Here is a 70052-nt window from a genome sequence, read left to right as displayed (position 1 = left end):
AATCTGGTGACAGAGCAAGGGCTCAATCCAGGCAGTGAATTGCAGTCAGGGAGGAGTCCTGGCAGCTCTTCTGGGAATACAGATGAGAAATGCTCCCCCTTCTCTAGATTCTCCCGCTCGGGCTCTGGCGAGTAGGGCGGGCGTCTGTGATAAATTTCATCCAACACCCTGGTTCCTAGGGCATCCTGGGGGACTCTAATCAATGCCACTGAGCTCGGGAGCTTTGTTCTAAACACACTTTTACTTGGACTGTAGCTCACCACAGCTTTCATCTCTGCGGTGAGAACCAACGACCTGGGGCTATTTCTACTTGAGTAGTTTTTGCCAATCTTTGGTGTTGATGAGGGCAAATTTACATTTCTCTGGAGAAGAATCCTTTACCAAACCACCCAAAATCTCAGCAGTGTTAGTGAGGAATGGCTTCTCCAAACATGCCAAGTTTATTTCCTTCATTCGATTGCACATGTTTAAATCAGAAACTAGACACAAGCCTGGATGAGAATCACTATACAGGACCAGAGGTGGGGTTTCTATTCAAAACGAGTATTTTTTCTGCAGCAGTCTCACATTAAACACTGATTTCATTTTATACACATTTGAAGCATTGCAAAGGGTAAATTCAAAAACAACAACAAAAACCACTTCTATTTCCTGCACATCTGCATTGCTAGAGACAGTATTTTCCACATATTAGGATTAGCTGGGAGATATCTTCAGGAGTAACCACCTCAAGGGCCTGGGTCACAACTGTTTTAAGAAACAAGTACATGGGCATTTTGCATAGTTCCAAGTCACTTACTGTGAAACTCTCTCCCCGGATGATCTGAAATAATATTGACCTAAATAACTGAACAACCCTGTGATTATATCCAGTTACTTAAGTTAGTTGTACAGTTTGGGGTGTGCTGTTCTTCACCATTTCAGACTGGAGATTTCAAACCACTACCATTTATTTGGTAGCGTATCCCATAACTGGGACTATTCGCTCCAGCTGACTGAGTTGCATTTGAACTTTCCCCATGACATCACAGAGGCGTAGGAAAAAAGCAAAAACAAAAGAAGACATGGCTATTAAAGCAAATGGGAATTTGTCTCAAAGTCCTCAATAAATCTGAACTACATTCCGCCAAAGAAAACTAATATCCAGTTGTGTGACCAACCAGCCTTCAGGAAAGAGAAAAAAAATCTACATCTCAGAGGGGTGTAAGACATTTTCCGTTTCAGATAGAATGAGATTCTAGGGCAGGTTACGTCTGATGACTCAGAATCAGGACCACAGATTTTCCCATTGCGTTGTCCTCTGATCCACTGAAACCTGCTTCACTCAGTGCGGTTTCATTGTTATTCAGTTGTGTTATTTGCAAAAGTTTTAGCATCATGATAAATTAGCAACAGGATTCTAGACTAGGAAACATATTGTACTTGGGCCATGTCAGTATAGAAAACACAGCTGTCATTTTACATCCGCTAGCTCACTGGAGCTGGCTAACTACAAACAATGCTAATGACACCAGGCCCATGCAGGTTTCTGTTCCCCCCACCTGGGGCTGATGCGCATTCCTAGTAAGAGGGACTCATACTCCCATGACTCATGGAACAAAGCAGTTGATAGAAAGGCTCTTTGGGGATTCAAGAGCTGCAAAAAGCAAAACCGGACCACTCACCTGGGGGAGCTGAGACCACAATGAAGGAAATCGCACTGACAGCCTTAAAGGCCACATGTGAGAATTAGCAATAATATTTAGGTTTTTATGCTGTTTATCTAACTTGTGGATTCCCTGATGATAAATAAGGTGTAAACTCTGATGGAAGCGTTTCTCACACTCGGAGCATCTACGGCAGTAGTCTCCAGCTTTATATGCCCAAGATCACTTTTTGAATTTAAGGGAAACCCAGGATCTACCCCCTCCCTTCCCCTAAGCCCTGCTCCTTCCCCAAAGCCCCACCCACTCCATCTCCCCTCCTCCCCATCGCTCGCTCTCCCCCACCCTCACTCACGTTCACCAGGCTGGGGCAGGAGGTTGGGGTTCGAGAGAGGGTGCAGGCTCTGGGCTGAGCCTGGGGCAGGGGGGTTGGGTGCAGGAGGGGGCTCCAGGCTAGGGCAGTGTGTTGGGGTGCAGGAGGGAGTATGGGGTACTGGCTCTGGGAGGGGGCTCAGGGCTGGGGCTTGGGGTGTAGGAGGGGGTATAGGATGTAGGGGGGAGTCAGGGCTGGGGCAGGAGTTTGGGATGTAGGAGGGGGTATGGGGTGCTGGCTCTGGGACGGGGCTCGGGGCTGGGGTGCAGCCTCCCGCTGGGCGGTACTTACTGAGGTTAGTGGCAGAGGGAGGCTAAGGCAGGCTCCCTGCCTGCCCTGGCCCCACACTGCTTCCAGAAGGGGCCAACGCGTCTCTGCGGCCCCTGGGGAAGCGCGGGCGGCACGCGGCTCTGCACGCTGCCCCTCTCTGCAGGCACTGCCCCCAAAGTGCCCATTGGCCACAGTTCCCTGTTCCCGGCCAATGGGAGCTTGCAGGCAGGAGCAGGGCATGGAGACCCCTTCCCCACCCGGGAGCCGTGCGATCGACAGGTTGGTGACCACTGGTCTACGGTGTCTATCCCATGTGGATCTTCAGATGTCTCCCAAGGTCTGAGTGAAAAATGAAGGTTTTCCCACACTCACAACATTCGTAGGGTCTCTCTCCTTGTTAGATTCTCTGATGATTAATAAGGGCTGATCTATCAGCATTCCTAGGGGCTGGCGCCTGTGTGGGTTCTCTGATGCCTAATAAGGTGTGACTGTCAAGCAAAGGTTTTCCCACACTCGCAGGTTTCTCTCCTGTGTGGATTCTCTGATGTATAATAAACTCTGAGCGCTGAGTGAAGGTTTTCCCGCACTCACAGCATTCATAAGGGGGCGCCCCTCTGTGGCTTCTCTGATGTCTGATAAGGGTTGAGCGTCGAGTGAAGGTTTTCCCGCACTCACAGCACCCATAGGGGCTTGCGCCTGTGTGCATTCTCTGATGTCTGATCAGGTGTGAGTGACGATTGAAGGTTTTCCCGCATTCACAGCACTCATAGGGTCTCTCTCCTGTGTGGATTCTCTGATGTTCAACAACGTGTGAGCGCCGAGGGAAGGTTTTCCCGCACTCACAGCATTCATAGGGGGGCGCGCCTCTGTGGATTCTCTGATGTTTGATAAGGGTTGAGTGTCGAGTGAAGGTTTTCCCGCACTCACAGCACCCATAGGGTCGCTCTCCCGTGTGGATTCTCTGATGTCTGATTAGGTGTGAGTGACGACTGAAGGTTTTCCCGCATTCACAGCACTCATAGGGTCTCTCTCCTGTGTGGATTCTCTGATGTTCAATAACGTGTGAGCGCCGAGGGAAGGTTTTCCCACACTCAGGGCACATGTTTTTTCTCTCTCCCATCAGGATTCTCTGCTGGGCAGTGGTTTCCTTGAGGTCCTTGTGATTTTCCTCACAACTGACGGATTTACCCACTTCCTCCTTTGGCTGCCTCTCCTCACAACTCCAGGACATGTTTCCTTGAGTTCTTTGTGATAATCCCCCGCACAGTTCCACGTGCTCAGCATCTTCCTGCTCTGGATTCTGCTCCTTGTTCTCACTCACCATCCCACCATCTCCTGAGACAGAGAGAGAAACCTCAGAGGCAGGGAGGGAAAAGGGGAGAGGAAACCAAAGTAAGTGCTGGAGAGAGGGGGGGAAAGATCAGGAAATGAATCCCACAAACTCTTTCCCAGAGAGGAGAGAGAAGGGGATCAACTCTGTCTCCACATCCCATCCCAGCGCTCAGGATGGAAGGAGGTTGGGAACTGAGCTATTGCAACGTGTTGATAAGGATGGGTAGGAAGCCATAAGCATTATCTGCTCTGAGGATATGACACCTGCTGGGGGACAATCCTGAACTCAAAGAGCTCTCAAGGTCCTGGTAGGGAATCTCAGCTGTGTCCTTCAGGCACAGACAGTATTTGAATTGGTCTAATAATTCCTCACCTGTGCAGGTTCCTCTCAGGAGCTCTCTTTCCTCCAAGCCCTGAAGATGTGAGACCCACAGCTCTTCTCTTTGTTCCAGCTGGGACATCACCTCAGGTCTGGAAACTGGAGACCCTGCTCAGATGAAGGAAAACAAGTGAAATCAGGTGAATTCATGAGACCTTTGTCAGAAAGAACATGGCTTTTTTTTTTTTTTTTTTTAACCCCTGCTCATTTTAAAGCATTGAAATGCTGGAGCTAGCTCTCCAGGTGCTCAGCGGTCTCAGGCACTCTGCCTATAAGGAGATTAATTCTGCTGGCAAACACGCAGCCAGACACTCCTCATCAAAGGGGCTCCTAAAACCCAGAGAAAGGAACTCCAAGGGGAAGTCATCTCGGAACTGCTTCTTACCGAGACCAAAAGGGAATGAGACAGTCATAGGGGGAACTGGGACTGGGGAGCATGGGTTTGTGGGGCTCAGCATAGTAAGGAATAGGAAGGAGAGGGGATATCACTGAGTGCAGTACAGTAACTCCTCACTTAACATTGTAGTTATGTTCCTGAAAAATGCAACTTTAAGCGAATCCAATTTCCCTATAAGAATTAATGTAAATAGGGGGGGTTAGCTTCCAGCAAAAAAATTTTCACCAGACAAAAGACTATTTTTATATATATATAAATGTGTATGTAAATATATATGTATGTGTGTGTGTGTGTATACACACACACACACACACACACAGTATAAGTTTTAAACAAACAATTTAATACTGGTACACAGTGATGATGATTGTTGAGGTGGAGGAGTCAGAGGGTGGGATATTTCCCAGGGAATGCCTTACTGATAAATGATGAACTAGCAATTGGCTGAGCCCTCAAGGGTTAACTCTCACACTCTACAAGGCAGCAGGAATGGAGGGAGGGGAGACTGCATCGCAGACAGAGACACACAACCTGGGGGGGGGGGAGAGAGAGATGCACATTTCCCCTTTAAGTATGCTGACCCTGCTCTTAAGTACACTGCCTTGTTAATTAGATCAGCTTGCTGAGACTGCAGCTGCTGCCAGCAAGCTCCCTCCTTCCTGAGCTCTGTCATGTGTCCCCCCTGCTCTATGGAAGATGCGGTAAGCAGGGTGCAGGGGGGAGGGGGACACCCTGACATTAGCCCACCTCTTCCTCCCCTCCCCCTCTCCACAGCAAGCAGGAGTCTCGGGGAGCAGCTCCAAGGCAGAGGGCAGCACATGGCCGTGGGGGGAGGGACAGCTGAACTGCCCAGCAATTGATAGCCTGCTGGGCAACTGCTGCACAGGGAACTTAGGGGAGCGGGGAGCTGATAGGGGGACTGCCGGTCCAACACGGTTCCAAGCCCAGCTAGCTGCAATGGGCTGCTCTTCCTGCAAGCAGTGGACAAAGCAGGCAGCTGCCAAATGACGTTAGAAGGGAGCATTGGCAACTTTAAATGGGCATGTTCCCTAATTGATCAGCAACGTAACAATGTTAACTGGGACAACTTTAAGTGAGGCGTTACTGTATATCAGGGGTGTTAGGGATCAGGAAAGCACATTTTGAGAAGTTGGGGAATATAGCGAGTCAGGTATATTGGAAAGGAGCATGAAAATCCCCCAGTGGATGGTGAAGGTTTTAGAATGATAGAATCACAGAAACGTAGGGCTGACAGGACTTCAAGAGGTCATTTAATCCAGCCCATGAACTGAGGCAGGAACAAGGAAATCTGGACCATCCCTGGTAGGTATTTGTCTAAGCTGTTCTTAAAAGCTTCCAGTGATGGGGATTCCACAACTTCCCTTTGAATCTTATCCCAGACCTTAACTACTCATGTAGTTACATTTTCCCCTCATATCTAACCTAAAATCACCCTTGCTGCAGATTAAAATTGAGCACTGTCTTTCAACCAGTTTTGTACCCACTTTATAATAAATTAATCTAGACCCCATTTCCCTAGTTTCCCTATGAGAATGGCATCTGGGCCTGTGTCAAAGGATGTACTAAAATTAAGATATAGCAAATCTGCTGCCTCCCTGTAATACCCTGGGCCAATAACACTGACAAAGAAGGAAATTAGGTTGGTGTGGCATGATTTGTTCTTGACAAATCCACGCTGCCTATTCCTCATGACGCTCTTATCCTCCAGGTGCTGACAAACTGATTGTTTAACAATACGTTCCAGTATCTTTCCAGCTCTCAAAGTTAGGCTGACTGATCTATAATTCCTCTGATCCTCTTTGTTCTCCTTTCAAAAACAGGTATTGTATTTGTCCTCCACCAGTCCTCTGGGGTCTCACTTGTCCTGCAAGAGTTCTCAAAAACAATTGCTATTGGTGTTGAGATTGCCTCAGATAGTTCCTGAAGTAGACAGGACACGCTTGGGGAATTAGATATTATAATTCAGTAGCAACAAACTAATTCCTCTGGAAAAGGAGAAAATGAAAAGAAAGAATAAGACCGTGTGATCTCAGGAGGGACTGCCTCAAAGATCCAAGGAGCCTCCAGGGAAGAGAGACTGTGGCTGCTGCAGAGAGGGATGGGGGAGCGAGACCCTCCAAGTCCCCAGAAGTTTCATTATCAACCTAGGACATGACCAAGAGGGAAGAAGTCACCTTGTGACTGGGAGGAGTGTACGGAATTGGAAACGGTGGCTGGGGTCACAGTTTGTAGGGAAGAGGGGTGTGTGTGGGTGTGAACCTTGTTACAACTTTTGCACACACCTAGGATGGACATGAGCTTCTAATTGCCCCCGAAGGATCTCAGTCACTTGGCATTTATCTCAGCTGGTTCAGGGCACCCACTGCCTCTCCGGGGAAGCAGTCTTGAAAAAGTGACCTGTAAAAGTTGGAATTTCAGATCAGCAGGAGCCAAACTGATGAATCAAAGAGATTGAAATGCGCATGTGCAGGAAGACTAAGGCTCTGTTAACAGCAGAGGGTGTCTTGCAATCAGCTCTCACGGTGTTTGGTTGTCTCTAGGGGACGGCTGGGGCCATTGCTGAATCTGAGCTACATTTGAATGTGAGCCCCACCATTGACAGCTTTCAGACCATGTGTGTTGAGCTTTTTTTTTTGCATTTTATAGGGGTTCCCTTTGGAAGATTTGCCCCGAGGCCAAAATTTCTGGGGAAAAATAATATTTCAAGTACTCCAATCCAAACACAGGTTTTCACTTGGCCTACACTTGGAAGTTTTGCTATCACAGCCGTGTCAGTTACCTATGTGAAAAATCACGTCAGTAATGGAAGTGCGGAAGGAGATGACACCCTGCTTGTGGTCTCCCCTGCTACATATGTAAGCACAATGAATGGTATTAAATTGGTGACCGAATGTCTTGAAAAAGCCTGTCAGCAACACAATGGTGCCATACTGAAGAAGACAACGATGTATAACTGAAATAGCTACGCCAGCAAAAGCCCTGGGATACGCATGGTTACGGTGGCAAAAAAAGTCCATTTAAAAAAAATCAAGGTAATGAAATGTTCATAAGCCACATTAATGCAGTTCAGGTTGCCCAGTGCTGTGTTCATACCTGTTATTGAATATGAACGCTTTTAGTTCTTTCTGTATATTTGATTCATTTATATATTAACCATTCTTTAGAATCTTTACCTTCAGCAAAGAGTGTGTCTGAATTCGAAGGCCCAGAACACTATTCAGGAATTGTATCTATTATGCTGTATTTTAACCATCTCGGGCGCCTTCGTGTCTACACAAGTCCAGATGTTCGTGGAAATCATCTCCTTAACATATATCTACAATGCTGACATAAGCACGTATAGACTTGGGACACTAATAAGGGATGAGCGTTACAGCAGATGTTTCCTGTTGGGAAATCAACAGGGAAGAATGACTGTGGGGATAAGAAGGACCCACTGAGAGAGATTAGCTTGAAGAACTGTTAGTCCGACCAGCTGTAAATAATCATGCCGTCACACATAAATCAGATAAACTGAGAAATGACACCAGAACATATGTTTCTGGGAGAATATTCTTGGCAATGAGGTTTCCTTTGTCTGAAACCCTATCTAATGATACTGATATGGGAACTTAGTTGGGAGGGAATGAAAACTGCTCATCCCCTCCAGATGCAGGAGAGACACAAATCCACACTCTTTCTGTGCTCTCTGTAGTGCTGTACTGATCTCTGACTAAGATTAAGTCATTCCAATTGAGCCTGTTATTTCGACAATCTTGAGTCATTAACTCAGACACGCAGCAGCTGCCTCATGCCTTTCACCACATGGACAGGGGCTAAACCAACCTCTGAAAACCAGGAAATGAAAAGCTGAAGCCCACAACACCTCTGCAACAATCTTAACTTTGCCCCAAGCCCCTACCCTGGAGCTGGGAACAGTTCAGTCAGGCTGGTGCAAAGGTAAACAAACTATCAAGGGAAGTGGAGTCTCCATCTCCTGAAGTCTTCCAAGTGCAGACTGGATGCCTTTCTGGAAGATTATTTAGTTCAGCACAAGATATTCAGCTCTGTACAGCAGTAACTGGATGAAATTCTATGGCCTGTTGTACAGGAGGTCTGATTAGATGACCTAATAGTCCCTCCTGGCCTTTTAATCTATGAATCAATAATATCTAAGAGGCAGGACTAAGAGAACCTGTCACAGTTTGCGTTCTGTTCCACAGACTGGAATCCCAGCATTTATCTGCATGCACTCCAGCTGTGGGCACTGTGTCAGCTGTAGCTGTAACTGGATGGGGGAGGGATTAGTTGGAGCAGCTGGGCAGAGCTCTGACTGTGGTATGAAGAGACGTGCATGTGAACCTTGAAGAACCGTGTATGCCTCATCTCAGTGCTTAGTGTTGTAGGTTGTGTCAGTGACTGTGCACAAGGATGTGTTCTTGCCGGGGAATTGTCAGCACTCTGGTGCCATACATGTCAGTTGCTTATAGGGTTCAGTGAGGGGTAAGTGAAGGCAATGACTCAGAAGTCATCCTTGGGGGGGGGAGGGGGATAAAGGGGTGGCAACATTTTGCAAGTCTGAGTTGGTTTGTGTGCGGTAGGCTCAGTGTTTGAGTGTTTGCCAGAGGTCAGCAACTTCTGTTCTTTATGCCAGACCTAAACCCACATTTTGCTTTAGCCAAGAGAAGATGTTAGACTTTGTGCTGTGTTGCTCCTGTGCTCTGCTCCCAAAGTGTTCTCTAGCATGGGAGGGCAGAGTGCTAGTGTTTGTGTCACTGCCACGTCAGGGTGATGCTGAAACAGGGAAGAGCAGAGGTGGCATTGTGGGGTGATGTGAACCTTCACCCTGCATTTCCCCTTCTAAGAACCGAGGGGACGGGAATCCTTACCCAGCGAGGTCACATTCTCATAGTTCTCCTGCATGACATCCCAGCAGAGGACTCTCTGAATGGGGTCCAGCAGAGCCCACTCTTCCCTGGTGAAATACACAGCCACCTCCTCGAAGGTCACGGGCCCCTGAAAGAGCAAGAGGCCAACACTCAGTACCTGCTGCCCCACTCACAGCCTCACAATTCACAGGGGCACAGGGCCAATCATATGGAAGCTCTGGGAGGTTCGCAGTCAGCAGAGTCCCATCCGCACCCCTCACAGAGCAGTCAGGAGGCATCAGGGTGAGAGGAGAGAGAGACCCTTGTCCCTCCCCTCTCCCTGCTGGGGTAGGACATTCTCATGCCTCATAGGCTGATATAGGACATGGAGTCCCCAGCAGTGCCCAGGGACAGCTCCCTGGTGGGAATCCAAACACCCTCCTTATTACCAGCAGCTGGTGTGAAGGGATGGGGCATCTCCCCTCAGCCCTTTTGTATCTCGCAGCAGTCCCTGGTTAGTGGGTTCTGGCTGCAGCACTGGCAGTCTGGTCATTTCTCCAGCTCTGTCCGAGGGGGTGTTTCCTGTCACATAAATAGGGCAATTTCCTCTCCCAACCTCCATGGATCTGTTCCTAAAATCTAAGCCCCAGCACACAAGTCCCAGCAGGTCTGTCACACCCTGTCCCCCTCCTTTCCTCCACCCTGTGGATTTCCTGCCCCCTCCCACCTCCAGACTAAACTCCCCAGAAGCTCCCACCTCCTCTGTGTTTACTGCCCCTGTCAGTGCAGAGGGAACCCACCAGCAACTCCCTGATAATCCCTACCTGAGCCAGCTCCTCGGCCGTGGGAGGCTGGGCCCATCCGGAGGGAAAGGTGGATGTCGTTCTGCAGCCTGTCAGTTTGTGTGGATAACAGTCTCAGGGAACCATGCTGGTGCTCATTTAAAAAAAAAGTGTTCTATACAGGTTCTTATATTGCGTTCACCATGGTAGTATCTGAGCGCCTTCCAGTAGTGCATTAAGCAACATGTCAGGGTGAGGAAGGGGATTGGAGAGATTTCATAACCAGCTTTAGTGAATTTCACAGCACATCCCCCAGGCTCTTTCCCTGCAGAGAAATGTTCTAGACTCTCCTACTGGCAAAACACGCAGTCGCTTTATTGCAGTGCAGACCCGACCCTTCCCACCAGGGCTAAACCCACTGAGACCCTTTAACACCCGACATGGTCCCCGAGGGCAGCACATCCACCGGCAGGGTGGGATCTAGGCAGAGGTAGGGAATGGATAAAATCTGTCCAATGCTGAGACAGGAACTGGAGCTGAGCAGGTCTGTGAGCTTGTGACCTCTCTCCTCACGTGTTTCTCTCTCCCCTCCCTCCGGCTGGGGGACTTGGTTACTGTTTATTCGTGGAGGCCTTCGCTATCCTACTAGTGCCAATGCCATTTTGGAGCCAATCTTTGTGCTGCATCCTCAACTCTGCTAACCACTGAAGGGGTTTCAGTCTCTCTGGCTGTGACAGACACAGCAGGGAAAGGGTCACTAGGCACAGCTGTAAGCTAGGATTCTGAATACGGAAAGATTTTAGAAATGGGAGTTTTATGGGACTGAATCGTTCCTTGGCTCAGTCGATATCTAGTAGGTCCATATACAAAGAAATGTCCTCTTCCCTGTCAGAGCCAACAGGGATACAAGACAATGAGCCATCTAGTCCGCGTTTCTCAAGTGGTGGTTTGCTAACCCAGGTGACTCACGACAGGCAATAACAGGGGTCATGAGATATGACCAGTTTTGTTATGAGCTAAAGCAAAGCAAGGGGGGAGGGATAGCTCAGTGGTTTGAGCATTGGCCTGCTAAACCCAGGGTTGTGAGTTCAATCCTTGAGGGGGCCACTTGGGGATCTGGGGCAAAATCAGTACTTGGTCCTGCTAGTGAAGGCAGGGGGCTGGACTCGATGACCTTTCAAGGTCCCTTCCAGTTCTAGGAGATGGGATATCTCCATTAATTTCTATTTCTAATTTCTAAGTCTCACTCTCCCACTTTTATCTTTCAAGGTCAACAGTTCTGTCAGCCTCTTGAAACACCCATCCAAGTTATAGAGGCTCAGCCTTGAGACACATTTTATTCTTCCTTTCACAGTAAATGTAAGGGGATCCCCCCCCAAAACCTAACTTCAAATAAGGGGTCACCAATGTGAAAAGTGTGAGACACACTGACATGCACTCTAGCAGCTCCCTTCTCACTCACAATGATCCCAAATACAATCTACGGCTCTCCTCCCCTTTACAGCTAGTCTGGACACAGGAGACCAGTCCCATCTCTCATTCAGGGTCAGGGTCTATTCAGGGTACAGCTGGGCTCCACCCCCTCCTCACTCTTGAGACTCTGCTGCCCCCATGTGGCCATGTTCAGTCACTCATTAAAGCAGTCAGACTGTTCAGGGTATGGATGTGTTATTCTTGTCTCACCTATATCACACCTGTCAGATGTGGTTGTTCCTTTTCCCAAAGGGAAACACCCCCCTGAGATCAGGATTCACTCCCCATCTGATGTCACAGCAGGAGTGAATCAGTCATGGGGCTCACCCGGCTTCACATTGTTCCACCATTTCCAGGTGCACACTGGGACTGGAGGCAGCGCCCCCTGTTGCTAAAATGGTTATTGGTCTGAAATCTCCCCAGGACCCATCAGAGACAGACACGTACCTGTGTCGCTCCCCAGCTCCAGTCGCAGCATCTCTAGGGGAAGGAGAGGACGGGAGTGGTGAGAATTCAGGGGAGGATGGAGCCCGGGGTCAGTAACATCACCAGAGTCCCGACTCCTCCCCCGGTCCAGGGCTGCTCTAGCTAGTGGGGAGACAACCCCCAGATTCCAATTCACCTTTGAATTCCAGCAGCATCTGCTGCAGCATGGCGCTTTTCAGAGAGAAATGGCTGAGTCTCTTCTCCAGCTCTGCAAACCCCGGATCTGGCTTCTGAAACATCCCGTCCGTCCTGCTGGGGAAAGGAGGAGGGGTGAGAAATGGGCCCGATCCCCAATCCCTGAGCCCAGCAACCCCCAAACGCCAGGAAACCTGGACCTGAGCTTTGTAGCCTGAGGTGATCATGGTTATGGTGAGTCACCTGCCCTCAGCCCTGTGCTCTCCACAGAGATGGGACATGAGGAATGGAGACAAGTTCTGGAGCTTTCTCTGGGACACTGGTTCTGTAGGGTGCTGAGCCACCCCCTGCGCTGGGTTACTCCGGTAACAAGGGGCATCAGCACTGGGATTACGGGGAAAGGAAGGAGACATGGACCAAAGAGTGGGCATGTCTCACATGCTCACTGTGGCCTCAGACAGAGCCCAGGTGTTCAGCAGGGAATGAGCCTGGGCCCTTTAATGCCAAAAGCCCATAGCCCTTCAGCTGAAGCTGTAACTGTGGGGTGTCCAATTCATTTGGCAGAGAGGGACGTATTCCACTGTCTGTGATGGTCAGTGGGCCAGGGCATCAATTTCGGACTCCGAACACGGCTCCATTCAGAGCAGGGCACTCACTGCTCTCAGTGGGACACCCAGGCCCAGATGTCAAGGGGAGAGTCTGCCCTTTGGAGAGGAAATAAGCTTTTCATTTTTATTAAGTCCTTCATGGTCACAATCAGTGTCACTCCGTGGGAAAATAGCCCCCTCCCAAACCTGCTAGGGCTCCTGCTATTTTTGCTCATTCTTTCCTTTCCACCCTCCTTTCTCCAGCTCTTCCTTGTTGTTTTGTCTCCCTGCTGTTCTCCCCTCCCTACAGAAACTCCCTATTCCCACCCCTCAAAGGCTTCACTCCGACCCCCTGCCCATTCCACCAGTGACCAGCCATGGAATATTGAATGTTGACATTAAAGTGTCGTCACTTCAGCTGACCCTCCAATGAGATGAACGGAGGACAGGGGAGTTCACACCTGGCTGAGCCATGGCTTCAGGCTGCTGGCAGACACACAAAGACAACAGCGTCCACATCTGCATTTGGGAGGGTTTCTTTGCAACCATGAGGCCTAGAAACTTACGAAAAAACTGAAAGCTGAGATTCTGCACAGTGTGAATACGTGAGGTGGCCACATAAATACGTCAGACAGGCCGGGTCTGGCCCATATGTCTGACAGCCCTGGTGGGACCTCATTAGCTGTCAGAATAACAGGCTTTTCCCCCTTGTGAGGCAGCTGCCAGGGAAGACGTGATCACAGGCACCAAGTCAGTGTGTCACATTGCAGGGGCAGGGGAAAGCACCGTATTTAGTGCAGTTTCCAAGCACAACTGAGCATGAGGGGGAGTGAAATGGAGCTGGGGACTCACCTGCTCCCAGTGCTCCCGGCACCCTGGAGAGGGAGAGAAAGAAGAGGCAGTCAGGGGAGTGTCCCAGGCAGGGGAGCCACCATTGGCATTTGGGGCATTTTAGACACTTGGGGTCATGTTCAGAGAGCAGCTGCCGCCCGCCAGGAACCCTGCTGGGACGTCACCATCGGGGGAAAGTTTCTGCCCAGGCACTTTACAGGAAGAAAATATTCATCTGCCTTGAGAGTGAAATGCCCACTAGTGCCGAGAGCCCCGCAAGCCCCTACTCCATTAAACCCATTCGCTGGGGTGACGAGGGGCCTTAGGCCTGGCTCGGGGCCTCGGCATGGCAGGGAGGGGATGTCACCCTCCAGCCCAAATGCAGTTAGACATTGGCAGGGCATTTCCTGTGTGACTTGGTCAGGGCTCTGCCCCTCCCTGTGTGTCACTTTCCCTATTTGTAACATAGGGACAGTGCCCTGATCCCACTTCATAAAGTGCTTTGGGGACTAGGTGGGCAATAATTTTAGCAGCGGGGCCACTCCATGAATTTTGGTAAGTTGTCATGGGCCGCACATTTCTACTGTATTAATGGAGGGGGTGTGGGGCCTGGGAGTTTGGTGCAGGAGGGAGCTCCGGGCTAGTACAGCGTGTTGGGGTGCAGGAGACGGTGAGGGGTGTGGGAGGGAGTTTGGGTGCAGGAGGGGGCTCTGGGTTGGGGCAGGGGATTAGGGTGCAGGAGGGGGTTCTGACTTGGGGCAGGGGGTTCTGACCTGGGGCAGGGGGTTGGGGTGCGGGAGAAGGTGCGAGGTGCAGGCTGCCTGCCTGCCGTGGCCCCACGCCGCTCCCGGAAGCACCGCCCTCGCAGCTCCCATTGGCCGGTGCTGGGGGTGGGGGCAGCACACAGAGACATGCCAGCAGCAGCCGGCCACTTCTGGGAGCAGCATGGGGCCACGGCAGGCAGGCAGCCTGCCTGAGTGCCCCGCTGTGCCGTGGGACTTTTAGCGGCCCAGAGATCGTGAGGGGGCAGCCAAAGGGCCTGGCGGGCCAGAGAGAAATGAGAGACGGGCCAGATCTGGTCCACAGGCCGTATTTTGCCCACCCCGGCTCAGAAGCTCCTATAGAAACGCTGCACATTATGATTGCAATGACAGTCTGACCTGCAGGGGTTGGCTCAGCGGCTGCTGTCCCTTCTCTCCTCCCCTCTCACTGAGCAGGGAAACCTCCCAGGACAGTCTGCAGATGCCCTCATCCCTTCTCTGGACAATGGCTCTCTCTAGTTCTTCCAGCCGGGACAGCAGCCGCTGCTCCTGCTCCTCTAGAAACCCTCGCAGCTCCTTCCACTCCCAGATGATCATCTGCCTCTCGGCTTCCGTCTGTTTCTGCAAACACAGGGAGAGGGCAGTTTGGTAACAGGGGAGAACCACAATTGCACCTCCCAGTGGGTGGGGGAGTTATTTACCAGAGCACAGGATCTCTTGCACTGGGGGATGGGAAGGCTATTTACCCCAGGAAGGGAAGAGGGATCAGGGCCGGGGTGAGCTGTACATCGCTCACAGGGGGGATTTTTCTCCCCAAACCTCATCAGATTGCCCTGGGCCAAACCCTCCATCTCTGCAGCCTAGAGTTCCTCTCCTCCTCCCCCCTGCCGCAGCTATAAAGGATCCCTGTAACATGCAGACAGACTGTAGGAGGGTCTCTGGGCTAACACACAGACTGACTCTCTCCTGCCCAGCAGCCTCTTGCACCCTAAGGGCATCATGTCACCCATGTGTCTGACCCTGCCTCTCCCTGGGCTCCAGTGGGGATGGTTCCCCGGCTGAGGCTGGCAGGCCGGGTCCGTCATTCACTGTCACTCAGGGCACTGTGATCCCAGGCAAACCTGAGGGGCAGTGGGCCCTGGGCACCTACCAGCAGCTCCTCGCTTTGCTGCTGCTCCTCGGCTTTGGCTGCTTCTCTCTCTTTTCTCAGAGGGGCCAGACACTCTCGTGGGGGCTCCTGGAAGAAGCGGGGGAGGGGGTTACAAACTGCTGCAAATGGCCTCACAACTGCTAGATGTCAAGGCCCATCCTGCCCTGCAGATGCCCGAGCAGAGTCCCTGGGATGCACTTCGAATTTTTTTCCCCAGGCCTAGTTCAACCTTAGCCAGGAAGCTCTGAGGGGCTGGTGAAACGGGGACCAAGTTTCCCAGGGAAAACACAGGACCCCTTGGAGAAGTGACCAGGGTGCAGCCCAACCTCCCAGCTCCCAATGTCCCCTGTGCCCACCCATCTCAAGCAACCAACTTCCAGCATTGCCCCCAACTTCCCCCCTCCAACCGTCCTCTGGCCCCACCCACAGCCCTTACCATTAACATCAGTGCCGGATCTGAAAATGGACCCCCGCAGCCAAATAGCCCCAATCCCCAGCTCTGCCCCCCTCACAGACACCCCCCAAACTGCCAGCTCTGCCCCCCAACACTGACACCCCCAAACTGCCAGCTCTGCCCCCCAACACTGACACCCCCAAACTGCCAGCTCTGCTCCCCTTACAGACACCCCCCAAACTGCCAGCTCTGCCCCCCAACACTGACATCCCCCAAACTCCCAGCTCCAAACAACCCACGACCCCCAGCCCCGCAATGATACCCCCATCCCCTCGCTCTGGGGCCCAGCCTGGGCTCCGAGCTATGCAGCCGAGCCGCGCTCCGGGCCCAGCCGCTCCCGGGCTCCGTTGCCCCGGCCCCGCAGCAGGGGCCGCTCCGATCCGCCCGGGACACTCGCCCCCCGCCGCAGCCCCTCTCCGGCCGCGGGGAGCTCGGGGACCCACCCGGGCAGGGGGCGAACCAGGCAGCCGGGCCCGGCCCCTCCCGGCAGGAGCGTATCCGCCCCACCCGTGTCTCCGCCCCCCGCCCGGGCCCTGCCCGCTCCGCGATGTCGCCGGACCCACCGCGCTGCCCCGCGGGCTGCAGGGCTGGAGCAGCGTCCGCGCTGCGCTCCCGGCCCCGGCCATGGCCCCGCTGCAAAGCGCCGGGAGTGCGCGGGGCCGCGACAGGAAGGGGCGGCCCCGGCCCGGCCCCTCGCGGGGTGTTTGTGACACGCGGGGACTCGGGCTCTGCCGGGGACACCCCCCTCGCTCCCCCTGCTCCGTGCGGGGGGTGTAATTCCTGCTCCCGCTCCTCTGAGCCGGGGGGCGGGGCTGAGAGCCGGTGAACCAAACCATAACCCCTGTGTATGATGGAAACCACGTCCGGGGGGAGGCGGGCGGGGCCGGGGGGACTCGCCGGGGAGCGGCGGGCAGGGCTGGGGGGACGCTCCGGGGGAGGCGGGGCTGGGGGAGAGACCCGGCTCCGAACTTTGGTGGAGCCGGGGACCCGCTGCTCTCATATTGGTGGAGAACGGGCACCACAGGCCCATACAACTCGCCTTCCCTGCCCGGCACCCCTAGTTCCAGCACCTGTGCTCTGGGCTTGGCAGCTCAGAGCCCCTGGGGCACCTCTGGGCTTCTGCCTTAGCCAGCAATGTACAAACGTTGCATCTCTTTCGTACAAATTAAGGCCTGTGCCCATTCGCTCCCGCAGCTGGATCAGGCCCGGCACGTGCCCCCGGGGCCCAGCCGCCTGGCGCAGTCTGCGCAGGGCTGCGGGACTCGCAGGGAGCGGGAGGGGCAGCCCCTGCCCACTGAGCGCTGCCTGGGTGTTGTGGGCACAGGATGGGCTGAGACTGGCGGGTGGGATGGGAAGCAGGGAGAACAAAAATGGGTCAGATGCTGCCCAACTCCTGGGCTCTGTGAATACAAGGGGCTGGTGCCTCAGTGGGCTGGGCTCTGACCGGGAGCTGGGCTGGGTAGCTGCTGCTCCCTCCATGGAGTCTGTGCAGGGGGGAGACCTTCATTAACCGCTCCATGCCATGCAAGGGGGATTTTTTCCACATGGAACTAGCCTAGGGTTACCATATTTCAGCAAGCGAAAAAGAGGACGGGAGGAGCCCCGCCCCCGTCCTGCCCTAGCCCCACTCCTGTCCCTCCCACCTCCCCCCCTCAGAACCCCCAATCCTCCCCCGCTCCTTGTCCCCTGACTGCCCCCTCCTGGGACCCCGCCCCTAACTGCCCCCCAGGACTCCACCCCCTACCTCAGCCTCCCTGCCTCTTGTCCCCTGACTGCCCCCTCCTGAGACCCTCCCCCCATCCTAACTGGCCCCCTAGGATCCTACCCCCTACCTGTACCCTAACTGCCCCAACCCTTATCCACACCCACACCCCCAGACAGACCCCTGGGACTCCCACGCCCCATCCAACCACTCTCCACCCCCTGACAGCCCCCCCAGAACTCCCGACCCATCTAAACCCCTCTGCTCCCTGTCCCCTGACTGCTCCGATCCATATCCCCACCCCTGCCCCCTGACAGCCCCCCCCCCCCGCACTCCCAACCCCCCCCCCCGCTCCTTGTTCCCTGACTACCCCTCCTGGGACCCCTGCTCCTAACTGCCCTCCAGGACCCCACCCCCTACCTAAGCCTCCCTGTTCCTTGTCTCCTAACTGCCCCCTCCTAAGACCCCCCACACCCTAACTGCCCCCCAGGACCATTCCCCCTCCCTGTACCCTGACTGCCCAAAACCTTATCCACACTCCCCCCAGAAAGCTCCCCCCGAACTCCCGCCCCCCTGTCTCTTGACTGCCCCATCCAAAACCTCCCTGCCCCTTCTCCGACCCCCTGGCCCCCTTGTTGTTGGCCTTCGCCTAATGTCTCTGTGAACTTGCTCAGGAACCCGTTCGTCCCGGCACCCTGGGCAGCAGGGGAGGAGGAGCCGGGGAGGAGCTCCAGACTGCCGGAGGCGATCTGCGAATGCAGGGAGGGAGGGAGGGAGGGAGTGATCTCTGCTGCAGGGGAAGCGGAGGAGGGGCTCTCTCTGGCTGTCGGAGCCCCATGTAAGTGGCACCATCCGTCCGGCTGCCCTGTTAGCCGCGCGCGCTCTGCATGGGGGTGGGGGGGAAGTCCGGACATTTACAAATTCTCCCCGGATGCTATTTTTAGCTCAAAAGCCGGACATTTCCGGGGGATTCCGGACAAATGGTAACCCTAAACTAGCCCCACTAGGGCAGTCCCAGGCTCTGCCGACACCAGCCCATGGGCAGGACCAGCATGTCCGTCCGGCTCCTAGGTGTAGGGGCAGCCATGGGGGCCCCACACGCTGGCCCCACCCTGAGCACCGGCTCCACAATTCCTGGCCAATGGGAGCTGCGGAGCCGGTGCGTGGGGCGGGAGCAGCGTGCGGAGCTGGTGCTTGGGGTGGGAGCAGCATGTGGAGCCCCCATGGCTACCCCTATGCCTAGGAGCTAGAGGGACATGTTGGCTGCTTCCTGGGAGCTGCCTGAGGTAAGCACCCCTCACCTCTTCCTGCACCGCAACCAGTAGCATAGCTAGTGGGGTGCAGGGGAAGCAGCCGCTTCCCCAACCTTTCCAAAAGCGGCTGGAGGAGTGAGGGGGGGCGCAGGCTGGCAGCCCGCAGTGCGGCCGGCAGCCATGGGGGAGCGGCAGGTGTGGCCGGGGGGGCCCACAGCGCAGCCAGCAGCCCCGCCCGGAGGAGCGAGGGGGGGCACAGACTGGCGGCCTGCAGCACGGCGGGAGGAGTGAGGGGGGGTGCGGGGGTGGCATGGCAGGGCCGGAGGAGCCATGCGGGGGAGGGGCGGTGCGGCCGGAGGAGGAGCCAGGGGGGGCACGGAGCGGCCGGAGGAGGAGCCAAGGGGGCGTGGCCAGAGGAGGAGCCAAGAGAGGTTGCCTTTTTTATGTTTGCTCCCCCTCCTCATAGAAGCTGGCTATGCCACTGACCGCAACTCCCAGCTCTGAGCCCTCTCCCGCACCCTGAACCCCTCATCCCCCTCCTCCGCCCCAAAATCCTCATCCCCTGCCCCACCCTGACCCCCCCAGCCAGAGCCCTCACCCCCTCCCGCACCCTGAACCCCTCATTTCTGGCCCCGCCCAGAGCCCACAGCCGGTGCCCTCACCCCCTCCTGCACCCCAACTCCCTGCCCTAGCCTAGTGAAAATGAGCAACGGAGGGAGGGGGATGGAGTGAGTGGGGGTGGGGCCTCAGGGAAGGGCGGGGCAACGGTGTTTGGTTTTGTGCTATTAGAAAATTGGCAACCCTAGACTTTCTCCAGCTGCAACTAGCCCCCTGGGGCAGCCCCGGGCTCTGCCCACACCAGCCCCTGGGCCAGAGACTCCAGGCCAATGAGAGGGACCTAGGGAAATGCTGGGGAGGGGCAGGAAATGACTCTCTGCACTGGGGGCCCTGGGGGCTCAGATCTGCAGCCCTCGGGAACCTGCTCCCTGGTTGTTAAAAGTGATCAGAGCTAGCTAACTACAGTGCAGTCGCTGCTCAAAGCCCCTGTCAGGGTCTGCTCCAGGGGCACAACTGGGGAGGGATGTTGGGGGGGTTGAGAGCAGGTGTCCCCTGGGTGTGTCTGGGGTGATGAGGTCAGGAAGGGAGGGATGAAAAATGAGCCAGAAAAGGAGGGAGGGAAAGACAGTGTGAAGGAAGTGGCTGGGGGGGTAGGGAGGAAACAGGAGATACCAGGGGGTGATGAAATTCTCTCTGGTTTGCCGCTTCCCTGTCAAATCCCCGATCAAATTCTCCCCAGTTCTTCCCTTTACTGCATAACTCTCACATAGGGATGTAAAATCCCCCTAGAGTCCCCCTTTCTCTCACGTTACTGGCCCTTTCCCCATTCTCCTCCTCACACATTACCCCATTTCCCTCTGATTTTTAAGTCTCAATTAAAAATCTCACACTGGGGATATTTTCCCACCCACTTTATCTGTGGGAAATTGTCCTTGATTAGGTGGGAAATCATTGCCTGGAGTCAGCCCCTAGCTGGGCAGGGGGTTAGTGGGTGCAGCTTGGGGGAGCCCTGAGACATGGCTGCCTCTGGGGTGGGAGTTGGGGCCATGTCAGTCCCGGGATATTGGAGAGACAAGGGGGGTGAGGGAATAGCTTTTATTGGACCAAATTTTCTCTCTCCCCAACAGAAGTTGGTCCAATAAAAGCTATTCCGTCACTCACCTTGTATCGACAGTGGGTGGCTGCCTCTGCATGGGAATGAGGTGTTCATTCCCTGTCACCAACAGGGCCTGAGACAGGCACAGGCAGGGCTTAATTTGTAATGAAAGAGGTGCCGGGGCTCACGCAATTTTTTTTTTTTTTACTTTCATAACTGACGCACCAAGCCCAGAGCGGCCGTAGCTCTGAGCTGCCAGGCCAAGAGGGGCTCCGAGAAGCTCAGCCCTAGCAAGTCCTGGTTACAGGAGGGGACAAGAGAAGCAAGTGTACAATCCTTTCAAACTTTCCCACTTTTCCCTCTAGTTGTTTCATATGGATATAAAATCCCACAGCTCTTGCTTTTCACTCTCTCTCATTATCAAATAGTCTTGACCCATTTTTCACAAATTTTTCAAAGATTGATATAAAATACCCTCAAATTTTGCCCCTTTTTTTCCTGAGTTCTCGATTACTATTTTAATATACCCTGAGATTTTCGCTGTCTCTAGTTATAAAATACACCTCTACCCCGATATAAAGCTGTCCTCGGGAGCCAAAAAATCTTACCGCGTTATAGGTGAAACTGCGTTATATCGAACTTGCTTTGAACCGCTGGAGTGCGCAGCCCCACCCTCCTGGAGCACTGCTTTGCCGCGTTATATCCGAATTCGTGTTATATCGGGTCGCGTTATATCGGGGAAGAGGTGTATTAACATAAAAACTCCTCCCATTTTGCTCTTTTCTTCAAATTCTGGAATATGGAGAGAACATCCTTGCAAACTGTGTCCCTTGTCTGTCTCTTTATTAAATATTGAGAAACATTAACTGAAAAATAACCTCTATTTATTATTAACTATTGGTATAAAATCTCTCCCACTTTCTCCATTTTCCTCTCTAATTTGCAAAAATTGATCCAACATTCTTCAGATTTCCACCCTTCTCTCTTTAATGACTGAACTTTGGTATCAAGTATCAGAGTTTGCCTTTTCTGTGTAATGATCAAATGTCAATTACAAATCCTCTCAGCTCAAGGGCTGTTCCCTATATCTTTTAATTACAGCAACTTCTCTTTTTTGGGGGGTAACCGGTTGCCCGGAGTCAGTCTCCATAGTGAAGGTTACAGGGAGTTAAATTCCCAAATGATCAACTTTCCCCTGTTGGTGGGGACTCATTCCTTCCCCCCTTTATCACCATTAAAATGTTTGCTGAAAAAAGAGACTTGCCCCATATTTAATAGACATCAAAGCCAGAGCCTTCCCCCTCTTTGGGGCATCAGTGGCTTCCTGCTGCTAACCAGATAGCTGGCTGAACAATTTTCTTTTCCCCATAGGGCAGGGGAGGAGGGGCTCACTCCCCTCAATGCTCAATGTCTAAGGAGGTCTGAGAATCACCATACTACTGTATTAACCCCTCACATTCCCATCCCCGATTTTACCAGGAGTCAAACACCCCATGACAGACGCTTTCCAGGAGGGGTTGCGTCATCCAGTGCTGAGATGTAGCCACCTCTGGGGTGGGTCCATGGTGGCCGCTATTTGCCAGTGACAGGGCATGGAAATTGGCCCCTCCATCCCTTCCATTCTGTTAAAGAAGCATCCCCCAGAGCTCCCTCTGCCTGTGTGAATACCCCGGCAGGGGGTGCTGGTAACTTCCTATCCATTTATTAAATACAGAAACAAACCCACCACCGATTTTCCTTCTCTTCCCCCTCTCAAAACTACAGGAAGTGTGCAGATGTAACCCACACACCTTCTGGGTGTGGTGGTCTGTCCCATCTAGCGAGAGCAATTAATGGATCTGCTCTACCCTTACCTAATAGGCAGTTGGTTTTTAGCTTATGCTGTAGAGGCTCATGCACTAAGCTTGAGAAGGTCCCTGGTTCGATCCTGCCCACCAACAGTCTGTCAGCATTACACAGACACCTTTGGCTGTCTGGGATCAGTGGTGCACAATGACAGAGCGCCTTCTGCAAATTGAAGTCATGTTTATTTTGCTGTAGGAAAAAAAGGGTAAGAGAAAAACCGCCTTCACGGTTTGCAATTCAGTCTTCTTCCTTTTCTTATTTTCCATACAGCCCCCTATTAAACTAAACCAAATCAATCATACCGTCACCACCCCAACAGCCCAGACAACATGCAGCATTCATCAGTATTGCAGAGCAGCCGCAACTCCATCTCAGGGGGTCTTGAGAAACGGGACTAAGCGGAGGTGGGGGGTGGGGTCAGTGGGACATAGGAGATGGGAGTTGGGGGTGGAGAATCAGGATTGGTGGAGGAATCCCACCCAGTTAACACACAGTCCTTGCTGAGGCCCTGCTGGTTTGGAGCCGGCACTCCGTTGGTATTACATTCCACTTTCACTTGATTCTACAGACTTTCCCCAAATACTATTATTTTCACTCCTCTTCTCTCTCTGTGACTCAGTGCCTGCCCCCAGCTCTACCACACACAAGCACTTCTCCCCCACCCACTGTGACCCAATTCAGACCCATTTCTCCCAAGGACGTCTTTAACTTGAACACACTGCTCAACCATCTTGAGAACTAGGCGAAAAGAGGCCATCTCGGTGCATAACAAGGAATCTGATTCCTCCCCGGGGAGCACATCCTTAATCTATCCTTCCTGAACAGCCCCCTTCCTTGGATTACCCTTTGCTGGGATCAGGAGAGGGGAAAAGCAGTTTCTGAGGATTCATTTACTACCATATTTTGTGTTTAGTCCTAGATTTCAAAGGCAGACGAGATCACTATGAACAGCTGGTCTGAGCTGCTGCATAAGAGAATCCTGAAAAATTGACCCAGGGAGTCCTACATCCACCCTAACATCTTATGGTTGAACTAGGATGGTTCATTCAGAAAGTCGTCATGTTGGGATGAAATTACTTGAAATGATACCGGGAAAACTGGCCCTTATTTAAAGTTTAAATTCGGTCACTTCTACCTCTCAATGTAAGGGGACTGTTGGCCCCTTACTAAAACTTAGTGGGGTATTTGGTTCGCCCTCTCCCAGCACCAAAAGAAAGGGGAAGAGTTGATGGGAAACCAGGACCCTGAGACTGACAGTCCCCAGGGGCAATGGGGAGAGGCCAATGCCCCAGGTCAGCCTGATTGACAGGACGGGCAGGCTAATGAGGGAGTCAGGAGGCCAGGGGGGTCCCATCCTCCACGTGAGCTGGAGCTTCCTGGGCCGGAGCAGGGCTGAGCGAAGGAGAGAGCAGGAGCCCGAGCTGAGCTGGGGAGCAGGGCCAGAGGCGCAGCCCAGGGAGCTACGCTGGAGGCAGAACAGCAGCAGGGCTGGAGATGGGCCTGGAGCAGTCTGGAGCTGAGTGCGGTGAGCAGCTGGGGAGAATGAGGGGGACCCTGGGCCAAGAGCCCAGCTTAGGTAGATGACTCCAGCCAAAGGCCTTGCAGGCCAGGCTTGGGGGGATCATAATCCCAACATGGGGGCTGATGCTGGAAAGAAGGGTCCTGCCACCTAGAGCCAGAGCAAGTGTCCGACCCGCGGCATCCCTGCAGCACAGCCAGGGCCTGGGCAGGGGCCTGGGACATGTGAGGAACAGACTGTGAACTGCCCTTGCAGTCCAGAGATGCTGGTTGTGGTGTCCCTGTGCCATGGAGCGGGGTGACAGGTTTTCCTATAACCTTTCCTATTTTGTCCTTATTTTTTCAATTGATTGCTGGTTAATACATTATGTTTGCTTGAACTGTATGTAATGATCAGGGGGTCAGGGTAGTGCAAGGTGTGGTGTTTACATGCACCTATAATGTTTAACAAAACCCCATTTTTAAAACCATCCATATCTGAGAATGTAACAGCAACTCTTTGAAATAGGGCATGTCCTTTATAATCCTCAAGATACTAGATCTAGCAAAACATTGGCACTGGGAGTTTAGCTCAGTGGTAGAGTATTTGCCTGCAGATCAAGAGGTTCCCTGGTTCAAATCCAGGTGCTCCCTAAGCACTTGCAGCTTTTAATGAACATATATTTCCATCTCCAGTATGTTTAGGAGTTCCACTGAATGCGGCTGTGAAATGAATTTAAACATTCCTGTTGAAATGTACAAACAGCGAGGAAACCTGTCCATCAGTTGAAATCAATTCCAGTCCTCTGAGGCTCTAGTTTATGTTTTCATTGATTTAACAAAGGTATAATATGATGTATACTTGCAGGTCCTTGGTCACCACGGCTGTGCTGTGCAGAAGAACAAGAACCACATCCAGCTGGGGCTAGGAGTCTGATAAGCAAAGGCACCTTGGTGCAGGCCGAGGTCACCAGCAGCTTCGCCCCTTCACATTCAGCCAGCAACAGCTGGGCCCTCAGGACAAGGAACAAGATCAAGCCAGTGGCTCTGAGCAGGAAAATAGCCACCAAGAAGCTGGTCAGAGCTGCCAGGATCCCAGAAAGGCCACCATGCCCAGGGCTAGGAACAGCCCTAAGAAAGTGGTGGCTGCAGCAGGGACCAAAACGGCAGAGAAAAGCCCCCAAAAGGTTGATGCTGCCAAGCCTCAGGCAGTGGTCCTGAGCCCACCTAAAACCCAGACAGGAGCGAGCCAGGCTAAAGCCAACCCCAAAGCCAGGGCTAAGCAGGTGGCCCTGAGAAAGAAGTGAAGAGATTTCCATGGGATTGACTCCTGCCCCCCAACGGCTCTTTTAAGAATCCCCATGGACGTCCCAGAGAGAGCCAGGTCCCCGAGGACAAATCGCCTCATGGAGAGTAAAGTTAGTTGGTGACAGCAGGAAAGTGTTTCTCTTCCAGAGGGGAAGTGCTGTGTTTTGTGAAACACCTCCCAGGTGAGTGATGTGCTGACATGGCAGCTGCCCATAGCTCCTGACATGAGTTCGTTCTCTTTCAGAACCTGCACTAGCGGGAGTGTGTCCCTGTCACTTCACCAGCTGTACAATAGGCTGTGTCTGCATCTCAGCTTTGCTTAATCCCAGTTTTTAATTTATTTATTATGATAATTTCACAGTACTCTGCCTCATTCTAACATTCTGGACACATTAAAACAACCTTCAGAACTAAAATGCCATGAGAAAGTGGAAATGTGGGTAGCTTAAATCATTCGGTTGTGTGTGTGTGTGTGTGTGTGTGTAAAAGGCACAACACATTAATTTTTAACCACATCTTTCTTAACTTCTTTATATATTATGTAGTACATTAATTATATCAAGTGGATTGTTCAATGCAATATCTTTTTTATGCATTGCCCAGAACAGATTTTAGAGTTATTTAATGCACCCTTCCCGTTGCATGTAAAGGTGTTTATTTCATTCTGTGAAGTGTGTTGGTAGCTCCAATAATTGTTAATTTTCTCTCTGTGTGTGAAGCACAACACATTAATTTAGTAATGCTGAAAATGTTTCCTTCTCCCTGCAGCACTGCCTCAGGATCACCTGCCCCTTTGTAAATTAATCAGTTCCCGTGTCTCTAGGAGGAAAATAATATTTTTGTGGGGAAAAAAACACATTTATTTAATAAAAGGGACTGCCACACGATGACACCACATCAGGAATGAAAAGCAACAGGCTCACTCTTTCCTGCTGATGAATGGCCACTTCCTCAGGTGATCTTGTTTTCACCTGGCTAGCTTTTTGTCTCTGTTTGGGACCATCCTCCAGAATTGTCTTAGTACTATCATGCAGTAGAATCTTATATCTTCACATATAACGTTGCCGGACATATTTTACCAGGACAATAATGATCAGCAAATTATGAGCTTTTAAATGATATCTTACAAGGCATACTTTGCACAAACTTGGACATTGTCAAAAGGATGAATAGACTGTCACACACATTCCCTGGTGTCACCGCAGACCCAGTAACTGCCCCTGTCCCAACTACCAGTGATAACTCCCTTCCAGCCCAGCATGCAGGGGAGCAGTTAGATGGCTGGAGTGGAGGGGAGAACCTGGTCCTTTGGCCCTCCCAGATGGGAGTTGGGGATCTGTCCCATCTGGGTCCAGAGTCACCATTGCTGCAGGGAGAGGCACAGACTTGTGGTCGGGCAGTGAGGCAGAGCCCTGGGCAGGGGCTGGTCATATCTCAGTTGCCCCAGCAGTCCTGCTCTGTCTGTGACAATCCCAGCCCCAGAGCAGCTGCCGCAGTGCAAGGAGTCCATGGCGGCTGCAGTCCATTCCTATAGCTGCCCCTGCCTGGTTCAGGGGGAGGAGCCTGGCTCTGAGCGGGGGACAGGGACTAGTCCCCTGGCTCTGAGCCACAGTGTCCAGCCCCTCCCATCACTGTCGGGTGTGTCTGTACTATGGAGTTATGCCAACATAGCTACAGTACCACAGCTGTACAGGCTCTGTAGTGTAGACATGATCCTAGTATTTTTCAGGGACCTCTGTCACAGCCTGCCCCCTATGCTGTGGGTGATGCGGCTCCAGCCTGCAGCCCCTTTTCCATCTCCAGCCACCCTGGGTCTGGGAACCTGTCTGTGCTCAGAGCTGACAGACTGCCTCCTGACCATCCATCCTACTGTGTGGCAATGACTCATTTTGGTTGCACAAGTAGGACCTAGGAGCTCTGCTCTCAGCAAAAGCATTGGTGGTATAGTGGTGAGCATATCTGCTTTCCAAGCAGTTGAGCTGGGTTCAATTCCTGGCCAATGCAATGATGGGTTTTTTCCCTGTCTGGAATTGGTTTAATTTCAGTCACATTGTGCTCTAATCACATTGTCAACACAAGTGTCAGAGGATTTATGTCCCAAATCCCAGCAGGTCATTAAACACAGGGGGCCTGCAGGGGGCAGGACTATACAGTGATCTGTAGGAATCACCATTGTGAAATATGAGAAAGTCAGAAATGGTGGAAACATGCATCTGTATCTCCTTGTCTTCAGTGTGTAGGTAGATGTCACGTCAGGGTTCCCGGTGTGGTTAGATGTTCGGCTGTGTGTGTGTGTTCTCCCTGTGTGCTGCCCCAGCTCTGCGCAGACAGCTGGCAAAGCAGACCTCGAGTTCACCCAATGACATCTAGGTACGAAGGCTCCAGGCCATATTTATTGTTGACAAAGCATGGTACTAGTATCCCGCAGACCCTACCGGACCACTAAGACATGTATGCCCATAACAACGGACCAGCTCAGTGGGACTTTCCATTCCTCCATAGGGTAGACAAAGACACTCTTTATACCCCAGTGCAAACAAGTTAGTACAGCCCCTCTGACATAGTTAGTTACTGTCCCCTGACGTGGCTAGTTATCACCCATCACCTTGTACATGTTGGGTCGATCAAAACATCTCTGTTACGTACTATCATCCTGACCTTATCTTTGAGGAGGGCTCAGTGTGTTCCTGTTATCGTTGGGGAAGGTTTTTGTACCGTCCTTGATATCAGGATGTTCTGGTACCACTTCATATCGGGACGCGTTTGCATGAGTACTCTGTGCCTAGCACTTCTTAGGAATCTGAATTTCTGCAATATCAGCCCTGTTCTTGCCAGATTCTGTGAACAGGGCCTGCCTCTTGCTCATAACTTGTCTTTGCATTATATCAGTAAAGCTTTGACTACTACTTTAGCCCAGGCCTCAGGCCTCATACCAGGCCTCTGAAACAAGGGCGTATGTCTTGGGCTCTCTTCCTACTACACAGTGTTATAATTCCAGCTGTATGAGGTGTTTGTACTATGCAGCCGCAGGATGGGGACAATCTAGAATAATAAAGTTTTGGCTCAGTTTTTGCCACTGCCGATTCTTTTTATGCTACAATAATAATGACATAAACAACAGTTAAGCACCAACGTGGACACAAGAACACATGGACATAAACGGGCCATCAACAAGTTTAGCCTTGAAATTAGACGAAGGTTTCTAACATCAGAAGAGTGAAATTCTGGAACAGCCTCCCAAGGGGGGCAGTGGGGGCAAAATACCAAACTGGCTTCAAGGCTGAACTGGATGAATTTATGGCGGGGATGGTGTGATGGGACTTGCCTACAATGGCATGTAGCCAATCTGCGACGGCTAACAGCAAATATCCCCAGTGGCCCTGGATGGGACACTAGATGGGGAGGGCTCTGATTTACTACAGAGAATTCTTTCCCAGGTGTCTGGCTGCTGGGTCTTGCCCACATGCTCAGGGTCTAACTGATCGCCATATTTGGAGTTGGGAAGGAATTTTTCCCTGGGTCAGATTGGCAGAGATCCTGGATTTTTTCGCCTTCCTCTTGAGCATGGGTCACTTGCAAGTTTAAACTAGTGCAAATGGTGGATTCTCTGTAACATGAAGTCTTTAAACCATGATTTGAGGGCTTCGGGAACTCAGCCAGAGGTTAGGGGTCTATTACAGGAGTGGGTGGGTGAGGTTAGGGTTTTGACAATTCCCCTCACCCTTGGCCCTTCCTCTCCTTACTGATGGGGAGTGAATTGAGACTGTCTCAGGAGTTCGGAATGATTTATTGCCCTGATTAGGAACTTCAGCTAAAAGGCAGTCCTCACTGGGAGTGGGATTTGACCTTAGTAGGAAGCCCTGGTGGATTTCGAGTCCAATGCATCAGCCATCACAGCTAGAAGCAAATGGAAACCCCAAGCCCAGAGAAACAGGAAAAGAATCACAATGCCCGCACTTGAAATGGTCTGAAATACAGAATTCAAACTGCAAACCTGGCTCCCAAAGCAGAGAGTGAATGTCAGGGTTTGTTCTCATTCCTTACTTGTGTACAATAGCACAGAGAGCACGTTTAAAAGTCTCCCCTCCTACAGGGTGGGAAAGGGAAAGGATGCTCGGGCTGGAGCTTGATTAGAATGAGGATCACAGAACCGTGCACTGCCCTTTGCTATAGAGTCACAGGACCCAGAGTAAGACAAACGTTTAGTGCAGTCAACAATGGCTCCCCTGGGGTAGTAGCAGTATTGGACAGCTGGAAATGTCACACAGAAGCAGCTAGGGCATTGGTGGGTCAGGAGCAGGCATCTTCCCTGCAGCATGGGAGGCCGGGCTTTGTTCTCTGGCCAACAGAGGGCTGCATTTTATTGCCTAGAAAATGTCAGATCCAAACTGTGTGGTGGGGAGATCAATGTATGGGGGTGGGGTGAGGATGGGGGGGTTCTTTGGTTTTTATTTGTTTCTTTCTCACACTGTAAATGTCCTTGATCATCTTGGTGGATAAAATGTTTGTAGAAGGCCAAGTGAAAATAAGAAAAGCTAAAAATCTGCCTGGGAGTGAGGGGGTCTCTGAGTGTCAGGGCAGGGATGGAGATTTTCATGGAGGGGGAGTGTTAAGGGATAGAGGAGAGTCTTTTGCTGGAGCACAGGGAGAGGTTTTCCAGTTTCATTGTGATCAAGTGACAAACTCCCCATCTTGCCCCCTGCTGCTGCCCCAGCAACGACCTCACGGATACCCCCCAACATGGGACCCACAGCCTTCCTGCTGGCAAAGCCTCCGATAAATGAGATACAAACTACCCTAGTCTCACCCTTCTCCCAGCTGAAACCACCCTGCAGAGCCCAGCTGGAGCTCCTGGCAGCCACAGCGCCCCGACATCCCTGTGCAGAGGCAGCTGCCAATTCCTACCTCGTGAGTACAGTGGTGACTATCCCCAGCTGTCACATGCGGGACTGGGCTTCAGTCCCTGATTGGAAAGCTGTGATTCTGACACTAACTCAGAGCCTCCTGCTGATCAGCTCTGATCCAGTGTCACCTTTGGGTGGGCTAGAGTTTATGGCGTTGCTCTTCTCTGGTGCGTAAAGAAAACCCAGAGAAAACCACCTGGAAACCCAGAATTTAGTCTCTACGTTTTTTCAGCAAGGATTGCACAGGGTCAACCTCCCCACATTCAAGTCACCAAAAGAACAAAAGGAATAAACGTAATTCTTAAGTGCGAGCTTTATAAAATCTTATGATAAAGAAACATGAATAATAAATCACTGCAATGTAATTTCTACAACATGATATGGCTACTTTATAATCCACCTACATGATCTTCACAGTTACACGGAAACATCAGTAAAGAAAACATCAATCTAAACAGGTCAGTCCCCACAGAAACACAGTGAGAAGAAACTCAGAGTTCCCCCAAACCTTAGGCAGAGACTAGTTCATGTGAGTCTCAGAGTCTTTGATCACCAAATCTATACAGTCAACAGCAATCTCTTCCCTCCCAATTTCCCCTTGCTTGGAGAAATCTTCAGTTGGAATCTATGCAAACTCTTCCTCCTCTGAAGTCACTAGTTAGCTAGTCAGCTAACCAATTAACCACACGTTCAATTAACTAGAGTTTAAAAAAAAAAAAAAGGCCTGATACAAGAAAAATACAAAACGGAGACTAGCAAAGAAATGACTCTTTCCCCATTATCACACTTAAGAGAAAAGTGGGTGAATCACAGTTCAGGGTGCTGGAGGAGGAGCTGGGGCTGCTGGAAGTGGTACCTGCTGCAGGGGTACTCACTGGAGGTGTCACTCCCTGTCACGGTGGCAGGGCGGCTGGTGCAAGCAAAGGATGCAGCAACAGCCACTAGTCAGTGACTCCCTGCAGGACCCCCCCCACCCTTCCTCAGGGCTGGGAGCAGGGTGCAATAGGACAGCTGCATATGCAGGGGAATGGACCAATCAGCTGCAGATGGGGAAAGGCAAATCAGGAACTGGACCAATCAAGGCTCTTTCTGAGCTGCAGCATCTGCTTTGTGAAAATCCAGACATTGGCTCTTATTTGAAAAATCCACCCAAGCAGAGGCTCAAGAAAGAGGCATTGTCTGGGAAAACCCGGACGTATGATAACCCTAGCCAGGAGATTCCTGCATGTGACTAAAGGCAACTCCAGGCCTTTTCTCCCTTCAAACATTTAAAAAAGAGGACACTCCATGGGGCCCCGCCCCTGCCCCTACTCCGCCCCTTCCCCGCTCCAACCCCACCCCTTCTCCGCCCCCATTCCAACCCCTTCCCCAAAGTCCCTGCCCCAACTCTGCCCCCTCCTCTGAGCACCCCGCATTCCCCCTCCTCCCTCCCGCTCTGATCTTGGTTGTGGGTTGCTAAGTGCTTCCCTGCTCCCCACTCGCCCTGCAGCCCCTGCAGCCTCTATGCCCTTGCCTGCCCTGCTCCTCCTCACCCTGCAGCCTCTGCACCCCCCCGCCCCTGCAGCCTCTGTGCCCCCTGCTCCCCGCTCGCCCTGCAGCCTCTGTGCCCCCTGCTCCCCACTCGCCCTGCAGCCTCTGCGCCCCCCCTGCCCCTGCAGCCTCTGTGCCCCCTGCTCCCCACTCGCCCTGCAGCCTCTGTGCCCCCTGCTCCCCACACACACACCCCCGCCGCCGCCTGCCCTGCTCCCCCCGCTCACCCTGCAGAGGGAGAAATGCAGGCTCCACGTGGACTCAAACACTTCCGAGCTGCTCTGTGGGGGAGGGGGAGGGACTCTGGCTGCTGGAGGCCCTAGTGGCTGCGAGCGGCTTTCAATCAGGCCAGGCGTCCAATCAAATGCGCCGCACTCCGCAGGGGGGAAATCCCGGACATTTCTACTTCATTAGAAATCCTCCCCCGGATGGCCATTTAAGGCTGAAAAAGCCGGACATGTCCGGGGAAACCCGGATGGATGGTAACCCTACAGGTGAATGGAAGAATTCAGTTCTCCGGGGGAGCGGTTCTGAGTCCTTCATGCTCATTCCTTAGCTTACGGTGCCACTGTGGGGCTGTTTCAGTTCCCTCCTCAATTTCACACAGAAACACAATTTTCTTTGCACAAGTGATTGTATAGCAAAATCTCTGTGTCACTTCTCTGACCAGGGGCATTAAATTCCATTGACACTTTTTCTCCTACAATGCAAATAGCAGATGGGACATGGCTACCTTCTGCCCTGAAAGTGGGATAATGATTCTCCTCTTTCTTTCTGCTGCTGTTGTTATTTCATGGAATATATCATGAATCATAGAATATCAGGGTTGGAAGAGACCTCAGGAGATCATCTAGTCCAACCCCCTGCTCAAAGCAGGACCAACATCAACTAATAGACACAGTGATGCTAGAAGTGACTTCCCAAGAGAACACAACTGCAGCGGAGTGAGAAAACTGGGTGTTAGGTGCTTGTGGCCAAATTGTTAAGCCACCCCCTCTGTTAAAAAATCCATTTAGGTCTCCCGACACAGGTTGAATCCTTCTGACTATAGAGCATCCATGTTATTGTTGCTGCAGTTTAGTGGTTGACCATCCGTGACCCCCACACCGGACCTGGGTCTACTCTCCCTCCTTAGATCCCCGTGAGTATTTCGGTGTGTGCTAGGAAACACACCACAAACACAGAGCTTGAAGTCCCCAAATTTAAAAGCTACAAAAGTCAATTCTTACTAGGACAGACAAAAATCAGGTGACAGTAACTTATTCTGACAGGTTTCAGAGTAGCAGCCGTGTTAGTCTGTATCCGCAAAAAGAAGAACAGGAGTACTTGTGGCACCTTAGAGACTAATAAATTTGTTAGTCTCTAAGGTGCCACAAGTACTCCTGTTCTTCTTTTAACTTATTCTGATTGATCAAAGCAGGTTTAGGGGATTATTTAGTCTTTGGAACAATGCATCACTCATTGCTGTGAACAACAGCAGCAGGTGAAATAAGAACACAGAGGCCTTGGCTACAATGGCGCTGTACAGCGCTGCAACTTGCTGTGTTCAGGGGTGTGAAAACGCCCCCCCCCGAGCGCAGCGAGTGCAGTGCTGTAAAGCGCCAGTGTAATCAGAGCCTGCAGTGCTGCACGCTCACTCGCAGTGCTGCAAACTATTCCCCTCAGAGAGGTGGAGTACATACAGCGCTGCGAGAGCTGGCGATGCGACTACACTTGAGTCCCGAGTGTAGCCAAGGCCAGAGAAACCATGCTGGTATTCTCACCATTGGGATAGCAACAGAGCGGTGTAGCTGGGGAGCCTAGCATGTGAATGTGTGTGACACTCCTGGCAGCAGGCTTTTGTATGTTGTCTGTATGTGACTGAATGATGACGTGAGTAATTAGACTGCAAAGAGGGTTTCCTGTACTGGGTTGAATCCTGGGTTGGGGAGTTGGCTGTTTTAGCTGCCATTTCTAATCTGCACAATAAAACATCCCCAGGGTCGCCAGTTGTTATTAAACAATCAGGAGGGGGCCTCTCGCTTTGCCATGGCCTGTATCGAAGTAGTGGCATTAAAGCGCTGCCCAGGCTGGGGAAGGGGGTTGAGATGCTGGGATGGGGAAAGTTCATGGGGTGCTGCTCTGGGTGTAACCTACCGGGAGGGCTGCGTAGCTCGGTGGTAGGGTGTAGGGTTACCATATTTTGTGCCTCCAAATGGAGGACACTCCCCGGGGGCCCGGCCCCGCCCCCAGCCCCGCCCACGCCCCCCGCCCCAACTCCACCCCCTCCCAAAGTCTCCGCCCCCTCCCCTGCTTCCCGCGAACATTTAATTCGCGGGAAGCCTGAAGCAGGTAAGGGGGGGGGGGGGAGGAGGCGCGGCCCAGGCTGGTCCCCCCACGGCTCCAGCCTGGGTCGGCTCGGGCCCTGGGGTGCCGGCCCCGACCGACCACCCCCCGGCTCCCAGCCCCGCGGGCCCGGCGCACCCCCCGGCTCCCCGACCCCGGCTCCCGGACCCCGGCGCACTCCCCGGCTTCTGGACCCCGGCGCACTCCCCGGCTCCCGGCCCCGGCTCCCCGACCCCGGCGCACTCCCCGGCTCCCCGACCCCGGCTCCCAGCCCGGCTCCCCGACCCCGGCGCACTCCCCGGCTCCCGGCCCCGGCTCCCCGACCCCGGCGCACGCCCCGGCTCCCCGACCCCGGCTCCCAGCCCGGCTCCCGGCCCCGGCTCCCCGACCCCGGCGCACGCCCCGGCTCCCCGACCCCGGCGCACTCCCCGGCTCCCCGACCCCGGCTCCCAGCCCGGCTCCCCGACCCCGGCTCCCCGACCCCGGCGCACGCCCTGGCTCCCCGGCCCCGGCGCACGCCCCGGCTCCCCGGCCCCGGCTCCCCGGCCCCGGCTCCCCGACCCCGGCGCACGCCCCGGCTCCCCGACCCCGGCTCCCAGCCCGGCTCCCCGACCCCGGCGCACTCCCCGGCTCCCCGACCCCGGCTCCCCGACCCCGGCGCACGCCCCGGCTCCCCGACCCCGGCTCCCAGCCCGGCTCCCCGACCCCGGCGCACTCCCCGGCTCCCCGACCCCGGCTCCCCGACCCCGGCGCACCCCCCGGCTCCCGGCCCCGCGCCCAGCCCAGCCCCCTGCACCATGCCCCCGGCCCCGGACAAAGAGGCCCCGGCCGAGCCTCCCGATTTTCCCGGACATGCCCGGCTTTTGGGGATTTCCCCCCGGACGGGGATTTGAGCCCCCAAAAGCCGGACATGTCCGGGAAAATCCGGACGTATGGTAACCCTAGTAGGGTGCGTGCTTTGCCTACATTAGGCCCTGGATTTAATCCTCAGTGTCTTTTGTCCTGCCCAGCCGCGATGATCTACTAGTTACGGCTTTGCACAAGCTCAGTTCCTGTTCACTGCAGGAGAGATGCGCAGTCTCATGGAAGGTCTGTGGGGTTTATGCTCCTAAACCCCCTCGGCTCTATGGAGATTCCTGTCCCCTGTGCCTCTTGGGTTGACGGTTGATGATGAAGAAGGAGGGAACTGCTGAGTCCTGAAGGGAAAGGTTGCAAAAGCACAGACTAAATGGCAAGAAAAAGGGGAGTAGTCAGTGGAGCTGGAACAGTTTTTAGCGTGGGGGTGCTGAGCTGCACCCCCCATACCCCTGTCCTCACCCCTCACCGCCCCCCAGGGCCGGCAGCAGGGCTGTAGCTTGGCGGGGGCATGGATAGGGGTAAGGCACCCACTGCACCCCTAGTTCCCATGCTGATGGGAGTTGTTTGGTGCTTAGAAAGCAAAGCTGCCAGTGATTTTGACACTGCAGAGACACTGCCCCTGTGAGGAGAAGGGAGGCAAGGGTTTGGGATGCTGCTGCTGCTGGAGAGAAGAAATGCTGGGGCGGCGAGTTGTATGGGCCCACGGTGCCCGTGCTCCAATAGTTTGGAGCCGGTTCTCTGCCCCGGCCCCGTGTGCTGCCCCTGCGTCCTCCCCGCTGCTGCCCCTGCTGCCCCCACATGCCTCCCCCGGAGCATCCCCCTGCTGCCCCCATGCACCTCCCCTGGAGCGTCCCCCCCCCGCCACCCCGCGCACCTCCCCGCTGCCCCCGCGTGCTTCCCCCAGAGCATCCCCCCGGCCCCACCTGCTGCCCCTGCATGCCTCCCCCAGAGCGTTCCTGCTGGCTGCTGCCCCCAGGCAATTTAAAAGGGCCCAGTGTCCCCGCCATCACCATAGGCAGCGCAATGGGGCTAAGGCGGCTTCCTGCCTGTCCACTCCGCTTCGGGAAGCCTCCAGCATGTCCCTGCAGCCCCAGGTGTGTGTGTGTGTGTGTGTGTGTGTGTGTGTGTTTCTCCGTGTTCTGCCCATACCTGGAGCTGCGGCCAATGGGAGCTGTGGGGGCTGTGCCTGCAGGCAGCGGCGTATGGAGACCCCTCCGGCCCCCTGCCTAGGAGCTGCTGCCAGAGGAGGGTGCAGGTCACTTTTGGGAGCTGTCCGAGGAAAGTGCTGCACCCCTCACCATCTCCCACACCCCAACCCCCTGCCCCAGCCCAGACCCCGCCCCCTGCACCCAGACTCCCTCCCAGAACCCGACCCCCACACCTCCTCCTGCACCCCAACCCCCTGCCCCAGCCCGCACCCTAACTCTGTCCCAGAGCCTGATGCCTGCACCCCCTTCTGCACCCCAACCCCCTGACCCAGCCCAGACTCCACCCCCTGCACCCAGACTCCCTCCCAGAACCCAACCCCCACACCTCCTCCTGCACCCCAACCTCCTGCCCCAGCCCAAAGCCCACCCCCTGCACCCTAACTTCCTCCCAGAGCCTGACCCCCACACCTCCTCTTGCACCCCAACTCCCTGCCCCAGCCCGCACCCTAACTCTGTCCCAGAGCCTGATGCCTGCACCCCCCTCCTGCACCCCAACTGCCTGACCCAGCCCAGACTCCACCCCCTGCACCCAGACTCCCTCCCAGAACCCAACCCCCACACCTCCTCCTGCACCCCAACCTCCTGCCCCAGCCCAAAGCCCACCCCCTGCACCCTAACTTCCTCCCAGAGCCTGACCCCCACACCTCCTCTTGCACCCCAACTCCCTGCCCCAGCCCGCACCCTAACTCTTTCCCAGAGCCTGATGCCTGCACCCCCTCCTGCACCCCAACCCCCTGACCCAGCCAAGACTCCACCCCCTGCACCCAGACTCCCTCCCAGAACCCGACCCCCACACCTCCTCCTGCACCCCAACCCCCTGCCCCAGCCTACACCCTAACTCCCTCCCAGAACCCGACCCCCACACTTCCTCCTGCACCCCAACCCCCTGACCCAGCCCAGACCCCGCCCCCTGCACCCAGACTCCCTCCCAGAGCCTGACCCCCACACCTCCTCCTGCACCCCAATCCCCTGCCCCAGCCTACACCCTAACTCCCTCCCAGAACCCGACCCCCGCACCTCCTCCTGCCCCAGCCCAGAGCCCGCCCCCTGCACCCTAACTTCCTCCCAGAGCCTGACCCCCACACCTCCTCCTGCACCCCAATCCCCTGCCCCAGCCTACACCCTAACTCCCTCCCAGAACCCGACCCCTGCACCCCCTCCTGCACCCCAACCTCCTGCCCCAGCCTACACCCTAACTCCCTCCCAGAACCCGACCCCTGCACCCCCTCCTGCACCCCAACCCCCTGCCCCAGCCTACACCCTGGATCTAGGTCAGGGTAAGAGCCACACGAGCAGCTGTGAGGAGCAGGGGGCCCAGGGGAAGGGGACACAGGCCAGGGCTGCTCTCGTCACCTCCTGGGCAGGTGGAGCAAGCCGGGCTCCCCAGCCTGGCTCTGGCTTCCGGCTTGGCTGGGTGCAGGGCCTCAGGGGGAAGAGGAGGGGCAGGGGCGTAGTGCCCCCCCTCCTTTTAGGAAGAATCCATGACCCTTGGCCTGGACTGGGCTAGACAGAGAGCAAAGGCAAACAGGGACCCAGCCCCCTGCAATGTAGGAGTTTGGTCGGGAGTGGGGTGGAGGGTCCCTGGGGACACAGAGGAGCTGAAGTCCCTCAGAGTTAGGGGAACTAGGCAATGCAGAGTGACAGGGCTTCACATCCTGCCCAGCTGGGGCTAAGGGAATCAGCATCTACTGGGGGGCAGAGGGATGGAGCTGCATCGGCGGCCGAACAAAAGGCAGGTTGGGACTGAGGAACCTCGAAAACATTTCAATCTTGATCTTTTTGGTTGGTTGGTTGGTTTGGTTTCGCTCGCGGCTCCCTCCCAGGAGATAACACGTCTTTGCTAAAGCTTTATGAACCAAAACAGCCACTTGCTGGTGCCAGGACCTACGGAACAAAGAGCCCCATGATTCCTCTGTGTGCCTGGGCTCTGAAAAGGGATTTGCAGCCACTCACTTCATTGCTGTGGCCAGTAACATATCCAGACAAAATCATTTCCCTTGTCATCCGCTCCCAGCTTCTGGCAGCTAGAGGCCGAGGCCACTCAGAGCATGGGGCTGCAGTCCTGATCATCACTGGCTAATAGCCATCGATGGACCTATCCCATAGGAAATTATCCAATTGTTTTCTGAACCCAGTTATAGTTTTGACCTTCACAACATCCCCTGGCAAGGAGTTCCACAGGTTGAGTGTGCATTGTGTGAAATAGATTCATATAAAGGCTCATTTTCTCCTGGTGAGTGGTTATGAACTGGGTCACATCCCCTCCTACTTGTGCAGATTATAGAGTCTCTGGCTTTTCCAAATGCTGTGGGACGAGTTCCTGAGAGAGTGCAGGGGATGAGAGAGCAGGAGGGGAACAGCAGAGAGAGTGAAGGCAAGAAATACGGGGGAAGGGGAGAGAAAGGGATCAGGAGCACAAAGAAACACTCAGTGGCTGAAGCCAGGAGGTTGTCCCAACTCAATCCTGCTCATCACAGGTGTTCAGCAAGAGGGGAAGTAGCAGATTTTCTATGGCATTTTTGCCTGACCCATTTGAATGGTTAATTCTTGCACTGATTGCCAATTGATCCTAACTAATAAGCTGAGGATAGTAGGATTCTTGTCTCGGGTTCAGGCTACACAGCTCACTATCAGGCTACACACCTTCCAGGGGTATGGCGAGGATGCTAACACTGAGGGCAAAGCAAAGCCATAGTGATTTTTATTAGAATCAGTATAAAAGACAGAAAAGCTCCAAACCACAGGCATAGACAGCAAGAATCCAGGATTGGGGATATCGGTGGTGTCATTGTTTGCATATGAACTTGGACTTACGTACTCACACCCTTCCTTGAGGACCTGGCGGTGAGAGACAAAGGCCTGCCCAACGGTCCAGGTTCCTCAATGCCCAAGATTGATGGTAGCTAACAATAGAGCTGAAAGGTCAGAGGATGCAAAGCAAACACCCTCAACACGGTGGTTTGCCCTGTTATAGGGCCTGAGCGTGGCCATGAATATTCATTCTCGTGCCCAGCCTTCCACATCCAAATCTAACTTCCTCCCCCTCACAATACTGGGGTGCACCTAGCCGATAGGTTAACATATTGATGCTGTTTAACTCATTATCACCCACACCACCTATTGCTCAGACAAGTTGGTGGTTTGACATCTGCCAACGATTCTATCCTAAAATGTCCAAGCCCAGGGTCACGTCAATGTTCCTGTCTGGTACTGACAGTTCCCAACTCCTGCTATGGAGCAAGCTATTCCTAGTTCCCCTAAATCTGAGGGTCGCTGTCAGGCCATGTATCTGTGCCAAGAGTCACAGGCCTACCACACTTCCGCTAACTTGCTGAAGCTAACGTTTTACAGCTGATACAGGCCTGTAAGTGCCCCCTGTTCCTGTTCAATATAATAAAGATTAAATTATAGGCTACAGCGTAACAGTCTGAACTTTGCTTCTAGCAATCTGAGTTCAACTAGCAGTGGGATCTCAATATACCTGAGTCTTTGCTCTCCCCCCTTTCTATTATTATTTTGAAATGTTTGGCTTAACCGTGATCTTCTGCTTACCTTTATATTTCCACTTTCTCCCCATCATGCATGAGCAGGATACAAACACCTCCGACAGCTGGAATTATAACACTGAAGACAAGTATCGGGGGTAGCCGTGTTAGTCTGTAGCCACAAAAACAACAAGGAGTCTGGTGGCACCTTAAAGACTAACCGTTTTATTTGGGCATAAGCTTTTGTGGGTAAAAATCCCACTTCTTCATATGCATGGAGTCACCTGAAGATGCATGCAGTCATGGCTTTTTACCCACGATCTATCTGTTAGTCTTTAAGGTGCCACCAGACTCCTCGTGACTGAAGAGAAGGAAATACAGATGCATGTCCCCACGGTTTCTGATTTTCTCAAATGGCACATGTAGAGTCCTGTAAATCTGCGGCTATCTGGGGCAGAGCGGGCAGTGGGGCAGGAAGTCTCTGGGGAGAAGTGGAGGATGGTTGGTGGTCAGGGGTTTGGGACAACCCCACGTCACTGGTGCATGGTGAAGCCCTGCAAATCTGCGGACAATTTTTGCAGATTGTGGATACGAATTGTGTATCTGCGCAGGGCTCTAGACACAAGGATGACTCCTACTGCTCCCTCTCTAGCCCTGTTCCTTGCGATCCCCTCACTGTGTCTTTAATGACTTGCTGGAATTTGGGACATAAATCCTCTGACACTTGTGTTGACAATGTGATTAGAGCACAATGTGACTGAAATTAAACCAATTCCAAACAAGGAAAAAACACATCGCTGCATTGGCCGGGAATCGAACCCGGGTCAACTGCTTGGAAGGCAGCTATGCTCACCACTATACCACCAATGCATCTGGCAAAATGCATTCTCCCAGGTGTCACATGTACTAGCAAAATGACGCACTCCTGCAAAGCTAGTGAGCGAGATGAATGGGAAGGCGGCAACCTGTCAGCTCTAAGCAGAGAGAGGCTCCCAGAGTGGCTGAAATGTGGAGAGGGAGGTGCTACATCCCAGGGTGAGGGGTCACCCACTCCTCCCCTCCAAGAAGGGAAATGAACATAAATCACCAGAATGACAAACCTTAGTGGAGACAGCTCCTTTGTTTGTGTGAGTTCTTGCTGCGTACAGCGGGGTTCGTTGCTGCTGCTGATTCCAGTCTGTGGGGTTGTCAGTCAGGTTGTCTGTCACCTTCTCTGGGTGTGTGGTACATGTGGCAGCCCCCGCTCCTGGGGAAATAAAGTTTTTGTGCAAAATAACAAAACTTTTCACCGAAAGGAGGGAAAGGAAATGGCCCCACGAAAGCGCCAGGACATAAGGAATGTAACAACAGGATTCCTCTAGGCGTGACTCTGACGAATGATTGATCTCCCCTCATTTGTATTTGAAGAGCTGTTTAGTTTTACTCTTGGTAACCTACAAGTCTGATACAATTGTATCGATTGTGACACTAGGGTTGAAGGATTAAATCATATTATGAAACAAATGTTTAAAAAACAATCTGAACTTGAGTTTTCTGTTATGAAAGGCTGGTTTCCCCAATTCAGTTCGAAATGCTGGTCTAGAAACCCCCCTGGGATCCCTACACACGGCAGTGGGAGTGAAAGGAGAAATCCTCAGCCCTGCCCTGAGTTTTCAGGGGCTGGGAGGGGGCAAGCTGAGGTCTGTTACTGCACTGGCTGACAATAAAACTTCTCTCTGCTCAGATCTAGCTTGTCGTAATGCCCCAGCCTTGTCCGATAATTTGCATTGAAGTTCAGCAAACTAGGTCTGTAGTTCTTCTATTCCACCATTGTAGGGTTATCAACCAGACCTGGACAGTGCTACCAGAACGCAACCAGTCAACTAATGGGGTGGAGCCTACAGACAGTATCCTGTTCATGATGCCAATTATGTAAATGGGGGAATGGTCCTGCTATTGTGGGGAACTTTCCTGGCTTCTGCACGACCCTGGTGGAATCGGATAGGGAAAGGATCGGAGTCCTCGCTCCAGTTCCCTTTACCCGGAGTTCTAAGAGACAATAGTCTGTAACCCACTAACGCCCCTTTGACTGGAGAGGCATTAACAGGCCACTTAACATGCAGTGGTCTCTTATAATAGTTTAGGATTAGGGTGAAAATTGTATTTTTAGTTATATCTGTAAAATAACTTAATTCCTATGAAAATAAACGTAGTTCCAAATATACTAATAGCAATGACGGAGTCAAATGTTAGTGAGTCACGCACATGATTGTGTTCGACAAACATAAATGCCAAAATAATTAGAAAAATAAATTACTGTTCTTAATAAAAGAGAAAAAAACCTTAATCACATATGTTAAAATTAAGTAATTACATTTTTAGTGGAGTGAAAAACAATTGACTAAAATAGAGGAGATAATGGCAGTAACACAGGGTGTGCCTGTTAGAGAATGCAAGCAGATTCTATTTATTTTTATTTAGTGTACAAAGTACCTGTGTTAAAGAAGTGTTAAACAAGCTATAAGCCAATTAACAACCCCCAGTTTTTTTTCCTTTCCCCTCTATAGCTGATGACATGCTGGGTGTAGAGTTCCATACCACCCTGGGTGCATGTAATCACCTGAGGATCAAGAAGTGCCCAGGCCCTGCAGTCATTGGATTGCACTTTGCTGAGGATCTGGCTATGGGAAAAGCAGCTTCTGAGGATTAATTTAACACCATATTTTGTGTTTATTCATTGATTTTAAAGGCAGGTTAAACCTCTGTGAACATCTGATCTGACCTGCTGCCTAACAGTCCAGAGAATTTTACCCAGTGAGTCCTACATGGACCCCAACATCTTAAGGTTGAACGAGGCCAGATCATGCAGAAAGTCATCGTGTTTGGATGTAAAGATGTGAAATGCTACGGGGGAAAACTGGCCCATATTTCAAGCTTAAATTCTGCAATTTCTACATCTAAGCATAAAACTCAGATCTGCCCTGGCCATGAATTAAGCCCAGGCCTGCTGGATGAGAGACAAGAATTCTCCCACTGAACCACAAGTGTGCAAAATATAAAAAGCGACCTATGCACTATGGGCCCTACCCATTGCCAGAGCCCCCCTCTGCTACAGGGCACAGGGGTGTGGCTGATACTCCTGGGAGTTCTCTGCTTCTGGTCAGACTGGAATTCTTTAGGAATGATATAGAAATTAATGGGTTGAAGTTACATGTGCCCTGTGCCTTTAATGGATTGGCGCAATGGTGAGGAGGTTAAAGGGCACAGAGCTGGGTAGCTGGGTGTGGTCCCTCAAAAGTTGTTGTGCTCTGGTGAGCCGGAGCATGTGTGGGGATTGTGCAAGGTGTGGTGTTTATGTGCATATATAAAATTTAATGAACTGCCATTTTTAAAACACCCATGTCTCGGAATAGAAGAAAAACCTTTTGAAATTGGGTGTATCCTTCATAATCCACAAGATGAGTATGTCCAACAATGCATTATCATAGGGAGTATAGCTTAGTGGTAGAGCATTTGACTACAGATCAGGAGATTCCCTGGTTCAAATCCAGGTGCTCCCTGAGAGGGTTTTTTTTTTTTTTTAATGGAAATATATTTTCATATCCATTTCCAGTATGTTCAGGAATTCCACTGAATGGGGATGCTCAAAATGAATTTGAACACTTAACATTTCCCTAGGCACCCGGGGTGTAGTACAGGGCCCGGAACCGCTGCCGGAAGGTTTCGGGGCTGATGTCTAGGGCGTCTAAAATGGCCGCCTTTACCCGGACATAGTCTTGTGCATCCTCCGTGGACAACCCCCGGTAGACCGTTTGTGCCGTCCCTGTCAGGTATGGTGCCAGGAGGGTAGCTCACTGGTCTGGCGCCCACCCAGCAACGTGTGCGACTCTTTCGAAAGTCACTAGGAAGGCCTCAGGTTCATCCTGTGGTCCCATCTTAGTCAGTCTTACAGGCAGGGTGACACGGGGAGCCCCGTCCGGGTCTCCTGGCTGGGGCCCCGCGGGCTGGGGCAGAGCGGTTGCCAACTGTTTTAAACACTGTTGCTGGAACTCCCGGTTTTGCACCGTCAGGTCCTGTATCAGCTGCTGCTGCTGGGCCCCAGCTGCTGGACGAGCTGCTGCTGCTGTTGCTGTTGAAGCTGGGCCGCCTGCTGTCGCTCCTGGCTCTCCGTCAGGAGCGTGAAAAGTTTAGTTAAATCCATGTCTCCTCTGGGGGACCACTCCCCCCCGGACCCCTTCTTACAGGGGTCTAGGGCTCGTGCCCACATTCTGGGCAAGAGGTCCCCACTTCTGGTACCACGTGTAGTAGGTTTGGGCCGAGGTTCGGTCCTCAGCGGGGCTGTGGGGTGTCCCAGCGCCTCGCTCTGGTCTGGCGGGAGTCCGGGGCAACGGGCACACAGTTAGGGGCTCAGGCCCATAAGCAGGGACTGAGTCCAGAGGTCCAAAACCCAGGCCCTTAAGCAAGGGCTGAGGCAAAGTCTATAGCGGCCCAGGCCCTAAGTCAGGGCGGGGCAGTAATCAAATAGTCAATCAGAGGCCCAGGCCCTTAAGCAGGGGCTGGGTCGGGGTTTGTAGCAGCCCAGGCCCTAGATCAGGGCAGGGCAGCAAGCAAATAGTTAGTGAGATACCCAGCCTAGGGTTACCATATTTTGTGCCTCCAAAAGGAGGACACTCCACGGGGCCCTGGCCCCGCCCCCAGCCCCGCCCCGCCCCAACTCCGCCCCTTCCCCAAAGTCTCCGCCCCCTCCCCTGCTTCCCGCAAACATTTGATTCGCGGGAAGCCTGAAGCAGGTAAGGCGGGTGTGGGGGGAGGAGGCGCGGCCCAGTCTGGCCCCCCCCGGCGTCTCCAGCCTGGGTCGGCTCGGGCCCTGGGGTGCCGGCCCCTGGCCGAGCACCCCCGGCCCGCCCAGCACTGCCGGTCCCCGGCCCGGCCCGGCACCGCTCCGCCGGCCCGGCCCCCGAGCCCCCGGCACTGCTCCACCGGCCCGGCCCCCGAGCCCCCGGCCCGGCACCACTCTGCCGGCCTGTCCCCCGAGCCCCCGGCCCGGCACCGCACCGCCGGCCCGGCCCGATTTTTCCGGACATGTCTGGCTTTTTGGGATTTCCCCCCGGACGGGGATTTGGAGCCCAAAAAGCCGGACATGTCCGGGAAAATCCGGACGTATGGTAACCCTAACCCAGCCTCTCTAGGCCAGGGGAAAAGGGGGAGTCTGCCACCCAAGGAGTGGGTGGTAGGGGGGACGCAGGCCCTCCCACTCCACTGCATCCCAGCCCGGGGCCCTAGCAGCGACGAAAACTCGCTGCTGTCAGTGGGGATCCTGGCCGCAACACACTGACATCGGCTCCGGCAGTGTAGCAGCCAGACTGGGGTCGGCTGCCCCCGGGCTACTTCCACACTCCCCCTTGGATGGTACCTGGGCCATCTTGCTGTCGTCGGTGCTCTTCACCAGCATTGGCTCCTCCGGGTAGCTGGCACGGGGCAGGCCCGGCTCCTCCGGGTAGCTGGCACGGGGCAGGCTCGGCTCCTCCTTGGGGTAGCTGGCATGGGGCAGGCTTGGCCAGTCCTCCTCGGGGTACCTAGCACGGGGCAGGCTTGGCCAGTCCTCCTCGGGGTACCTGGCAAGAGGTAGGCTCGGCCGGCCTGGTGACTCAGCAGGCCGGTTGCGGCCTGCGGCTGTTTCCCAAGCGGGAGCTTGGCCACGGACGTCTGCTCCCTCCGCCGGCCTGGGCTCCACTGAGCTCTGCAGGCGAGCTTTTATACTTCCGGGTCGGGGCCGTGACCTCGGAGGGGCAGGTGCCTGACCCGGTGGCTCCGGGAGGGTTCGGCCCTCAGCGGGGCTGTGGGGTGTCCCACCGCCTCGCTACACAAGGGTAAAACTAAACCTCTCTTCAGATACAAGGGAGCGTTTGTGTTCATTCCTGCCAGCTACACAGGGGTTTGATGTTGCTGCTTTCAATCCTCCGGCTCTGCTGGGATAAGGAACAATTCAGGCTGTCACTGAACTGAAGGAGGGAGATGATTTTCTGACTGGGAGGCACCCCTCTCTTAAAGGTGTTTGTCTAGCAGGCAGCCCTGGTTCCCAGGTCTCTCCTGAGGGAAGAAAGTGTCTATGTAAAATACCAACACTTTTAAGGGCGAAGAGGGAAAGGCGATGGCCACATGATGGGGCCAGCATGAACCACAACATGTTATGTGGGATGACTCTGGCCTTGGCTACACTGGTGCTGTACAGCGCTGCAACTTGCTGCGCTCAGGGGTGTGAAAACGCCCCCCCCCCCGAGCGCAGCGAGTACAGCGCTATAAAGTGCCAGTGTAATCAGAGCCTGCAGCGCTGCACGCTCGCTCGCAGCGCTGCAAGCTATTCCCCTCGGAGAGGTGGAGTACATACAGCGCTGCGAGAGAGCTCTCGCAGCGTTGGTGGCATGACTACACTACAGCGCTGGGAAGTCCCAAGTGTAGCCAAGGCCTCTGAACATTGACTGATCTCCACTCCCTTGTATTTGAAGAGATGTTTAGTTTTACCCTTGGAAAACTATAAGGCTGAAGCAATTTTATGGGACACTAGGATTGAAGGATTTTGTAATGCTATAATTAATTGTAAAAAAAATCAAACCCAGTTAGTTTAAACTTGAGCTGCCTGTTATTAAAGGCTGGTTTCCCCAGGTCAGTTCCAAAAGTTCTTCTAGAAACGCCCTGGGTTCCTCATGCCTTGGTGGGAACTAAAGGGAATCGTCCAGTGCTGCCCTTAGCTCCGGGCAGATTTTCCAGGGGAGGGGGTGGAATTGACTTGCCTGTTGAGAAGGGAGCCAGGCCAGTTCTGGCAGAACGACGAGAACTCCCCCCATCTTCCCAGCCCCACGCCTCTGACCCCCAGGGGGCCCAGCATGTTTGACTCTAGAGCGTGCAGGGGGCAGCAGCTGAGGCCAGTGGACAGCCTGGGCTTGGCAGATGCTCAGAACAGAGCACCAGAGGCCTCTACTGGCTCCCTCCTCAGCACAATCAGTCCCCACCCCTGCGACAGCAGCCTGGAACTAAGGGCAGTGCCCAGTGGTGGTGGTGGTGGGGTCTCTTTTTGCTCTTACTGGGGTGAGCAGGGACCTGGGGGTGTTTCTTGCAGAGCAGTTGGAAGTGAATTGGGGAACCAGCTTTTAATAACAAGCAGCTCAAATTCAGACTAATTACTATTTTCTTTATAATATAAAAGAATTCATACGTAACTGGGCAGCAATTATTGGAACTCTCTTCTCCTAGTGTTTCCGGCCGTAGAAAGAAACAGCTTTTTGGCTTTTCATGATACAGGAGTCAGGTTCATTCACTGTTCAGAGGCGACACATGGGGCTGTCACGTGCCCTGCCCCTCCGGTATCAGGAGGTACAAGTCGTCTCTGCTGGGAGGGGCAGCTTGTCCCCTTATTGTCACATTATTGTCCTGACTCCCCGGCAGATGACCACTCTCCCTCCCCTGCCCCTGGAGGGAGGGTAAACCCTTTACCCATGTCTCCAGCTCCCTTCCTTCCTCAGCAGCAGATCTCTAGGTTGTGTTAAAAACACTGCATGGTAGTTCTGGCCAGCGGGTGGTTGGAGCTGGCCATGCTATAGGAACTCTAGGAAATGACACAAAAAATGTCCTGGCGCCTTTTCTGTGCGGGATTCTGTGGGCAGGAGGAAAAGGCCGCTGTCTCACCAAGAACCAGCCGCACTGGATGTGCTGTGAGCACAAACACTCCTCACTCAGCCTCTCTTCTGCAGTCATCCCTCTGCATTGCTCCTTCCTCAGCCAGCCCCAGAGACACAGGCTGTTCGGTCCCCTGACAGCTCCCTGGTGCCGGTGACCCTTAGATGCAGGACACCCAGCAGGATCTGGGGGTGTCTCCTCTCTCAAAGGGCTGGCAGGCTCAGGCCAGGCCCCTGGAGTGGGGTTCACTGTCTACTTACCCAGGTGCCAGGGAATCCCACAGTCCCTTTGTGATGTCAGGTGAGGGAGGGGTCTGGGCCCAGCTGAGCTGCCCAGGGAGAGGGGGCAGGAGGGGCTGGGGCCTGCCTGCCTCTTCTTGGGTTTTGAAACTGACAGGAGATGTGTAGCCAGAGCGAGACTCTGGAGGGAGCATAACTAGGGTTTGTTATTAGTAGAAATTCAGATCAATGGGAAGCAATTAATCACACAGCAAAGGGTTGTGCAGAGAAAAGGGGCCTGGGACGGGGAAGAAATCTGCTAACTTCTTCCTGGGAATTCATGCGATTTTCTTGTCCTTCTGCCTTTAAGAAAGACACCCAGGAGGGAGGTGGCAAAAACTCACCCCCCGGAGAATTACTTTGAATCTTTTTCCTTTGTTTCTTCCCACCTTTGCCAGTGCAGACAGGAAGGACATGCCCCAAAGCGAAACCCCCAAGCCAGCCCCCTGAACTCTGGCCAAATTGTGTTGGGATCCAAGCTTCCCAGCTTGGCTCTGTTTGAGAGAAAGACAGCTTCTCTCCCGAAAAGGGAAAAGGTTCCTGGGACACATTATTCTGCCCAGTGAGTCTGCTGCTAAAATTTTGGAATGAAGGAACAGCCCGTTAGGTCCTCAGGATGTAAAGTTAAAATCTCAGCAATGGGCAGTAGGACATGGTGTGTGGATTATGGGGAAAGGAGCCCCCAAAACAGCCTGGAGGTCCCTGCTTCAGACACAGGCAGGTTTGTTGTGCGTTTAATGTCCCCTTCCAAGCTGCGTTTGGGGTTTGATAGGTTTAAAGGATGCCTGGCCAAAGGGAATTTTCATTGTTCTCTTTCGAAGAGTTTAAGCCTGGAATTGGCTTTGCTAGCTGGCTAATATCTAGCTGGCAGCCAGGGCCTATCCTCTTTATATTAATTAAATACTCCTGGGGGAATTCTGCGCCACTGCGCCATGCAGAATTTTGCAGAATTCCCTGTCTTCCCCACAGAATTTCTGATCACCATTAGGGGCTGCTGGACTCTGCAGAGCCCGGCTCGTAGGGCCTGGGAGACCCTGCTAGCTCTGGCAAAGAGTGGGGAAGGGCAGGGCTGCACCACACCACGTCCCCTGACAGGGCAGTAAAGAAGTTGGGGAGAGTAAAGACTCTGGGGGTGCTGGTGTTTGGGCCGGGGGCTGCTCCATGGCCGGACTGTGTGGGGAGAGGGGTGCTGGTGTCTGGCCTGCAGCTGGACTCTGCAGGGAGCGGGTGCTGGTGTCTGGGCCGGGGGCTATCCCACAGCTGGGCTCTGGGGGCATGGGAGTGCAGGTATCTGGGATCTGGGGGCCCCACACAACCCCCTCCAAAACCCCCCAACTGGAACTGGGTTGTTGTAGGGATTTCTTTAACTCTTCACTCCTGGGGGAATCATTTTTGCTGTTGTCTGTGTTGTTGACAGGTATTTTGAAATAAATTACCAAAATAACTGAAGCTGGAGTGATTATATTGTGTTATTTTGACAAATAAAATATGCAGAATTTTAAAATATTGTGCACAGAGTTTTTAATTTTTTGGCACAGAATTCCCCTAAGAGTAATTAAAGGGCAGAGTTAAGGTTACCCAGTGGAATATTGTCTGCCTTCAGAACCTCAGCTTCTACAAAACTCACATGTTTGAAAACTAGGAAATTCAAAAGTTAAGGTTGCCCACACAACCTTAACTCTGCCCTCTTTCAGTCATTCCCCAATGTTCCCTCAAAACACAAACATCTTCACTCTGCCAACACCACAGTGGCTGAAAGGCACAATCTCTTCACCTCCATGTACAACCCTTCAAACTAGACCCCCAACTTCAGCTGAGCCTGAGCAGACACAACCCCAAGCCAGGGCAAGCCAGACAGGAGTGGTGACTGGCCCTGACCATTACAGTGAAAGCAGAGAAATCCACAACCAATCCATCTGTACTTACAGATAAACCCCCATTCCACCAACCCCTCATGAGGCAGACACTGCCCCAGCCCACCTCTCCCCTCCCAGCTCCCTACTCCTGAAAGCCTGTGTAGGGGAGCTAATTTTCCCTTGTGATGCCCTGAGCCCCCTAGGATGCAGTAACAGAGGGTCCTGTGGCACCTTTAAGACTAACATGTATTGGAGCATAAGCTTTCGTGGGTGAATGCCCACTTCGTCAGACGCTTGACACTAGGATGCAGTGGGAGCTGAGATGGGTTTCCACCCCCCTCTCCCCACAGCTGCTCTCATGTGAGAACCAAAGGATTAATACAGAGGGAGCTGATAAAGGCTCCGACTTGGACTGGCTGATCTCCACCCAGATGCTCCATGGTTCTGACCCATGTAGCTTATTGAAAAACATGACTCGCTATCTCTTTGTTTATTTTAATGAAATGTATAAAACAAATAAAATGAAGAACACAGCTCACTAAATCTAAACTATTCTTAACACCACTCAACTAGCTCTGTATAAGTCACGTTCAATTTTATATAAAATTAAATTCCAGAGCAGGTTCCATCGGATGAATCAAAAATCAGGAGAGCAGATTTCCCTGTCGCCTTCTCCTCTGATCCATTCAAACCAGCTTCACTCCACATTATTATGGAGTCGTGTTATTGACAACAACAAAAATTAGCATTGTCGTAATAAGGAAAAACTGCTGAGTTTCTCATGTGCAAATGATCCCAGCTCAGCAGGGAAATGTCCAGAAGTGACTTTGTCAATAGACAGAAACTGGGATTTAAACTCGGAATGTTCGCACTGTGTTTGGGATCCACGGAAATTCCCCATCCAGGTCTGGGACACTTCCATCTCCAGCCCTAACGAGTCGGATTTAGGATCAATTTGCTATGAAGTGCAGAGACTTTGTGGGAGGTGGAGGGGTAGATCAGAGGTGGATAAACTCCATTGTGGCTCAGACAAACGCCAGCGCTGCTGGAGTGAGCGGGCCTAGTGACGGCGATGGGGAAGGAGGTAATCCCGCCGACTCACCCCCTTTCCTTCTGGTGTCGCAGAGGCTGAAATGATACATTTGTCCCACTCCTGCTCCTCCTCTTTGTTATATTGAAATAGATTTTAAATGAGGAAAATGGGGAAAAAAACAAACAACCCGCTGCCCAGCACAACCTGGACCAGTGTGAGAACAACTGGGGATGAGACAATCTGTCACCAAAGGGGGAACTTGGTGACTCTAACAATCGCTCTGCTAGTGCAGTGAGAGTATAAATGTGATGCTCAGGGCTTGTCTTGAGTATGAAAATTGTTGTTGATTAGGACAGGTCAAAGGGGAAGGTGCTAGCTAACCCCAACCCCTGTGCCTGGGCTATGTCAGCACGGCACATCTAGCAGGGTGTTTACATTAGGGTAGCTACCTCCAGCAGGCCGACTCCATGGAAAATCCTAGAGGAGGCAAAGCCCAGGTCGATTTTTGCTCAATTTAGCTACTTGAGGTCACTCCTATTTCCCACCCCTGGGCTGATGGACACTCCTGGCAGGAGAGAGACACTCCCATGATGACTCACATTAGAAAGGAGCTGGTAGAAAGGACCACAGGATTCACTCCAGAGAAGGGCGACCTGCAAAACGAAAAGCAGGCAACTCACCTGGGGGAGCTGAGAGAACAGGGTGACGCAAATGGTGCAAACAGCCCTAAAAAGTCCCTGTGTGGGAATTAGCAAATGGCTTTAAAACAATCTTTTCTCTGCCCTGCACAAAGTGTTTATGGTGTGTCTCTATCCTGTGACATCGCTGATGTCTATTAAGGTGTGAGCTCCGGATGAAACTTTTCCCACATTCACAGGCTACTCTCTTGGGTGGATCCTCTGATGACTGATGAGACTTGAGCTCTGAGTGAACTTTTTCCCACACTCACAGCATACATAGGGTCGCTCTCCCGTGTGCATTCTCTGATGATTAATAAGGTCTGATTTAAAAGTGAAGCTTTTCCTGCACTCAAAGCATCCATAGGGTCTCTCTCCTGTGTGGATCCTCCAATGTTTAATAAGGCCTGAGCTCTGAGTGAACTTTTTCCCACACTCACAGCACTCATAGGGTCTCTCTCCTGTGTGGCCTGTCTGATGTTTAAAACGGTTTGATTTCTCACTGAACTGTTTCCCCCATTCAGAGCATGTATAGGGGCGGTCTCCCATGTGGATTCTCTGGTGATTAATAAGGCCTGAGCGCTGAGTGAATTTTTTCCCACACTCACAGCACTCATAGGGACTCTGCTCTGCGTGGCCTCTCTGATGTGCACTAAGGTTTGATTTCTGACTGAACTGTCTCCCGCACTCACAGCATTCATAGGGGCGCTCTCCTGTGTGGACCCTCTGATGTTTATTAACATCTGATTTGAAAGCGAAGCTTTTCCCGCACTCACAGCATTTATACGGTCTCTCTCCTGTGTGAATCCTCTGATGTCTAATAAGGGATGAGCTCCGAGTGAAGCTTTTCCCGCATTCACAGCACTCATAGGGTCTTTCTCTTGTGTGGCTTGTCTGATGTGTAATAAGGTTTGATTTCTCACTGAACTGTTTCCCGCACTCACAACATTCATAGGGTTTCTCTCCCGTGTGGCTTGTCTGATGTTTGATAAATTTTGATTTCTCAATGAATTGTTTCCCGCACTCAGAGCATTCGTAGGGGCGCTCTCCTGTGTGGATCTTCTCATGGTTAAATAGGGCTGAGCTCTGAGCGAACGTTTGCCCGCACTCACAGCATGTATAGGGTCGCTCTCCTGTGTGCATTCTCTGATGATTAATAAGGACTGAGCTCTGAGTGAACTTTTTCCCGCACTCACAGCATTCATACGGTCTCTCTCCTGTGTGGATCCTCTTATGTCTAGTAAGGGTAGAGCTCCGAGTGAAGCTTTTCCCGCACTCACAGCACTCATAGGGTCTCTCCCTTGTGTGGCTTGTCTGATGTGTAACAAAGTTTGATTTCTCCCTGAACTGTTTCCCACACTCACAGCATTTGTAGGGCCGCTCTCCCGTGTGGATCCGCTGATGTCTAATGAGGATGGAGATCAGAGTGAAGTGTTTCCCACACTCAGTGCATGTGTTTTTTCTCTCTTCTGTGGGTATTCTCTGCTGGGCTGTGATTTCCTTGGAGTTCTGGTGAGTCCCCTGACAATTAATGGATTTGCCCACTTTCTCCCTGGGCTGGTTTCCCTGCTCCCTCTCTGGCCTGTCCTGACTCTCACAGGCTTTTCCCTGCACACAACACCTGGACACATTCCCTTGGGATCCTTGCGATAATTCCCCGTGTTCTTCCACTTGTTCAGCATCTTCCTGCTGAGGATTCATCTCCTCGTTCTCATTCACCATCCCAGCACCTGCTAGGATAGAGAGAGAAACTTCAGAAACAGGGGCAGAAAACGGGGAAACAAAGCAAAATTAGAGCTGGAGAGACAGAAAAAAAAACGCAGGTAGCGAATTCTCCTAAACTCTTCTCCACAGTGGCGAGAAGAGGGGATGTGGAGGCAGAATTGTATCCGTCAGGTAGGGAGCTGCTGCCAGCTGTCAGTGAGGATGGGTAGGAAGTCGGGAGCGATAGCTGCCCATAGGGTACAAGGCCTCCTGAACTTCGAGAGCTCCCAAGGCCATTTTAGGGAGTCCCAGCTCCTTCCTTCAGGCACTGAGAGTTTTTGAATTGGTTTAATGATCCCTCACCTGCACAGGCAGCTCTTGGGATCTCTCCTTCCTCAGAGCCCTGAAGATCCAGGAGCCACGGCTCTGCCCCTCGTTCTAGCTGGGAGATCACATCAGGTTTGGAAACAGGAAACCCTGCTGAGGGGACAGAAAACAAGGGAGATCAGGGGAGTTCATGGGACATTTCTCACAAAGAAGAGTCTATTGGTTTAACCCCAGCCCATTTTAAAGCAGTCAAATCCCGGTGGCAGCTCCCCAGGTGCTCAAAGGTGCAGGACACTCTGCGTATGAGGGATTTAACTATCCCCATCTCTGCTGGGAACACACACAGCCAGACACTCCCGTGACATTGAGACAGAAAGGGTCAAGCAGCTCGCAGGCTAAATGATCCAAATTCAACCTTTAGAGATATGCTAGAAAAGTATGTAAATAGTAATTAGGGCTATTCCTTATAAATAGTTAATGTAGCCATGTCCCATAGATGAGAGCTCTGAAATGCAAACTGGTATTGTGAGAGAATTAGAGGTAATACTAATTCTATGTGTTTACTTATACCTTGTTAGATGTTAGCCAGGTAAACAGACGGTTCCTGTGTGTCACTATATCTACTGATTCAGAGATCAAAAGGAATATTAACATTTAGAAGAAACTTGGGTGTAATAATGTCATCGTCTATATTTCTCTTTGAAGTTTGTAGTAAATGGTCTATGAACTGCTCATGAATTTGAGATTGAGCCCTACCTCTGATACCTTTCAGACAAAGTGTGCTGTGCATTTTTCTTGCATTCTGCAGAAGTTCCCTTTGGAAGTTTTGCCCTCTGATACCAACATGTTTGGGTTAAAAGTAATAGTTTAAAGTGCTCTGAAATCCACATGCAGACCCTTGCCCGGTCTGCACTTAAAAGTTTTGCCAGCTTAGTTGTGTCATAGAATCATAGAATCATAGAATATCAGAGTTGGAAGGGACCTCAAGAGGTCATCTAGTCCAACCCCCGGCTCAAAGCAGGACCAATTCCCAGCTAAATCATCCCAGCCAGGGCTTTGTCAAGCCGGGCCTTAAAAACCTCCAAGGAAGGAGACTCCACCACCTCCCTAGATAACGCATTCCAGTGTTTCACCACCCTCCTAGTGAAATAGTTTTTCCTGATATCCAACCTGGACCTCCCCCACTGCAACTTGAGACCATTGCTCCTTGTCCTGTCATCTCCCACCACTGAGAACAGCCGAGCTCCATCCTCTTTGGAACCCCCCTTCAGGTAGTTGAAGGCTGCTATCAAATCCCCCCTCATTCTTCTCTTCTGGAGACTAAACAATCCCAGTTCCCTCAGCCTCTCCTCATAAGTCATGTGCTCCAGACCCCTAATCATTTTTGTTGCCCTCCGCTGGACTCTTTCCAATTTTTCCACATCCTTCTTGTAGTGTGGGGCCCAAAACTGGACACAGTATTCCAGATGAGGCCTCACCAATGTCGGATAAAGGGGAACGATCACGTTCCTCGATCTGCTGGCAATGCCCCTACTTATACAGCCCAAAATGCCGTTAGCCTTCTTGGCAACAAGAGCACACTGTTGACTCATATCCAGCTTCTCGTCCACTGTGACCCCTAGGTCCTTTTCTGCAGAACTGCTACCTAGCCATTCGGTCCCTAGTCTGTAGCAGTGCATGGGATTCTTCCGTCCTAAGTGCAGGACTCTGCACTTGTCCTTGTTGAACCTCATCAGGTTTTTTTCGGCCCAATCCTCTAATTTGTCTAGGTCCCTCTGTATCCGATCCCTACCCTCTAGTGTATCTACCATGCCTCCTAGTTTAGTGTCATCTGCAAACTTGCTGAGAGTGCAGTCCACACCATCCTCCAGATCATTAATAAAGATATTAAACAAAACCAGCCCCAGGACCGACCCTTGGGGCACTCTGCTTGAAACCGGCTGCCAACTAGACATGGAGCCATTGATCACTACCCGTTGAGCCCGACGATCTAGCCAGCTTTCTATCCACCTTACAGTCCATTCATCCAGCCCATACTTCTTTAACTTGGCGGCAAGAATACTGTGGGAGACCGTATCAAAAGCTTTGCTAAAGTCAAGGAATAACACATCCACTGCTTTCCCCTCATCCACAGAGCCAGTTATCTCATCATAGAAGGCAATTAGGTTAGTCAGGCACGACTTGCCCTTGGTGAATCCATGCTGACTGTTCCTGATCACTTTCCTCTCCTCTAAATGTTTCATAATTGATTCCTTGAGGACCTGCTCCATGATTTTTCCAGGGACTGAGGTGAGGCTGACTGGCCTGTAGTTCCCCGGATCCTCCTTCTTCCCTTTTTTAAAGATGGGCACTACATTAGCCTTTTTCCAGTCATCTGGGACCTCCCCCGATCGCCATGAGTTTTCAAAAATAATGGCTAATGGCTCTGCAATCTCACCCGCCAACTCCTTTAGCACCCTCGGATGCAGCGCATCCGGCCCCATGGACTTGTGCACGTCCAGTTTTTCTAAATAGTCCCGAACCACTTCTTTCTCCACAGAGGGTTGGTCACCTTCTCCCCATGCTGTACTGCCCAGTGCAGCAATCTGGGAGCTGACCTTGTGCGTGAAGACAGAGGCAAAAAAATCATTGAGTACAGTTATGGGTGTGAAAAAAATGGGTGTCAGTTATGGGTGTGAAAAAAATCACCCTGCTAACCAATGTAAACCCTTGAATATTTTCCATCCATGTGCAGGTTGAATTTTGTTATGTGCAGCACCAATCTCGAGGTATGTGCGGATGTGCACCACCAGTGCAAACAAAAACTCTAGATATAATATATATTCTTAAACAGTTCATAGGTATGGAGGAAGAAGAAAAAATATGAAAACAAGGGATAATTAACAAGTTGCACTGCCTAAGATGTTTATTTAATATGAAATCAAATACAAAGAAAATTAACACTGTTCTCGGAGTACATGCATTTTATCATCCTTTCTAACAACGCAAGTTAGTAAACACATCAAAATGTGGCATACTGAAAACAGCTATAGACATAAAACAAAGCCATGGCCATTAAGCAAAAGCATAAAAAATATGCACTGGAGGCCCAATTTAATAACCTACTCCTACCATAGACCACTAAACAGCGGCGAACAGCAGAGGCTAACAGCGGGAGTTTGCCTGGGAGCTGTCCGAGAGGAGGTACGCTAAGTGCTGCATTAGGGGGGCTGTGTTGGTGAGTATCTGAGTGTCTGCTGCTGGGACAGTTGGTCAGTTTGACCGTGTGCTTGCTTGCTTGTTTGTTTGAAAAGTGTGAATTGGGAGTGCTTTGTTCCAGGTGGGCCTTGAGTGGGCCTGACTGGTATATAAGGGCAGTCAGCAGTGAACCAGCTGAGCGGCGAACAGCAGAGGCTAACAGCAAGAGTTTGCCTGGGAGTTCGCGTGGGGAGAGCGCACTGAGGCTTTCATCTGCAGGTTTCTCTGAGTAGTTCCTGCAACAGTTGAGGAAGCTCTTAAGAGGACGGTGATATGGAAGGTAAGCGATCAGCTGTTGTAACCTGCACAGGTTGTGCCATGTTTGTCTTTCTTCCACAGGACAGAAGCGACTTTGTCTGTACAAAGTGCAAGCTGGTCTCCATAATGGAAGAGAAGGTTCGAGGGCTGGAGAAACGAGTGTCGACTCTGCGTTGCATAAGGGAAAATGAAGATTTCCTGGACAGACATCAGGAGATGCTTCTACAGCCACAATGTTCTGAAGATTCAGAGCAGGCGCAGCAGGGACAGAAGGATTGTGAGGAGGTTTGGCAGCATGTGACCTCCAGAAGGAGAAAGAGGAGCGTCCATGCACCAGCAATGGAGATACAGGTGAGCAATCGTTTCCATGTTCTCTCTACAGGTACTAATGTGGAGAGTGGACTAGATGACCCATCTGAGGGAAGGGAGCAGAAGGAGACTCCATCGATTGGAAGGCAAAAGATGCACCGTCCTAGGGATGGGGGTTCCACGACCACCACTCCCAAGAGGAGGAGGAGGGTGGTGGTGGTTGGGGACTCCCTCCTCAGGGGGACTGAGTCATCTATCTGCTGCCCCGACCGGGAAAACCGAGAGGTCTGCTGCTTGCCAGGAGCTAGGATACACGATGTGACGGAGAGACTGCCGAGACTCATCAAGCCCTCGGATCGCTACCCCTTCCTGCTTCTCCATGTGGGCACCAATGATACTGCCAAGAATGACCTTGAGCGGATCACTGCAGACTACGTGGCTTTGGGAAGAAGGATACAGGAGTTTGAGGCGCAAGTGGTGTTCTCGTCCATCCTCCCTGTGGAAGGAAAAGGCCTGGGTAGAGACCGTCGAATCGTGGAAGTCAACGAATGGCTACGCAGGTGGTGTCGGAGAGAAGGCTTTGGATTCTTCGACCATGGGATGGTGTTCCAAGAAGGAGGAGTGCTAGGCAGAGACGGGCTCCACCTAACGAAGAGAGGGAAGAGCATCTTCGCCAGCAGGCTGGCTAACCTAGTGAGGAGGGCTTTAAACTAGGTTCACCGGGGGAAGGAGACCAAAGCCCTGAGGTAAGTGGGGAAATGGGATCCTGGGAGGAAGCACAAGCAGGAGAGCGCAAGAGGGGAGGACTCCTGGCTCATGCTGAGAAAGAGGGACGATCGATGAGTTATCTTAAGTGCCTATACACAAATGCAAGAAGCCTGGGAAACAAGCAGGGAGAACTGGAAGTCCTGGCACAGTCAGGGAACTATGATGTGATTGGAATAACAGAGACTTGGTGGGATAACTCACATGACTGAAGTACTGTCATGGATGGATATAAACTGTTCAGGAAGGACAGGCAGGGCAGAAAAGGTGGGGGAGTTGCGTTGTATGTAAGAGAGGAGTATGACTGCTCAGAGCTCCGGTATGAAACTGCAGAAAAACCTGAGAGTCTCTGGATAAAGTTGAGAAGTGTGAGCAACAAGGGTGATGTCGTGGTTGGAGTCTGCTATAGACCACCAGACCAGGGGGATGAGGTGGACGAGGCTTTCTTCTGGCAACTAGCAGAAGTTGCTAGATCGCAGGCCCTGGTTCTCGTGGGAGACTTTAATCATCCTGATATCTGCTGGGAGAGCAATACAGCGGTGCACAGGCAATCCAGGACATTTTTGGATAGTGTAGGGGACAATTTCCTGGTGCAAGTGCTGGAGGAACCAACTAGGGGCAAAGCTTTTCTTGACCTGCTACTCACAAACAGGGAAGAACTAGTAGGGGAAGCAAAAGTGGATGGGAACCTGGGAGGCAGTGACCATGAGATGGTCGAGTTCAGGATCCTGACACAAGGAAGAAAGGAGAGCAGCAGAATACGGACCCTGGACTTCAGAAAAGCAGACTTTGACTCCCTCAGGGAACAGATGGGCAGGATCCCCTGGGAGAATAACATGAAGGGCAAAGGGGTCCAGGAGAGCTGGCTGTATTTTAAAGAATCCTTATTGAGGTTGCAGGAACAAACCATCCCGATGTGTAGAAAGAATAGTAAATATGGCAGGGGACCAGCTTGGCTAAACAGTGAAATCCTTGCTGATCTTAAACGCAAAAAAGAAGCTTACAAGAAGTGGAAGATTGGACAAATGACCAGGGAGGAGTATAAAAATATTGCTCAGGCGTGCAGGAGTGAAATCAGGAAGGCCAAATCACACTTGGAGTTGCAGTTAGCAAGAGATGTTAAGAGTAACAAGAAGGGTTTCTTCAGGTATGTTAGCAACAAGAAGAAAATCAAGGAAAGTGTGGGCCCCTTACTGAATGAGGGAGGCAACCTAGTGACCGAGGATGTGGAAAAAGCTAATGTACTCAATGATTTTTTTGCCTCTGTCTTCACGCACAAGGTCAGCTCCCAGATTGCTGCACTGGGCAGTACAGCATGGGGAGAAGGTGACCAACCCTCTGTGGAGAAAGAAGTGGTTCGGGACTATTTAGAAAAACTGGACGTGCACAAGTCCATGGGGCCGGATGCGCTGCATCCGAGGGTGCTAAAGGAGTTGGCGGGTGAGATTGCAGAGCCATTAGCCATTATTTTTGAAAACTCATGGCGATCGGGGGAGGTCCCAGATGACTGGAAAAAGGCTAATGTAGTGCCCATCTTTAAAAAAGGGAAGAAGGAGGATCCGGGGAACTACAGGCCAGTCAGCCTCACCTCAGTCCCTGGAAAAATCATGGAGCAGGTCCTCAAGGAATCAATTATGAAACATTTAGAGGAGAGGAAAGTGATCAGGAACAGTCAGCATGGATTCACCAAGGGCAAGTCGTGCCTGACTAACCTAATTGCCTTCTATGATGAGATAACTGGCTCTGTGGATGAGGGGAAAGCAGTGGATGTGTTATTCCTTGACTTTAGCAAAGCTTTTGATACGGTCTCCCACAGTATTCTTGCCGCCAAGTTAAAGAAGTATGGGCTGGATGAATGGACGGTAAGGTGGATAGAAAGCTGGCTAGATCGTCGGGCTCAACGGGTAGTGATCAATGGCTCCATGTCTAGTTGGCAGCCGGTTTCAAGCAGAGTGCCCCAAGGGTCGGTCCTGGGGCCGGTTTTGTTTAATATCTTTATTAATGATCTGGAGGATGGTGTGGACTGCACTCTCAGCAAGTTTGCAGATGACACTAAACTAGGAGGCATGGTAGATACACTAGAGGGTAGGGATCGGATACAGAGGGACCTAGACAAATTAGAGGATTGGGCTGAAAAAAACCTGATGAGGTTCAACAAGGACAAGTGCAGAGTCCTGCACTTAGGACGGAAGAATCCCATGCACTGCTACAGACTAGGGACCGAATGGCTAGGTAGCAGTTCTGCAGAAAAGGACCTAGGGGTCACAGTGGACGAGAAGCTGGATATGAGTCAACAGTGTGCTCTTGTTGCCAAGAAGGCTAACGGCATTTTGGGCTGTATAAGTAGGGGCATTGCCAGCAGATCGAGGAACGTGATCGTTCCCCTTTATCCGACATTGGTGAGGCCTCATCTGGAATACTGTGTCCAGTTTTGGGCCCCACACTACAAGAAGGATGTGGAAAAATTGGAAAGAGTCCAGCGGAGGGCAACAAAAATGATTAGGGGTCTGGAGCACATGACTTATGAGGAGAGGCTGAGGGAACTGGGATTGTTTAGTCTCCAGAAGAGAAGAATGAGGGGGGATTTGATAGCAGCCTTCAACTACCTGAAGGGGGGTTCCAAAGAGGATGGAGCTCGGCTGTTCTCAGTGGTGGGAGATGACAGGACAAGGAGCAATGGTCTCAAGTTGCAGTGGGGGAGGTCCAGGTTGGATATCACTAAAAACTATTTCACTAGGAGGGTGGTGAAACACTGGAATGCGTTATCTAGGGAGGTGGTGGAGTCTCCTTCCTTGGAGGTTTTTAAGGCCCGGCTTGACAAAGCCCTGGCTGGGATGATTTAGCTGGGAATTGGTCCTGCTTTGAGCCGGGGGTTGGACTAGATGACCTCTTGAGGTCCCTTCCAACTCTGATATTCTATGATTCTATGATTCTATGAAATCTTCAGGGAAAGCTGCTCTCAAAAATGAAGCATCTGCCAAAACACTAGCATGCTACCAATCCCCACCTAAATCATCCCAGCCAGGGCTTTATCAAGCATGACCTTAAAAACCTCTAAGGAAGGAGATTCCACCACCTCCCTAGGGAACCCATTCCAGTGCTTCACCACCCTCCTAGTGAAAAAGTTTTTCCTAATATCCAACCTAAACCTCCTGTTGCCAGCCCAAAAGAGCCCGAGGAGGCAAACAGCGAGGTTTGTTGCCCGGTGTGCTTTGCACCAGTGAAGACACCGAGGTGGAGAAACAAAGCAAATTTATTCGAGATCTCTGAATAGGCACTAGGAGACTGCACTATTACCACAAACCCAGAATGCTTCACCATAACTAGCCTTTCCATTGTTACCTTGTAGGTCCCGTAGGGTGGCTTGTGGGGAAAGGGCAAAGAATGCAGCGCCGGTGGCATTTAGTAAAGGAACAGTGAGACTTATACCAGGACCAATATAAAATCTACACTTACTAATGCCTGCAAACCAGGTATGATTACTTGTACTGGCTTGCTGATAACATATGAGACCAGCGGGTGGAGAGCGTAGATGAATAGGCTGGGGCTTAAGAGTGCTACTATAGTGGGAATTCCAAGAGCCATTGTGTAGGCCATAAGGAGCTTCCGCAGTACAGTTAGATCGCAGACTTAAATTGTCAGAGGTGCTACTGCTGGTAACCATCCACCTTTGACAATAGTCTGACCAATTTTGGGGAACTACTCTCCAGGGCAATCCCGCTGAATGGTGGGGAGTCTGGGCACATATCCAACAGTGGGAGAGATTGAACTCACGGGCAAAGGCAATTTTCAGGGCCTCATAGGTATTGATAGCCATATCTGCAGGGATGGCTCCCCATCCTGCATGCGATGTGGATGAAACATTAGGTAACAGAAGGAGTGCTTCTGTGACAAAAAGGAATGTTGTGAGAGACCCTAAACCTGAACCCATATTGTGATTACAACAACCCAAATGCCCAGTGGATAAGAAGTATTGATATCAAACAAATCAAAAAATAAAAGGACCAGGACCAGAGGTTAGGTCGGCCTACTGTGAATAGATAAAACCAATGCTCAGGGTTCTCGCGGGGAGTATGCTGTGGTTGTTCAGAAAGATCACAACGCATTCCCAGTGACCCTTACTGTCTTTTGAATAACAGCTTAAGTCCCAAATCGTCATTAGCAGTCTTCTCAGCAGGCTGGACAGTCCACTGTTCAGGAGCGGGTACTGCTTTCAGTCAAGAGTGATGAATCCAGTTCTTGTGTCGTTCGATCTTTGCTGCTGTGTGGGAAACAAGCAGGACGATGTGGGGTCCCTTCCACTTCTCTTGGAGAGGCTCGTCCTTCCAGGTCCGCACAAGAACGGAGTCACCAGGCTGCAGGGAGTGGACCGGGGTATCCAGCAGAAGAGGCTGTGAATCTTTGGTGTATCTGTGAAGAGAAGAAAGAACAGCAGACAGAGAGCACATGTACTGAGACAAGAAACCACACCCCATCTCCCACTCCCCTGCCAGAACCAGGGTGCCATTCAGAGGCCATGCCCTTCCAAACATAATCTCGAAGGGACTAAGCCCTAACCTACCCTTGGGGAGAGCACGAATGCGGAGTAACACAAGGGGCAAAGCATCATGCCACCTAAGAGAGGGCTCTTGACAGACCTTTGAGAGGTGTCGCTTGAGTGTCTGATTTGTGCATTCCACTACTCCACTGGCTTGTGGTCGCCATGGTGTGTGGAGCTTCCAGAGGATTTGCAGAGCACTTGATATCTTTTGAACAACTTGAGATGTGAAGTGAGTTCCGTTATCAGATTCCATCCACTGGGGGAGGCCGAAGCGAGGAATGATCTCCTTAACAAACTTAAGAGCCACAGTCTTGGCAGTGTTGTTACGACATGGGAAGGCCTCAGGCCATCCACTGAATCGATCCACCAAGACGAGGAGGTACCTGTACCCTTGGGTCCTGGGAAACTCAGTAAAGTCTATTTGCCATACCAATCCTGGGCATGGGGTAGGTTCCAGAGTGGCTGGTAACACTGCTACTCCTGGTCGAGGATTGTTCTTTTGGCAGATTAAACATTCAGCCTGTACCTGTGATGCTAGGGGTTTAAGTCCAGAGGTTAAAAAATATTTATTCATAAGCTGGATAAGAGCCTCTCTGCCATTGTCCTTGGTTACATCTTGATCTTCCTTTTGATGGGCTTTGCAATGTACCACTGATACTGCTGAGGGGAGTTGTACCGCTTCTAACAGCCGGAGAATTTGAGACCCATGCTTAACTGGAGAACCTTGGGCTGTTAGCATTCCCCTTTGCTTCCACAGACCAGTGTGAGCATGCAATACCCCAAAAGCATACTTTGAGTCAGTAAAGACATTAACCCGTTTGTCTTTTGCCAACTCGAGTGCACGAGTCAGGGCCACTAGTTCAGCAAGTTGGGCAGATGTCCCAGCAGGTAAACTTTCAGCTTCCACGGTATCATGAAGTGTCACAATAGCACAACCCGCCCTCCTTTGCCCATCCTCAACAGTACTACTGCCATCCGTATACCATTCCAAGTCAGCATTTGGGAGTGGTTGATCTTTTAAATCTGGGCGGCTAAAGTAGTGGGCATCTATGATTTCCAGACAGTCATGTTCCTGCTTTTCTGTCTCTGGTAACAGGGTAGCTGGATTAAGGGAGGGACAGGTTTGCAAGGTAACTTCAGGATTCTCTAACAGTTTCGCTTGGTACCGAGCAACCTGAGCCTGTGTGAGCCAGAGACCACCCTTAGTATCCAGCAGGGCTTGAACCATATGGGGAATATACACTTCCACAGTTCCTCCCAGTGTTAGTTTGTCAGCTTCCCCAAGCACTAGGGCAGTGACTGTGACCGCCCTCAAACAGGCTGGCCACCCCTTTGAAACTTGATCCAGTTGCTTAGAGAAGTATGCCATGGGATGTTTCCAGGCACCTAATAACTGAAATGCCCTGTCCGCTTCTGGGGACCAGTGAAAGGGGTCATGATCCACTCCCTTAACACATTCATACAGAGGTTTAGCCCACAGTCCACATTCTGCAAAAACCTGCCATGCCCAAAAAATGCTCTAAGACGTTTACGGTTACTAGGGATAGGAACTTGGCAGATAGCCTCTTAAATGACAGAAAGGAGGCTTTCTCACCGTCTGATGTGAAATCCCAGATACTGAACTTCAGGGAGTGCAATTTGAGCTTTGCTTCGAGCTACCCTGTATCCTCGGAGTCCAACCAAGTTCAGGAGACTCACAGTAGCTTTAAGACAAGGGATTAGACCCACAGCAGCAATTAGCAAATCATCTACATATTGCAGAAGGAGGGCTTTGTCCTCATTATCCCACTCCTCCAAATCTCTGGCCAGAGCCTGTCCGAACAGAGTGGGGGAATTTTTAAATCCCTGGGCCAATACTGTCCAGCAAAGCTGCTTTTTAACCCTTCTGTTGTCCTCATTATGCCTTGCAGTATTTTGCAGATCTCACAGTTGCTTGGGCACATTCAGGCCCCCCTTTCTCTTGGCTGTCAGCCAAGTCTTGGCTGTGAACAATGTCCTTGGATAGGGCCAGGATGACTGAGCTTGCTAGCTATATTTTCCCGTTAACTCGTTCTGTTCTTTTTCCTTCTCTCTTTCTCGGCTTCTTCTAACTTACAAAGGATCCTTCCACTCTTCACTCATACACCTTTTCTCCAACCATTAACACATACACACTGCCACTATACACTTTTCCAGTAACAAGAAGAACAGGAGTACTTGTGGCATCTTAGAGACTAACAAATTTATTAGAGCATAAGCTTTCGTGGACTACAGCCCACTTCTACTTCTGTACAGAGCTTTGAAGCAACAAACCAGGACGAGCACACTCACTTCTGAGGATTCCAATCGGTACAACCTCTGGTGTCCAATAGCTTTCCTTTTCAAACCTTAAATGCCTTCTCTGTGCTTCCTCCTTAGCCTTAGCTATAACCTGATTCCACTCCACTTCCGACAACAAGGTTCTCATAAGTATATTGCAATCATCCCAGTCAGGCTTATGGCTAGCCAGACACCCTTCAAAGATTGAAATAAACCTGCTTGGATTCGTCGAGAACTCCCCTGCCTCTGCCTTAAAAGCAGCTAGATGTACAGGGTTAAAAGGCACACGAGAATACACAGATACAATCTGGGCTGCACGATCCTGTGTTCCTGGATGGGCTACCACATTCTCAGTAATCAACGGATACAATCCCACCGAGGGGGTACTCTCTGGAGCCTGTGGGGGTGGAGGGGCTGAAGGGGACATCGATTCTGCCATTACAACACTGGGAGGGTTCTGGGGTTTAGCAGCCGTTACTACCGAGTCTGTCGGAGTCAAATGGCACTTGTGCAAAATATCAGTCCTATTTCTTAACACCATAAACGTATACGCATAGAGATGTTCATTCCATTTGACAAAACAAAAGCAACTGAAGGATCGTGTTGTAATTAAGTGATCCTTCCGGTGGCCACCTTTCTTGGCACTCTAGCTGATACTGAGGCCAATCAACTGTACAGAACCTTTTCAATTTACTTTTAATCAACTGGTCAGATCCAAACACTTTCCAGTTCCCCAGAATGCATTCTAAGGGTGTACACTGTACCCTGCCGGCTGTACTCTGTTCCTGCCCCATAGGGAGACTCTGGGCGTCCCCAGGTCAAAACAGGTAGACACTGGGCGTCCCCAGATCACAACAGATAAAGTCCCCACTGACTGTTCCTATCTTATCCAAGGGTCTGGTTCTGCACCGTCGCCCACAGCTGCTTCTCCACCGTCCGAGTGCGTTGCACCGTTGTGCCCTCCGGGGTCGAGCAAACCACGTCTCCACTGAGGCCCCCGATGAAGTCACCAGTGAGTGCTCTGGGCGTTGGTCGTCGTCGTAATCTGTCGGCCTCCAGGAGGGATCCTGGCAAGGCTAAATTTCAGCCTGGAGCCCCACGTTGGGCGCCAAAACTGTTGCCAGCCCAAAAGGGCCCAAGGAGGCAAACAGTGAGGTTCGTTGCCCGGTGTACTTTGCACCAATGAAGACACCGAGGTGGAGAAACAAAGCAAATTTATTTGAGATCTCTGAATAGGCACTAGGAGACCAACATATCTCAAATCAAGTGCAGCACATACAAACAAAGTTTCCCTTTTATATTCCAAGCAGTTTCTGTGCAAGCCTTTGTTCTGTTACTCCCTCTTACACCTCCTACCCCTCCCTCCCAGACAACAGTTACAGCAAGTACACAGTGTGCATGTTAGAAACTTTCCCATTCATATGCTTATCTATGGCCTTGCAAGGCCTGTGCAGCAGTCTTCCCCCGTCTTATCGCCACTGTGTTTGTGAGTGAGCAAAACAGCAGCTGTCTGCTAGAAAAGCTGACCATTACATATTTTGCTTTTTAGGCTGTCAGCACATTAGGCTGGTTAATGTTCACAAGATGGAGTCACTGTGGCTCACTTAGACCCAGAGCAGAAGAGCTTCATCGGCACTTCTGGCCTTCCACTCTCCTGAGTTACCTGGTAGCTATGCCTAGTGACACCAACAATCCCCTACTGCAACTTGAGATCATTACTCCTTGTTCTGTCATCTGCTACTACTGAGAACAGTATAGATCCATCCTCTTTGGAACCCCTCTTCAGGCAGTTGAAAGCAGCTATCAAATCCCACCTCATTCTTCTCTTCTGCAGACTAAATAATCCCAGTTCCCTCAGCCTCTCCTCATAAATCATGTGCTCCAGCCCCCTAATCATTTTTGTTGCCCTCCCTTGGACTCTTTCCAATTTTTCCACATCCTTCTTGTAGTGTGGGGTCCAAAACTGGACACAGTACTCCAGATGAGGCCTCACCAATGTCGAATAGAGGGGAATGATCACGTCCCTTGATCTGCTGGCAATGCCCCTACTTATACAGCCCAAAATGCCGTTAGTCTTCTTGGCAACAAGGCACACTGTTGACTCATATCCAGCTTCTTGTCCACTGTGACCCCTAGGTCCTTTTCTGCAGAACTGCTGCCTAGCCATTTGGTCCCCAGCCTGTAGCGGTGCATGGGAATCTTCCGTCCTAAGTGCAGGACTCTGCACTTGTGCTAAGGTTCAACAAGGACATTTCTTTTGGCCCAATCCTCTAATTTGCCTAGGTCCCTCTGTATCCTATCCCTACCCTCTAGCGTATCTACCACTCGTCCCAGTTTAGTGTCATCTGCAAACTTGCTGAGAGTGCAGTCCACGCCATCCTCCAGATCATTAATGAAGATATTGAACAAAACTGGCCCCAGGACCGACCCTTGGGGCACTCCGCTTGATACTGGCTGCCAACTAGACATGGAGCCATTTATCACTACCCACTGAGCCCGATGATCTAGCCAGCTTTCTATCCACCTTATAGTCCACCTTATAGTATATGTCTTTAACTTGCTCGCAAGAATACTGTGGGAGACCGTATCAAAAGCTTTGCTAAAGTCAAGGAATAACACATCCACTGCTTTCCCATCATCCACACACCCAGTTATCTCCTCATAGAAGACAATTAGGTTAGTCAGGCATGACTTGCCCTTGGTGAATCCATGCTGACTGTTCCTGATCACTTTCCTCTCCTCTAAGTGCTTCAAAATTGATTCCTTGAGGACCTGCTCCATGATTTTTCCAGGGACTGAGGTGAGGCTGACTGGCCTGTAGTTCCCTGGATCCTCCTTCTTTCCTTTTTTAAAAGATGGGCACTACATTAGCCTTTTTCCAGTCATCCGGGACCTCCCCGGATCAACATGAGGTTTCAAAGATAATGGCCAGTGGCTCTGCAATCACATCCGCCAACTCCTTTAGCACCCTCAGGTGCAGTGCATCCGGCCCCATGGACTTGTGCTCGTCCAGCTTTTCTAAATAGTCCTGAACCATTTCTTTCTCCACAGCGGGCTGGTCACCTCCTCCCCATGCTGTGCTGCTCAGTGCAGTAGTCTGGGAGCTGACCTTGTTTGTGAAGACAGAGGCAAAAAAAGCATTGAGTACATTAGCTTTTTCCACATCCTCTGTCACTAGGTTGCCTCCCTCATTCAGTAAGGGGCCCACACTTTCCTTGACTTTCTTCTTGTTGCTAACATACCTGAAGAAACCCTTCTTGTTACTCTTAACATTCCTTGCTAGCTGCAACTCCAAGTGTGATTTGGCCTTCCCGATTTCACTCCTGCATGCCTGAGCAATATTTTTATTCTCCTCTCTGGTCATTTGTCCAATCTTCCACTTCTTGTAAGCTTCTTTTTTGTGTTTAAGATCAGCAAGGATTTCACTGGTAAGCCAAGCTGGTCGCCTGCCATATTTACTATTCTTTCTACACATCGGGATGGTTTGTTCCTGCAACCTCAATAAGGATTCTTTAAAATACAGCCAGCTCTCCTGGACCCCTTTGCCCTTCATGTTATTCTCCCAGGGGATCCTGCCCATCAGTTACCCGAGGGAGTCAAAGTCTGCTTTTCTGAAGTCCAGGATCCATATACTGCTGTTCTCCTTTCTTCCTTGTGTCAGGATCCTGAACTCGACCATCTCATGGTCACTGCCTCCCAGGTTCTCATCCACTTTTGCTTACCCTACTAATTCTTCCCTGTTTGTGAGCAGCAGGTCTAGAAGAGCTCTGCCCCTAGTTGGTTCCTCCAGCACTTGCACCAGGAAATTGTCCCCTACACTTTCCAAAAACTTCCTGGATTGTCTGTGCACTGTTATATTGCTCTCCCAGCAGATATCGGGGTGATTGAAGTCCGCCATGAGAACCAGGGCCTGCGATCTAGTAACTTTCGTTAGTTGCCTGAAGAAAACCTTGTCCACCTCATCCCCCTGGTCTGGTGGTCTATAGCAGACTCCCACTATGACATCATCCTTGTTGCTCACACTTCTAAACTTAATCCAGAGACTCTCAGGTTTTTCTGCAGTTTCATACTGGAACTCTGAGCAGTCATACTGCTCTCTTACATACAATGCAACTCCCCCACCTTTTCTGCCCTACCTGTCCTTCCTGAACAGTTTATATCCATCCATGACAGTACTCCAGTCATGTGAGTTATCCCACCAAGTCTCTGTTATTCCAATCACATCATAGTTCCTTGACAGTGCCAGGACTTCCAGTTCTCCCTGCTTCTTTTCCAGGCTTCTTGCATTTGTGTAAAGGCACTTAAGATAACTCGCTGATTGCCCCGCTTTCTCAGTCTGAGGCAGGAGTCCTCCCCTCTTGTGCTCTCCTGCTCGTGCTTCTTCCCCGTATCCCATTTCCCCACTTACTTCAGGGCTTTGGTCTCCTTCCCCCGGTGAACCTAGTTTAAAGCCCTCCTCACTAGGTTAGCCAGCCTGCTTGTGAAGATGCTCTTCCCTCTCTTCGTTAGGTGGAGCCTGTCTCTTCCTAGGAATCCTTCTTCTTGGAACACCATCCCATGGTCGAAGAATCCAAAGCCTTCTCTCTGATACCACCTGCGTAGCCATTTGTTGACTTCCACAATTCAACGGTCTCTACCCGGGCCTTTTCCTTCCACAGGGAGGATGGACGAGAACACCACTTGCGCCCCAAACTCCTTTATCCTTCTTTCCAGAGCCACATAGTCTGCAGTGATCTGCTCAAGGTCATTCTTGGCAGTATCGTTGGTGCCCACGTGAAGAAGCAGGAAGGGGTAGCGATCCGAGGGCTTGATGAGTCTCAGCAGTCTCTCCGTCACATCATGAATCCTAGCTCCTGGCAAGCAGCACACTTCTCGGTTTTCCCGGTCGGGACGGCAGATAGATGACTCAGTCCCCCTGAGGAGGGAGTCCCCAACCACCATTACCCGCCTCCTTCTCTTGGGAGCGGTGGTCGTGGAACCCCCAGCCCTAGGACAGTGCATCTCTGTTGATGTGGATCTTTCTCTCCGGGATCCCCCCCCCTTCTCCTTCGTCGTTGAACATCATTCGGAGAAGCTCAGGAGGTGGGATTTTGAGACGCACCAAGGTGACCTAGGAGCACAACCCCCCATTGCCCATTCATGGGACTGGTGCTTGGCCCTTTGCTGTGAGCAGGATTTGAACCTGTGCAGGCAAGCCTCATGGGATTGGGGGAATCAGAGTCAGGCTGGGGCAGAATGTGCTGTTTGACCCCCTCCCCCCCAGACAGGTTTGTGCTTTGGTGACCCTGTGATTCCATTCCCAGATCACAGAACCCCAAACCCCATAAAGGAGAGATTTACAGATTAACGGGGTGAGGGCTTGTGCTGAGCAAAGGCTGTTGTGATGACAGAAAAAGCTGTGGTGGGGTTTGAAGGACAAATCCCCAACCAGAGCCCTTGCTGGAGTTTGGGTGATCTCTGGTTCTTTCCTTGTTTTTAATGTTTCTGGGCAATGCTTTCCCCTGAAGAATAAACGTGCTTGCACCAAAGAGCAGGGGGGGTATAACTGTTGGCAGTGACACTGCTCTTAGTCACTGTAGAGACAGCAAAGGGCGGGCACTGGCCGTTTAGGACTTGCTGAGGGATAT

At 51.9% G+C, this 70052-nt stretch overlaps 2 protein-coding genes and 2 non-coding genes across 4 annotated transcripts; 1 reads left to right on the top strand and 3 right to left on the bottom strand.

Annotated features, from left to right (window-relative positions):
- Positions 1-406: 406 nt before the first annotated feature.
- Positions 407-16753, bottom strand: LOC122172698 (zinc finger protein 154-like). The gene is made up of 10 exons (XM_042845317.2): positions 16485-16753; positions 15468-15554; positions 14717-14938; positions 13578-13600; positions 12140-12255; positions 11965-11997; positions 10087-10154; positions 9284-9410; positions 3992-4105; positions 407-3621 (listed from the first exon to the last, which is right to left on the bottom strand). The coding sequence occupies exons 1-10, from the start codon at positions 16545-16547 to the stop codon at positions 2684-2686; spliced, it is 1791 nt and encodes a 596-aa protein (XP_042701251.2). The 5' UTR covers positions 16548-16753; the 3' UTR covers positions 407-2683.
- Positions 16754-40288: 23535 nt separating this feature from the next.
- TRNAG-UCC (transfer RNA glycine (anticodon UCC)) lies at positions 40289-40360 on the bottom strand. The gene has a single exon. It is a non-coding gene; the product is annotated as a tRNA-Gly (tRNA).
- A 2596-nt stretch (positions 40361-42956) lies between these two features.
- TRNAC-ACA (transfer RNA cysteine (anticodon ACA)) lies at positions 42957-43029 on the top strand. The gene has a single exon. It is a non-coding gene; the product is annotated as a tRNA-Cys (tRNA).
- Positions 43030-49767: 6738 nt separating this feature from the next.
- LOC112061033 (zinc finger protein OZF-like) lies at positions 49768-61404 on the bottom strand. The gene is made up of 3 exons (XM_065570410.1): positions 61362-61404; positions 53055-53168; positions 49768-52717 (listed from the first exon to the last, which is right to left on the bottom strand). Exons 1-3 carry the CDS (start codon positions 61402-61404, stop codon positions 51189-51191), a joined length of 1686 nt encoding a protein of 561 aa, XP_065426482.1. The 3' UTR covers positions 49768-51188.
- Between the last annotated feature and the right edge of the window lie 8648 nt (positions 61405-70052).

Source organism: Chrysemys picta, chromosome 16 (genome assembly GCF_011386835.1).
Source record: "Chrysemys picta bellii isolate R12L10 chromosome 16, ASM1138683v2, whole genome shotgun sequence".
In the NCBI taxonomy this organism is placed as follows: Eukaryota; Metazoa; Chordata; order Testudines; family Emydidae; genus Chrysemys; species Chrysemys picta.
The sequence above is the reverse complement of the archived record's forward strand: the minus strand, read 5'-3'. Positions and strand labels throughout refer to the sequence as shown.

Excerpts from the sequence above, each read along its gene's own strand:
- LOC122172698 (XM_042845317.2), bottom strand. The coding sequence starts at position 16,547 with ATGGCCGGGGCCGGGAGCGCAGCGCGGACGCTGCTCCAGCCCTGCAGC. Across the intron at positions 10,155-11,964 it reads GGAGCTGGGGAGCGACACAG|GCTGCAGAACGACATCCACC; the intron begins GTACGTGTCTGT and ends ACAAACTGACAG. Across the intron at positions 3,622-3,991 it reads CCTGAGAGGAACCTGCACAG|GAGATGGTGGGATGGTGAGT; the intron begins GTGAGGAATTAT and ends TCTCTGTCTCAG.
- LOC112061033 (XM_065570410.1), bottom strand. The coding sequence starts at position 61,404 with ATGGCTATCAATACCTATGAGGCCCTGAAAATTGCCTTTGCCC. Across the intron at positions 53,169-61,361 it reads CCTGAAAATTGCCTTTGCCC|GGTTTCCTGTTTCCAAACCT; the intron begins GTGAGTTCAATC and ends TCCCCTCAGCAG. Across the intron at positions 52,718-53,054 it reads CCCAAGAGCTGCCTGTGCAG|GTGCTGGGATGGTGAATGAG; the intron begins GTGAGGGATCAT and ends CTATCCTAGCAG.